The sequence below is a fragment of the Poeciliopsis prolifica genome, unplaced genomic scaffold (assembly GCF_027474105.1).
Source record: "Poeciliopsis prolifica strain line A6 unplaced genomic scaffold, Auburn_PproV2 SCAFFOLD059, whole genome shotgun sequence".
Taxonomy (NCBI): Eukaryota; Metazoa; Chordata; class Actinopteri; order Cyprinodontiformes; family Poeciliidae; genus Poeciliopsis; species Poeciliopsis prolifica.
Window position 1 is genome coordinate 1,891,205 of NW_026562434.1, and position 60,948 is coordinate 1,952,152.

Below are 60,948 nucleotides of genomic sequence, written 5' to 3' on the forward strand. Positions count from 1 at the left end.
TTTGTCTCCTGTAAACTTTGCTTTAATTCTCCTTCCTACTTCTGCAGGGTGAATCCCAGCAGATTTAGGAAACTCATTTCCCCCGTTAGACGGAGAGCTGGAAGCTCATCTCGTCCTCTCAGAAGAGGAAGCAGAGAGAGAGAGTAGAGAGAGAAGGATGGGAGGAGATGTGCAGCAACAACAGCAGGTTCTGAATGAAACTAAATATAATAACATGATCTCCCTGTTATTCTGCAAAGCACCATCAACTTCATCACCTAGTTTCAATATGGGAATATTTAAATGTAAATGATAAGTCAGAGTTGAAATTGAGAAATAATCAACTGACATTTAAACAGGAACAGAACAGGATGAGCAGCAAATGAATAAAATGTGTTTATTGTTCAATAAAACACATGAAATAGAACTGTAGTAAATATACAAAAAATAACATCTGAATCCAAGATGAATTTAAGAAAATATGTGTTGGTAGAAAGAAAAAAAAAGTCCAGTGATTGAGAACAACTGCCATAAATTTAAAGAAATCTGAATAATAAATGAAAGGAATAAATAAAAAGAGAGACAAAACATCCTGAGATTCATTGTGATTTTTTGACTGGAAACAGAAAAAACAACATGATGATCCAGTTATAATCCTGGAATAATCCTGAAATAATCCCAGGGTTGTGTAGAAAAGTTTAACCAAGACACAGTTTGGATCCATGAAAATATATTTCTGAATGAAACAGACATATAGAGATTGAACTATATTTTAATCAGTGATTTTCTAGCAGGATGAGAAACTTTAGACTCTTTAGACTCAAATCAGCTCAGAAACACTGAAGAGGAACCAGAACTGGGCCACCAGAACCCAAATCCAGGAATCAGAGATTCAGTGAATGTGGTGTTGAAGGTGTGGAGGAGGATCAGTGAGTCAGAGGAGACTCTGTAGAAGGACAGAATGCCAGAAGGACAGTCCACATACACTGCTACTCTGTTAGAGTCAGAGGAGGAGGAGAGACGAGTTTCTCTTTTATTGTGCCTGACAGAGTAACCATCATCAGAGCAATTCAGACTCCAGGAATGATCATTATGTCCAAACAAACAGTCTTCACTGTCTCCTTTCCTCTTGATTCTTCCGTAACTCACTGATATATGAACTTCTCCTCTCCACTCGACCTCCCAGTAACAGCGACCAGTCAGACCAGTTCTACACAGCAGCTGATACCAGTAACCAAATCTGTCTGGATGATCAGGATATGACTGAAGCTCCTCAACACGTGTCACCTTCCTGTTGTCTTCAGACAGTTTGAGTCTTCTTCACTGTTTGTGTCGATGGTGAGTTGACAGGAATCTGATGGAGAACAAACACAATCCAGCTGCAGTTATTGATCATTTATTGACACTTTGACTCCTGAATGAGTGATGTGACAGTTTGAAGATGGTTGAATGTGAGCTGCTTTGTTGTCATGAATCAGATGAAAAACACACTTACATCTCCATGGACCTGGAGTCAAGAATCGGCCTCCAGCAGGCTCCACCCTGAAAGGAGGAGGGGGGTCAGACCATCAGTCTCTTTCAGCACTTCCTCTACCAACCAGCACCACCAGGTGGCGCTGCACACATTTACAATGAGCCCAAGAAGAAGAAGCAGCATCCTGAACCCAGCAGCTGCAGTAATGGCTTGTGAAAGTAATCCTCCCTCCACTGCAGAAGTTCTGGATGAGCTGATCTTGACTTTTTATCTTTCCTAGTAAATTTATCAGAACTTTGGATCTGAACCAGTTTCTGCTCTCATTTTACTTTTTCTACTTTTATTCCCTGATTTCATTCATACTTTTGATCATTTTCCAGATGTCGCCCCCTGGTGGAGATAAACTGCCACATACATGGATCTACTAAACTTCTAAATCTCTTTGCCTTATGAATAGTTTTCTTCACTTTTTCATGTGTTTTATATTTAAAACACATAAATTAATTAAAGTTGAGAGGTTTGCTTTAAATCTGAATTTATTTATTTCACTCTGAGATCTTTAAACATCCATCTGATCACCATGGAGCTGCTTTTCTTCTCCTCTTTGCTTCTGGGGGCTGATTGGTCTGAAGCTCCATCCAACATGGTTTTAATGTTTCTATCCTCAGTAAATCATCATAGGAATCTAACAGCTGAACTCCTTAGACTCCTGAATGAGTGATGTGACAGTTTGAAGAAGTTGAATCAGAATAAATTCATTATTATTTCCAGTTCCTATTTAGCTCCAGGCTCTCCTCACGTTCTTAGTCAGAATTTCCACAATCAGCTGAAATCTTCCTAAACACGAGTGTTAAATCAAGAACTGATCCGTTTCCTTCATCAACATCTTTTGTCTCTTTTCCATCATTCAAACATCATCAGTTCGTATCTCTAAATGTTCTTCTGCTCTTTCAGTTACTTTCAGTTTTCTGTTTCCATCCCATTATATTCCATATGCATTAAAGTTACTACATGTTATTGATAATAATTATATCTTTCTTGATCAGTTCCTCTATTTATGTTTCTTGTTTCTTTCTTCCTGTCACTGAAACATTTAAACTGATTCTAAAATCTATATTTGCTCTCAGCCATGTCTTTTTATTACTAATTATTAGCGACTGTCAAACAAAATCTCTGATCAAAACTTAAATCCAAGCTGCAGTTAAGACGATTTTATTTTCCTCAATATCATCAAAGATCCAGAACATCAGTGGATAACAGATATTTGTTCCAAAAGCATTAAAACCAGATTAACAGGTTTAAACAAAGATCAGAGATAAAAACATAAAAGCTTAAAGTGATCAGTAAAAACTAAACCTCCTCCATCATCACTGACTAAAGTCACCAGGTGAGCAACAGCTGATCTATAATCACTAATAACACCATGTGATCCAGCACTACATCTATACACAACACCAATAATATCTGATTTATGATGTTATTCATCTTCGTATTTTAACTTCCTGTCCATCAGCCAATCAGCTTCTTGTATTTCCTCAGTAGATCCATCAGTGGAAGCCCCGCCCAGCCCATGATGCTCCTGGTTTGTGAAGACAGAGAGACAAACTGAACTCTGATAGGAAACAGTTTCAACTGATTTTCTCTCTCCAACCTCTTGGTTCCACATGGAGCTATATTTGGCCCCCTGCTGCTCTGAATACCATGTTATGTGGTTCAGTAGATGGGTTGGTTTCCCAGGTTCGTTCAGAACCATGTGGAAGATTCATACAGTTTTTAAGTGGATGTAGTTTGCAAACTTACAAAGCCAAAATTACCAGTAATATTTATAATTTCACTGTAGTAAATACAAGCCAGATACTGTATTAGCATAATAAATTTTAATCTTCAACCTAAATGTTTCCAGCAGACTGACTAAAGACATTTCTCCCTCTTCCTCCTCTATCAGACCTTCTCTGCTCCTGCAGCAGGTTCCTCCATACCTGAGAGCTTCCAGTCTCCAGTGTGGATCCTTCAGTCCAGCCGACAGCAGCTTCACTCCTGAGTCTCCTGGATGATTGCAGCTCAGGTCCAACTTTTTCAGATGGGAGGGGTTGGAGGTCAGAGCTGAGGCCAGAGAAGCACAGCCTTCCTCTGAGACCAAACAGCCTGATAAGCTGCAGACACACAATTCATCACATGATGAGAAAATGACAACATTGAGGTAGAATCCAAAGACTGATATTTTTATGGAAGGCAAGCATGCAAAAAATTATATTAATTATGATATAAACACTCAAGAAACTGGAAATTCACCTGTTAATAACATAAAATAGAAATAAAACTGTATTTCATTCTGTAGGTGATAAAATAAGAAACTATCACTTGTAAAATTAATGATAAAGTCTAACAACTGGTTGGAGGAAGAATCTGCATTAATGCTTCTTTGTACTCTGATGATGCAACAATCAGTCAAGTGTCCAGCGTTACACTAACAGTTAAAGCCTGATCTCCATCTTTCTACATTCCTCTCTTCTTGGTTCTTTCAGCCTGAAATAAATGAAAACCAGCTGAGTTTATGTGTCAAGACTTAGCATGATTAGCCTCGTCATAGTCAGACATCTACTGATGTTATAATCTGATACTGAAATAAAATTTACATAATATCTTATAGCAGGTAATGGACAGAAATCTGGTTTCACCAGGATTGAGAACATTTTACCTGAGAGTTTCCAGGTTGCAGTTTGGACTCTTCAGTCCAGCAGAGAGAAGCTTCACTCCTGAATCCTGCAGGTTGTTGTTACTCAGGTCCAGTTTTCTGAGACTGGAGGACTGGGAGCTGAGAACTGAGGACAGAGCTTCACAGCTTCTCTCTGAGAGGTTACAGCCACTCAGTCTGAGGAGACAGGGAGGAAAATCTGTTATTAATCCATCAAATGTTTGTGTTACTTTACAGTCAATAATATTCTTCTTGAACTGATTGAAGAATAGGTCATATTTTTCTAAACTTTATGATATCTTTATTTTGAACTGATTTATTCTATAGTTGGGACTCAAGACTTGAAGAACTGAACTACAGGCAACAAGGACACTGGAGAGAGAAATATTAAAATCTACAATAAACTGCATTAATTCAGTGACACTTTCAATAGAAAGTAGATAATTTCTGCTGCTTCAACATGTAACATCATGAATAGTTGCATATGAGAGTCAGTCTCTCTTTTACTCATCACCTGATAGCAGCAGACTAGGGTACCTACAGTTTTTAATTGGATTTTGATTGCAAACTTACATAGCCAAAAATACCAGCAATATTTATTATTTAAATGTAATAAATACAAGCCAAATACTGAATTAGCATAATAAATTTTAATCTTCAAACTAAATGTTTCCCAGCAGACTGACTAAAGACATTTCTCCCTCTTCCTCCTCTATCAGACCTTCTCTGCTCCTGCAGCAGGTTCCTCCATACCTGAGAGCTTCCAGTCTCCAGTGTGGATCCTTCAGTCCAGCCGACAGCAGCTTCACTCCTGAGTCTCCTGGATGATTGTAGCTCAGGTCCAACTCTTTCAGATGGGAGGGGTTGGAGGTCAGAGCTGAGGCCAGAGAAGCACAGCCTTCCTCTGAGACCAAACAGCCTGATAAGCTGCAGACACACAATTCATCACATGATGAGAAAATGACAACATTGAGGTAGAAACCAAGGTCTGAACTGGATATTTTCGCAGGATGAAAACACTCAAGAAATTGGAGTTGCACCTGTTAATAAAAAGTAATAAGAAATAAAACTGTATTTCCTTCTGTAGGTAATAAAAATCTAAATTTTTCATTTGTAAAATAAATGATAAAGTCTAACAACTGGTTGGAGGAAGAATCTGCAATAATGCTTCTTTGTACTCTGATGATGCAACAATCTGTCAAGTGTCCAGCGTTACACTAACAGTTAAAGCCTGATCTCCATCTTTCTACATTCCTCTCTTCTTGGTTCTTTCAGCCTGGAATAAATGAAAACCAGCTGAGTTTATGTGTCAAGACTTAGCATGATTAGCCTCATCACAGTCAGACATCTACTGATGTTATAATCTGATACTGAAATAAAATTTACATAATAACTTATAGCAGGTAACGGACAGAAATCTGGTTTCACCAGGATTGAGAACATTTTACCTGAGAGTTTCCAGGTTGCAGTTTGGACTCTTCAGTCCAGCAGAGAGAAGCTTCACTCCTGAATCCTGCAGGTTGTTGTTACTCAGGTCCAGTTCTCTGAGACTGGAGGACTGGGAGCTGAGAACTGAGGACAGAGCTTCACAGCTTCTCTCTGAGAGGTTACAGTCACTCAGTCTGAGGAGACAGGGAGGAAATTCTGTCATTAAACAATTCCTCATAATTTTAATTTTTTTCGGATCAAAAATATTTTTTGGAAAACTTTATTTCATCAGGGATGTTCAATAACAAATATTTTAGTAATCGAGTAATCTACCAATTATTCTTACAATTAATTTGGTAAAAAGCAATTATAAAATAAAATCTTGGTAAATCTGGCATAACACCAGTGTTAATATTGCATAAAAAGATCAGTTCAGTTTATTGATCATCTCTAACAGTTACTTTTCGTTAGTTTAGAAACTTAACTTGTAACAGTAATAGCTCACTTTCTAAGTTAACCTGAAGTAAGACAAAAATCTGAAATACAATTCAATTTAGACACTTTGAAGAGACAATCAACCAATAAATAATCTGAAACATAAATACATGTTTACCTCATCAATAGCAGATTTTTATCAAATAACTGCATTAACAAACTATGTCCTTACAGAGCTTTGTTGGAGGCTTTAACCACTGGCAGCAGCCGCAGAAGAACCTCCTCTGAAGCAGAGTATTTCTTCAGGTCAAACACATCCAGATCTTTTCCTGATGACACTAAGATGAATATCAGAGCTGACCACTGAGCAGGAGACAGTTTATCTGTGGAGAGACTTCCTGAACTCAGAGACTGTTGGATCTCCTCCACTAGAGAACGATCATTCAGTTCATTTAGACAGTGGAACAGATTGATGCTTTTCTCTGCAGACACATTTTCATTGATCTTCTTCTTAATGTATTGAACTGTTTCCTGATTGGTCTGTGAGCTACTTCCTGTTTTTGTCAGGAGACCTTGTAGGAGTCTCTGATTGGTCTGCAGTGAAAGTCCCAGGAGGAAGCGGAGGAACAAGTCCAGGTGTCCATTTGGACTCTGTAAGGCCTGGTCAACAGCTTTCTGATGGAGATTATTAATATTTGAAGTGTTAAAAAGCTTAGTAAAAAATGATGGTGGATTTTCTACCATCAGGTTGACATCAGAGTTGATGAAGGTCAGATGAACATGAAGAGCAGCCAGAAACTCCTGAACACTCAGATGGACGAAGCAGAACACCTTGTCCTGGTACAGACCTCTCTCCTCTTTAAAGATCTGTGTGAACACTCCTGAGTACACTGAGGCTGCTCTGATATTGATGCCACACTCTGTCACGTCTGATTCATAGAAGATCAGGTTTCCTTTCTGCAGCTGATCAAAAGCCAGTTTTCCCAGAGACTTGATCATCTTCCTGCTCTCTGGACTCCAGTGTGGATCTGTTTCAGCTCCTCCATCATACTTGACCTTCTTCACTTTGGTCTGAACCACCAGGAAGTGGATGTACATCTCAGTCAGGGTTCTGGGCAGCTCTCCTCCCTCTCTGGTCTCCAACACGTCCTCCAGAACTGTAGCAGTGATCCAGCAGAAGACTGGGATGTGGCACATGATGTGGAGGCTTCGTGATGTCTTCATGTGGGAGATGATCCTGCTGGCCTGGTTCTCATCTCTGAATCTCTTCCTGAAGTACTCCTCCTTCTGAGGGTCATTGAACCCTCTGACCTCTGTCACCATGCAAACACACTGAGGAGGGATCTGATTGGCTGCTGCAGGTCGTGTGGTTATCGACAGGCGAGCAGAGGGAAGCAGTTTCCACCTGATGAGGTTTGTGAGCAGAACATCCACTGAGGTGGACTCTGTAGCATCAGTCAGGATCTCCTTGTTGTGGAAGTCCAGTGGAAGTCGACTCTCATCCAAGCCATCAAAGATGAACACAACCTTGAAGTGTTCAAAGCTGCAGATTTCTGTGGTTTCAGTAAAGAAATGATGAACAAGTTCCACCAAGCTGAACTTTTTGTCTTTCAGCACATTCAGCTCTCTGAAGGTGAATGGAAATATTAACTGGATGTTCTGGTGGGCTTTGTCTTCAGCCCAGTCCAGAGTGAACTTCTTTGTTAAGACTGTTTTCCCAATGCCAGCCACTCCCTTTGTCATCACTGTTCTGATTGGTTGATCTCTTCCAGGTGGGACTTTAAAGATGTCTTCTTGTCTGATTGTAGTTTCTGGTCTGTGTGTTTTCCTGGATGCTGTTTCAATCTGTCTGACCTCATGTTCATCATTGACCCCTCCAGCCCCTCCCTCTGTGATGTAGAGCTCTGTGTAGATCTGGTTCAGAAGGGTTGGACTTCCTGCTTTAGCAATTCCCTCAAACACAGACTGGAACTTCTTCTTCAGACCAGATTTAAGTTGATGTTGACAAACTGCAACATTTTTTTCTAATAACACAAAAAGTAAAATCAGTAACTAAAAGATAATATTTTCTGAAGATGATTTTAATAAACATTATTCCATCTCTTCAAACATTAGTAAATGTGTGATTTATTCATCAGGTCAAATCTTCATAGAAATCTTCTTACTGATCTCCAGATGGTCAGCCAGCTCCTCCTGCTTCATCGTCCTCAGGAAGTTCAGTGTGATCTTCATCACTGCCTCTCTGCTGCTCCTCCTCTGCTCTTCATCATCACCTTCCAACACCTCATCATCTCTCTGACTCTCTGAATGTTCTGAGTAATCTGGACTCAGAAACTTCTGAATCTTCTTCAGCTCATTTTTCACAAAAGTAACAATGTTGTCCTCCAGCAGCTGGAACAGAATAATAGATGAAGGAAACATCAGAGTGAAATCATGGAGCCAAACACCAGATGGATGTTGGACAGACTGACAGTCCTCTGGTCTACAAAGTGCAGCATGAAGGTGACTTTGAACAGAACTCATGGAAAATAGTTGTTGTTCAAATACAGACCATAAATATGGAGTCCAGCTGTGTTTGATGCTGCTGGGCAGATGGACCCCTGGGGACCTCTGAGCTTTGCTGGTCCACTCTGTGGAGGAACCAGGAACAATTAGGAAGTCAGGAAATATTCATCCAGCAGTATTCACAGAGGAAATTATCAAATGTTTCACAATAAAAACTCTAAAAGCAGAAAAATAGGCCATCACATGAACACAATACAAAGACATTAGAAAGAGAAAAAAGACGAACTACAAATACGAAAAACATTAACACCAGATTGAACCAATACACATTTTAAAAAGTTGATTTTAAACTTAGACTTCACTTCCACAGTCCAAACTGTCAGCAGATCTGATGCTGGTGGAGACAGTTTCCCAGAGCTTGGAGACAGTGGAAGTGAAGGCTCTGTCCACACAGGTCTTCAGGACAGTGTGGGACGTCCATCAGGTTCTGATGACTAGATCTGAGGTGATGTGGACATGGAGGAGGTCTGAAAAATGTGGGTGTGTGTCCATGTGGGATCCTCTCCTGGATGTTATAGTGAGGATTTAAAATGGATCCAGTAGATCCCTGGAAGCCAGTGAGCTCACATTGTATCTGTCCACACAGAGACAATCAGAAGGTCCATGAAGTGATATCTGGATGTGAGCAGTGAACCAGGTGATCTAAGTAGTTGTAAAGATTTAATGTTCCTGCTGATCCCATTAAGAACTAGCAGAACCTCTGATGGTCCACATCAGCTCAGTTTGGTTGAGTTCCAGCAGATCTCACCAACCACATCATGAAGCTTTCCTTCCCTGCTGAACTGCTCTCACAATGCACACAGGAACCAAGTCCTGATGGACCAGAATGGCTTTACCAGGTATTTCCCAGTGGAAATGTGATCCACTGTTAGTCTGACATGGAGCCAGGAAGCAACAGAACATCATCATCAACATCCAGAGATAAAGATATGAAGGTGTTTTCATGAGAACAGAGCAGCTGATTTCTGTAGATAATGAATCAAAACTCTGGAAATATAACTGGAAACATCTGAGTTCTTACTGGTTCAGTTTCCAGAGTTACTGCAATAGATACAGCTCACATCTCTGATGATGGAGATCCAGGAGATTTAAAGCAAATGGGAAGATCCATTGATATGTCGCTCTTGAATGAGACACAGCTGGGTTCTGGTTCTGGTTCTGGTTTGAATCTCTGATGGATCCTGAAAGAAAAGCTTTCATTAGAACCTTTCTGTTTTTTGCTTTCAAGATATTTTTTATGTGACTATAAAATAAAAACAGAATCAGACAGATCATCAACTTGATGTTCTAAATGATTCCTATCAGAACCGGTCCAATCCCCCAACATGTTCCTGATCATTGATCCTCCTGAATAATGTCCAGCCTTCTTTAAAGAGCAGAAAGATTTGTTTCTGAGACCAACATGTTGGTTTGAAATGACTGAGAGAACAGTTTGGTGATCTTAGTGTTGAGCTCTGACATGGAGCAGAACCAGGAATCATTTCCACTCTGACCATCCAAGGAGGATCTGATGGAGCTTCAATCAGAACCAGATGGTCCGTTAGAGACAGTGAAGCCCACTGCTCAATCAGATCCACTAAATATTTAGTTTCACTGTAGAAATGGTTGATAATCTGCCATGTTAGAGGATGTGTGAACTTCAGAGGTGGACTGTGACGGGGTTCTTTTACGACTTGGGCCACCGTACACAAGGACAAAATGACGGGCCAAGGCCAGAGATTACTTGAGTGATATTTTATTTTCTATCAGTGCAGTGAAAATGGCAGGTGCAAAATATTTACAAAAGGAAGTCCAAGTCAGGTTAAAAGCAAAACAGCACAGCAATCAATATCTTCCAAGTCCAATAGTCTCACCTTCAGTGTGGCACCTCTAGAGTCCAGGTGCAGACTGACTCCCTGTGGAACAGAGCCCTGCTTTAAAGCCACAGGCTCCGCCCCCATAAAGTCCAATCAAAAACAAAACAAAACAACAAAAAACTAAGCAATTACTTCTAACTCAAATAAACTCCCAAAATATACAAAATAATAATAATAAAAAATGAATTTGTAAACAAAATACACTCAAAATAGAAAACAGCCAGCACATTGTGATGACAGCACAATTTTACGTAATTTGCTCCCGATGCGCCACAAACCGGAAACTACTCTACTCAAAAAGAAAGCCGGGAAAATGTTTTACTGAAAGTAACAAATTAGAATAAATGCCAACTGAAATGAAAACACCGCGTGTGCACCCACGATGGACCATCTCAGTTTAAGCTGCAAAGAAAAAGTACGTTAATAATTGTGCATGTTTATGTGTGCTGGCTTGATAACACAGACTCTTTAATTAGATCTCCGCTTGTGAATTATATAAATATAATTCATAGAAAATGTTTTATTTCAGAATGAATCTGTCTTTTGTCAGATTTTAGAGAAAGATGCAAATATCAACCTAGAAATAAAATCCACTTCTGTCTATTTGTTCTTGTGTTAATATTAATATCAGACTAAATAAATGAGTGTTTCATTTGGAAAAATTTGGCTTAAACTAAACAGAATAAAACACAGTTAAATGTTTCTGGTCCAAATGTCATGTCAACATAATAGTTTATATGAGTGAGTCCTGACTGAGGATTTATAAGATTCTTTCTGTATGGAGTCAATAACTGTCCAATGAATGATGGTTAAATTGATGTCAGGTAAACATCAGATCAGATTTAGAGATTCTGTTAACTAGTGAAGCTCTGGGTAGAGACTGTGGATCCAAACGGACCTGTTTGATTTTTGTACAAAGGATCCAGTTGAACTTTGTTGTGTTCATAGTAACATGTTCATTATTGGAAAATGTTTCCCTGGAGACATCATACGTATTACATCTTTGACATATGAAAAGAAAAATAACCTGAAAATCAGTCCAATGTTTTCATGACAACAGAACCCAACAGAACTTATCATCACATGGCCACAATAACAGATATAAATAGAAGTTACAGCAGTTAGAAACAGCTCACCTCTCTGATGGTGGAGATCCAGGAGATTTAAAGTTAATGTCGAAATCCTTTGACCTGTCGCTCTTAAAGGAAACACAGCTGGGTTCTGGTTCTGGTTCTGGTTTGCGTCTCTGATGGATCCTGACAGAAACATGATGATTAAAACTTAATCAGCAAAGAGGAGCAGGAGCAGCTTCATCACCACGTCTGTTCTGGCCTGATATAGTGAACGCTGTGTGAAAAGGGCTGTGGACAGTTAGAGATGGTGACCTCACCTCTGACCTTTGCTCTGGCTCTCATCTTCCCCACACAGAGTGGTTTTAGAGGGAGGTACTCCCTCCTCTCTGTCCTCACACTGATCCATGCTGCTGAATCCACATCAGCTCACACACACTTTCTAGCTTCACCTGCAGAGGAAACACATCATTCATCTGCACATCAACTCTGATCATCCTTTACATCATTAGTGCTGGAAAAAGATCAGCTGCTCCTCCTCTGATTGGCTCTTCTTCTCTGCTTCATATCAGTGTCAGGTGAATGCAGTCAGACAGCAGAGAGGCAGAGGAAGCTGATTGTTGGTAACAGAATGATAACAAAACATTCTAACTATGACGATTGTTCTTTGTACTTTTACATAATAAACTTGTCAGATCCTTAAAATCTAAAATGTTAAACAATTTACAATCTTTTATTTTATCTATGCTGAAACAAAACAAATTTAACAGCATTGACATTCTCAATAAACACATTAAATGTCTATATCTGTGGTCCATGTTAAAATGTTAGTAATTATGGGGATCCTGAAGGCCTGAGGGGCCAAAAGTAGCTGCTTAGTTCATTTATGCAATGGGCGGCTCAATGTGATCACTATGACATCATGTTTTCAGATCCACTGACTGCTGACTTAGATTGGATGTAAAGGTAATGCAGATAATTGATGTTTATTTTAATTGTATTTTTTAATTGTTATTTTTTAGACTCTATAGTTGTGGGTTCAAGTCTTGTCAGGAATGTCATATGAGTGTCAGGTTAATGCAGTCAGTCAGAGGAAGCTGCAATCAGCTGCTTTATGTCTTTCCGTCCACTAGATGGAGACATGGAGCAACATTTTCATACACTGACTGAATATTAGGAGCTATTTTAGTTCACAAATATTCATTTCTACAAGTAGATTATCTTCTCCATCAAAGATTAACTATGTAATGTGATTAAATGAAACATTTTTGAACAATATTTTATTTTGAAAGTAAGCAACAGAAAACTAGAGTTTAATTCCAGGAAACTAAATCAAAGATCAGTATTTTTGGAGAAGAAAACAGAAAACAAATAATAAGCTGTTCATCCTGTTGTTCCAGTTTCCAGTTCATCAGTAATTTAACAGTCCTGTAGATCAGCCTTCCAACAGAAGACATTAAACTTTGAGCTGAAATCAGAAGTGAACCTGTTGACCAACAACCAGCAGGAACGTTCATGTAGAAAAAGGTCAAGCAGGAAACAAAGAAAACTTACAGTTTGTTCAAATGATCCAAACAGTTGAAGAAAAATATCTGAACAACAAACTGAGGCTCAACAACTGGACCGGGGTCGCCCACTTTCAGTAACATGAGATGCTGCATAACTGATGACCTCACAGCTCACATGGTTTGTAGTTTCTTATTTCAGAGCAGCAGAAGCAGAAAGTGGAAAGTCTGCAGTGAAATCAGGCAGGTTGATAAAGTCTTCATGAGGAAGGAGAGAAGTTTTTAATGGAGTTCAATTAAATCTAGTTTTTAGTTTTCAGTAAAAAATCTTTCCAGATTGGTTTCCAATCCCTTTATGGCAAAAAATGCACAGAAAAAAACTCCACTCCGTGTTTTATTAATCTCCAGTTCAGTCCAGTAAATTGATGCTGTCAGTTTTCCAAACAATCCACAAATGGAGACCCACTTATTAGTTGCTGTGAACAGTACAACATATTGCTACTGTATGTGCAGAATAGATGTGCACACACACATCTACACACACACCCCACGCACACACACACACACACACACACCCCACACACACCCCCACCACGCATACACACACACACACGCACACACACACACACACACACACACACACACACACACACACACACACACACACACACACACACACACACACATCCCCTCCATGGCTGCCACCTTATCGTGGTGGGGGGTTTGCGTGTCCCAGTGATCCAGGAGTTCTGCTGCCCAGTGCAGACGGTTCTAGGTGAGGGACCAGACCAAGTGCAGCCCAAAGATCCCTTATGATGATACGACCGTTGGAAACAGGGGTTGTTCTCTCCGTACATGAGGTCCCACCCTGGAGCCACCCTGGCCTGGGCTGGGGCACGCTGGGGAGCCCCTGGTGGCCGGTGATGGTATGACAATAAAAACCTTTGAATCCCTGAACTATATCAACAATATGTGCACCAAGCAATACATACACTTAGCATTCCACAGATAAATGCTTTTAATCTGGTTAAGAATAATAGTTGTACTGTCAATAAATGACGTCTAATCGATGTTCTTAGTGACCAGAGGAACAATAAGGCCTTAATCAGCCCAGAGGTTCAAACTGATGAAACATGAGGATGGAGGCTCTCTATTAAAACATTCCTCACCATCTTCCATGTTCTTTCAGCAAACAGTTGAGACAGAGCTGGTTTTGGTTCCACCACTATTGACCTGCTGCTTTAGCCGCCATTGAAAGTTTTATTAAAAGTCTGTCAGTCTGCAGATCATGTGACCAAACCAGAAACACACTGAAAACATAGAGAACAGCAAGAAAAAGTGAAAGTATCAAAAATGTTCATACTCGAGGAAAGTATGATGTACTCAAAATATACTTAAGTAAAGTAGTGAAGTATTTTTACTTTGTTACTATACAACACTGAATCAAATAAATACACCACAAGATTCATTGTATTTCATTGAGATGTTAAGGAACAGACCACCACAAGGTCCAGAACCTTTGTGAAGTCAATGAAAGTGATTGATGGTTTTAAATACTTTACAAAAGAAAGTAAGATGCTTTTGTGCGAGTCAACGTGTCTCCTGCATCAGGTAAAGCTGCAAGTCTTTCAGGTTTTGTTTTTACCACCTTTGCACATCTGATAGGCAACATTGTTGCCATTCTTCTGACAAAATAAAAAAAAAAAAACTCATCCAGTGTGAATGGAGACTGTCTGTGAGGATCGATTTACAAGTCTTTAAGAGATGTTGAATTGAGGTTTGGATTTTGTCTGCCTCATTCTAAATCAGGACATGGTTTAAGTAAATGAGTAGTTTGACTGCGTGTCTAGGATGTTGTCTGAGGTTTGTTCTCTAACAAACATCTGAGTACATCAGTCGACTGCTTTCTGACATCTAAAAATCATTTTATTTTGAGGAATCAAACTACAGCATATTTAAATTGATCTTTTTCTTAAGAAAACTTGAAAAACCATAGAACTATCTTCTTCCACTTTGAAATTATACATTCTTGTGTTGTAGATAATGTAACATCCATTTCCTGCTGTAATGAGACAAATTATTAAAAACAGTTCAAGGATAAGTAATCTTTGTAAGGCACACTACTTCAGTATGGTTTAAAACATGGTGGCACAAGGCTGTCAGGTTCACCATCGCCCTCCACCTGGACAATTTAGCTGAACAAAACACCAAGGTCCAATAGGACAGGCAGTCAAAGTGAATGATTCCCCACATTGATCTGTTCTTTTTTTTCTGCTTTCTCGTGTCTGAAAACTCATAAGACTTGACATGTGTGATGTTCTCTTTGATAACTGCCTTTTCAGACGGCAGTTGTGAGCTGATAGAACCAATGAACAAATTTATTTACTTAGTGCTTGTGAAAGGAGTTTCTTGTTTCAAAGGCTCCTGAAGTTGTCCACAGATCTCAGTCCTTGCACCTTTTTCAAACGTAGCAGCAGGTGTTTTATTTCTGGTCGTGTCTTTTTGTCTTTCAAATATCCCTCTTTGACAAAATCCTTCAAAGCCACTGAAGCAGAAATAAAAGCCCTTTGTGGGATGGCTCACTCTGCCAAAGTTTTATAGAGTGGACTTTAGCTCTGGCATATTCTTGTTTATATCCACATGTATTCCACACTCAGCACAAGACTAAGAAATCATGCAAGAATAACATGCAAGAAAGAGCATGACATGTACCGACCATCAGGCATGGAGTCTTTGAAATATAAACTGATTGGGTCTGGTTTTAATTTACAAAGTCAAACTGAAAATAGCAGCACATGAAGTCACAAAGTTGATAAAAGTCTGTCTTTAAAACATTGCTAACCTGTTTTTTCACTTTTTGTCAAAAATACTCAAAGTTCTTGGCAGGTGGGAGACAATATGAATCTAACTGGTCAGTGATGTTGCCACGGCCGTTTAAAAGGTTTAATGGTCGACATAAAATGTTTGTTCAGATTAAGGAAGATTGTCTTCATTCATGTTTGAGCAGTCAATGACGACTAATCTGTGATTTGGTAAAGCAAAATAATCCAAATCAGAGCAGAAAGCAGATGGCACTAAATTCATGCAAATGCAAATATGCCCATCAATAATTTGCACTTGCTTATGCGACAGGTTGGGGTTGTTTTTAGTTCAGCCACAAACACAGAACATGCAGGAAAATGTTCAGAGAGAAAGATGTGGTTCTTTCACTTTTCATAACTTGACTGAGTAAAAACAGAACTGAGCTTCTGAATGCATATAATGCACAATTGTAGATTCCTAAAGGCCACAGAATAATGCGTTTCTGTAGCTTGTTGATTTTATATCACAGAATGACATTAATGCATCAAAAGCATTGAAAGCACTGATTAAAGTTTAGAAGGGATACGATTGGACAAACTGTGTGAACAAATTAAGGGGCAAAATCACAAAGATATTTCCAGTAGCTAATTGTGTGTGGACAATTTCAGCTAACTCTGAAACCAGCAACAGAAACATGTTTTCTAATTTCTTCACAAAGCCAATAGTCTTTCTCAGCAGTTTGTTCACTGATTTAGTTGATTATGTCCTTGTCTGTCTGTCTATTTACGTAAAAAGTAGTAAAATAGTAAAATAGTTGCAGAATTTGAAAAATTAGAATTTATTTGCACAAATTAGATTTCATGGCAAAAATACTGTGTGGTTAGAAATCCTGACAAATGGGAAAATAAAACGGTTGGCAACTCAGGTGTGTCAGAGACGTTGAATTAATCTTCTCCTTTATTGAGGTATCCCTTGTATTTTTACAAATAATTTCTCTATTTCTTCCAACAGATGCTTCACCTGATCCTGCAGAGATTACTAAACTCAATTCAACAAATTTAACTGAGCACAATTTGGGTGAGTTGAACTGAGGAATCTTCTGCTTATTATGCTGATGGCGAGAAAAGGGATATCCAAGAAAAATGTTGAAGAGTCAGCTTCCTCATCATTTACTTTATACTATGCTACTATTAACTTGTACTTGTATCAAACTTGGAGAAAAAATAAAACATGTGTCCAATTAATAACTTGTCTGTGGATGCTATTTTGGGACACAACAGTGGAGCAGTCCAGTCCCAACAGTTCCCCCAATAGTACCATAAACAATGGTACCACTTGTACCATTGTTTACCATGTTGTCCTTTTCAAACAATGTCCCTGTCCCTTTACCATCATTCCTCATTTCACAATGAGAACAGCAGTCAAACAGGACAGAGAATTAGGTTTTTTTAAATTAGCACTAGATCTGCCAGCCACATTCCTGCACATATGCCAAACATACACCCAGCCCCATTACACACATCTTCACAAGCTGCACCTCATCATGTTCCTGCACCTTTAGCAGAGACACAGATGCAACCAATTCAATAGCATCTTCAAAATAACAGCCACAGATTCACCTGCAGCAGAATGTATGAAGAAAATAATAAAACATATTGATAAGGGCTGATCATCATCATCAGTCGTGTTCCTACAATGTCACTGCTAGTGCATGTTTTTGTGCTCAAATAAAGCTGAGGACAATAATATCTGTTTAGGTAAATACATTTTAATATCTTACAGGATGCAGCATTTATTTTTGATCAATTATTCTCCAACAATCATTTTTACAAATACATGTAACCCATTTAGAAAGGAAAGAGAAGAAAAATGTTGATCTTGAAATGTTTCTATGCAGATGATGGAGAGAGAGGAGCAGAGCTGCAGAGAGGGTTGAGACGAGGCTTTATTCACAAGATCCATCTAATGGCCGTCAGAGTTTAGTCATTGTTTTACTAAAGTTCTCTGATTGTAAAACCAGTTGGGGACAAACAGAGTTTGGTTTTTGTCAAGAATATTCTGGTTATTCCAGATGAGAAATGTGTGAGGAGAGAAATAATGTTTATAAATTAGAGACCGAGCAAGAAGCATCTGATAATGGGCTGGTTTTAGTTAGACTAACTAGTACTATAGGTTAGTTAACTATATTATAGTCAGTGTTACGGCCCGGCTCAAAAAGCCGCAACAAAATTAGGGGGACACGGCAACCAGTCGATGTTAAGCCCATGAAAGGCGTTTATTTTTAAAAGAATAAACTTGTCTAGGAGACATCAGTAGACGGCCCAAGGGGGTGATCAGTCCGGGCCCCTTCAGCCTGATCTCAGACTGGATCTCCGGGTCGTCTGCGCGTGGTGGCTTCTGCAGCCACCCCATGAATGGACCAGCGCTCCTTATATACCATCCAGGTGTTTGTGATGGAAGCTCCTCCCACATTGAGGACCTTAATTGATAGTTAGTAAATCACATGACACACACAGGACTGTGACAACAGGGCCGTCACACCCCCTCCCATAAAAAGCAGGTTCCTATATGGAACCCTGCTCCAATATCTTAAGTATGTTGGTCTCTCATCCAGGTTATACTTAGCCAAGTTGTTTAATGTAGAGATTTCCTCCTCAGCTCACTTTCCAGACCAGCAACTGATGCACTCAGAAGCTCTTTAAGGAACATAGAAAGGGAACAGGGAGAAAAAAACAAAAAACAAACCTGCTCCAAAAGTGGAGCACGAGATAATGCATCGGCCATGATATTATCTTTTCCTTTAATATAAAGAATATCCAGGTTATAGGACTGTAGAAACAATGACCAGCGAATCAAACGCTGATTTGGGCATTTCAGTACTTAAATAAAAATCAAAATGTTTCAGGGCTAAAATCAACGCCAACGTCTCCTTCTCGATCACGGAGTAGTTCAACTGATGCTTATTGAATGTTTTGGAAAAATAACTCACCAGCCTGCCAATACCCAGATCATCAGTCTGTGTAAGGACAGCTCCAGCACCAACCTGACTAGCATCCACATAAAGTTGGAACGGATGTTGAAAACGTGGTGCAGCCAATACCGGAGCAGCACAGAGGAGTCTTTTCACCTGCTCAAAAGCCTGTTGACAAAGGGGAGACCACTCAAACTTGACATCTTTACGCAGCAAATCTGTCAGAGGCACCACCACAGATGAGAAGTTTCGACAAAAACCTCTGTAATATCCTACCAGCCCAAGAAAACGCATTAGCTCCTTCTTTGTAGCTGGAACAGAAAACTGCTCTACCGCCTGAACCTTTGCTGCAACAGGGCGGACCTCACCTTGGCCAACCACATGGCCTAAATAGGTAACGGTCGCCCTTCCAAACTCACATCTGGCCAGGTTGATCGTTAACCTCGCCCCCGCCAAACGAGTGAAAAGCTCCCGAATGCGCTCCACATGCTCTCCCCAGGTGTCAGAATACACCACCACGTCATCCAAATAGACCGCACAACCAGTCATGTCACCAACCACTCTGTTCATTAGTCTCTGAAACGTGGCTGGCACATTTCTCAGACCAAATGGCATGACTGTATAAGAATAAAAACCCTTAGGCGTAACAAACGCAGACACTTCACGTGCGCGTTCAGTCAGTGGTACCTGCCAGTAACCCTTTAAAAGGTCAAATTTACTAACAAAGTTAGCAGAACCCACTTGATCGATGCAATCATCCATTCTCGGCAGCGGGAAACAATCTGGTTTAGTAACAGCGTTAAGCTTACGAAAATCTGAGCAGAAACGCAGCGTATTGTCCGACTTAGGGACCAAAATACACGGAGATGCCCAACTGGACCTACTCGGTTCTGCAATCCCAGTACGAAGCATATAATCTACTTCTGCATCCAAGTGCTTACGCTTGTTGCTTGATTGGTTTAGCGTCTCCCACATCCACATCGTGTTCGATCAAATGTGCGCGACCTGGCGTGTCCGAAAATAGACATGGAAATTCACTTATCAACTCTGCCAACTGTTTAGCACAACCTGCAGGTAAGTGAGCCAACAACGTGTCCAGCTCACCCAAAGTTTCAGAGTTTTTAAGACGTCCATGAATCAGAGCGCTGTCCAACCCATCCGTACCGCTGTCATCTCCCACAGGTGACAGTGCGCTGTCAGTGGTGCTGAAAGTCTCGCTCCCCCAGCAAGGCTGTTTACGGCACATGCAGGCGTGGCATCAGTAAACTGTGGCTGAAATATATCACGAGCATAATATGGTTTTAATGTGTTAACATGACACAACTGGGTTTTCTTTCTCCGCTCCGGCATCGATATTAAATAGTTCTGATCGGAAACCCGCTTCAGAACTGTATATGGGCCGGTAAATTTCGCCTGAAAAGGAGAAGTCGTGACCGGACACAAAGCCAAGACTTGATCACCAGACAAAAATGAGCGCGCCTCAGCACGACGATCAAACCAACTTTTCATGTTTTTCCGCACCACAGTCAGTTTCTCTTTAACGAGTTCCCGTGCCAGATATAAACGTCTTCTAAAACCATTTACGTAATCCACCAAGTTTTTCGGTGGAACAGACTCTTTCAGCCCGTCCGCCACCACAGCCAACGGACCCTTCACGTCGTGTGCAAAAACCAATTCATTTGGGCTAAACCCAGTGCTTTCTTGGGTTCCCTCCCTGGCGGCCAGCATCAGCCAAGGCAAACCTTCCTCCCAGTCGCCCGCAAGTGAGACTTCAGAGACTGGTGGAAGCGCTCTAATGCCCCCTGACTCTCTGGATGATACGCTGTCGCTTTACTGTGTCGCACCCGCAGCTGTTTCAAAACCTGACTGAACAAATGTGATGAAAAATTTGTTCCTTGGTCAGACTGTATTACTTTAGGGATGCCAAACACCGAAAAGAACAGAGTAAGCGCACGTACAACTGACCTAGCAGTTATCGTCCGTAACGGATAAGCTGCTGGATAACGTGTAGTTTGACATTACAGTGAGTAGATATGAAGACCCAGCCTTTGAGCGAGGCAACGGACCCACCTATGATCAAATGTTCAAATGGCTCAGACGCAGCGATAATTGGGCTTAAAGGGAACGGTTTCGAAACCTGATTGGGCTTAGCAATGAGCTGACAGACATGACACATCTTAATATAAGACGAAACGTCCTTTTTAAAACGGGGCCAGAAAAAATGTCGCAAAACTCGATCATACGTCTTACGTACACCAGAATGGCTAGATTCATCATGAGCAACTTTCAACCCTGCGGAGCGTAGCTTGATGGGAACCACTATTTGTAATACTGGCTCACCCACAACGTCAGCATGTGGGAACCATTTCCTCACCAACAACGAATCCTGCAGGAAATATCCACAATCACAATCAGTTATTTCACTTAATGGGCGAACCTGGTCAAAAAGAGTCTTCAGTGAAACATCAGCTTGTTGTTCCGTCACGAACTCACTGCGAGACAGAGACGTGGGAAAACTAGACAAAGGCAAATTCATTTTCACACATTTCTCGTCTTTCACGTTCTGACCGCGCACCACGGCCGAGTAACTGCGCATGCGCTAAACACATCTGTGAATTTCCCGTTCCCCTCAGTCTGAGGAATGAGTCGCTCAACTGGCTCTGAAGTAACCAGCCCGTCTAACGGCGCAGCGTCCGCCCACAAACGAGTTCCTGATAAACCGTTACCCAAAATCACAGAGACTCCATCAATTGGCAAAGCAGGGCGCACAGCCAACTGCGTGTCACCAACAAACAGTTCGCAATCTAGAAACACATCATGTTTAATCCCATTCCCAGAACTGGAACACAGGCACCAGTTTCAGACTCAGCCGAGAACGGCAACACGTCAGCTCTAATAAAAGAGTCAAACGCCCCAGTGTCTCTCAGAATCTTAACTCGAGCCTTTACCCCGCCATTTGGCAGTGACACGAATGAAAGGTAATTATGAGACACCTACTTCAGAGGCCCGGGTGTTCTTCATGTCCTCTAAAGGACTCCGCACCGGCGCAGCCAAACCAACTCCTTTAGGAGCAGTTTGAAATATTTTTGTTTCACCCTTAAGCTGATGACAATCTGTGACAGTAGTGACAAACCCGATCATCATCCCGAACAACCGGATTTTTAAACTGACTGGTCTCCATTTGCTTAGTGACACCACCAACCCGATCAGTGCGGCTCACTTCTCGTCCAAAATAGCGTTTAAAACCCACAGGACCCGAATAATCCTGATGACTCAGCACTACTCGTCCGCCAACACCGCGGCCACAGAAATGTTTTTAGCTTTCTGTTCATTAATGTAGGTTGCAATGTCTTCCGGTAAGCAGTTTTTAAATTCCTCCAACATCAGATCGCGGAGCTGATCAAAGTTCTTAACATCCTGTGCAGCACACCACCGATCAAATAAAGCAGTTTTAACACAAACTAACTCAGTGTAACTCTGATGGTCGGCTTTTTTATAGCGGCGAAATGTCTGCCTATATGCCTCCGGCTCGAGCTCAGAAACTTTTTCCACTGCACTCTTCACTTTATCATAATCTAAACTGTCAGTAGGCGACAGCGAGGCATAGGCTTCCTGTGCTTTACCAGTGAACACACACTGCAGAAGCAGCGGCCAAACATCCTGAGGACACCTCAGTGTTTCTGCCACACGTTCAAACAGGATGAAATATTTATCCACATCCAATTCGGTAAACGGTGGAACCAAGCGAATACATTTGTTGATATCAAACTCTGCCCCTGCAGAACTGCCATCTTGATCAATTAAAACGCGCACTGAGTCGCTCCTCGCAGCTGCCTCCAATTCTAATATGCGCATCTCCATTTGATGCTGCAGCTCTTTCTCCCGGAGCTCCAAACGACGCATCTCTAACTCCAATTCCATTTTGTGCACCTCACTGGGAGACCCCCCAACGTCACCCTGGGTGGTTGATTCGGGAGGTGGCAAAACGTTTTGCTCAATCAATGCGACATACAGTCGCCTTCTAATAACCTCCTTTTTCTCTTGTTTAATCAGGCATCTCAAACTGAGCAGCAATTGTGGCAAGGTGACCTTGTTTTTCCTTTTGAGTTAGATTTTGATATTGTTTTGGATTGTATATTTTGAAGTTATTTTCTTAGTTTATTTTGGATTAAATGTTTTGTTTTTGCATGTTTTGATTGGTTGTTGGTCACGTGCCGCATGCGCCCCACGGCAGCAACACAGCTGATCCGCATCTTCATCAAGTTGTTTACAGATCAGGAGGAGTAAAAAGGCCATTGGGACTGTGACGGCGTGAAGGAGCGGCAGACGGCTCGGACTGGCTTCAGGCGTTGGCTACAGGAGGGACCGGCCCTGAGGACTGCTAATCTGGTCGCGGCAGAGGAGCGGGCGGCCGGCTAAGGAAGTGGAACTGCTGGGCTGAGAACCGGAGATCAAGCTGGACGTACAGAAGCAGTAAGGACCGTGTCCCCCTGAACGGAGCCGTTGGCTAGCGCTCACTGAGGTCCGTGTGGACTGGAGGATTGTTTGGACCCGGCGGACGTGTGAGCAGCAGCGGACCGCGCCCCTTCCTCTTCCCCTGTTGTGGGCCAGTTAAGACTTTTTTTAATGGACTTGTATAATGATCCTTCTTCAGTAAATGTTTCCTTTTTAACTAGTTGTTTTTAAAATAAATTATTGTATCCCTTTTATCAGTTTGTTGCGCCTCTGTCCACAATCCTGCAGGTTATTTTGTATACAGAAAATTTGAGCCTCTCGGCCTTCACAACTTGGCGCTGTGAGCAGGGCCTGCGGGATTGTGAACAGTGTTTTATTAGACATTTTTTTTAATAAAAGGGAAAAGATGATGATGCCCATTTATCCTGGTGCCCCATGGATTCCTAAATTTGTAGGGCAAAATGATGATGTTAAATATAACGAATGGAAGGAGCAAATACAAGGTCTTTTAGATGCAAATGATTTGCCTGAATCGCATAAGGTAAAAATTTTGATTGGTGCCTTGTCTGGGTTGCCCAGACGCCAAATTAATGTGCTCTGTGATGATGAACGTGATAGGGTGACAAAAATATTTTCAGTTTTGGATGACTTGTATACAAAGAAGGTTCCTGTGTCTGCTTTACGGTCACAATTTTTTGGTTGTGTGCAGAAACCAGGTGAGTCCGTTCAGGCATACGGACTCCGGTTGAGAGAGCTGTACCGTAAACTACAGAAACACAATGCAACTGAAGCACCCACTGATATTCACCTTAGGGACCAATTCCTGCTTGGCCTGGAGGATGGCGCCATGCTTCAGCTGCTAAAGCGAGTTGTGCGCCTAGACCCTGATGCGACCTTCAGCGCTGTTCAACAAGAGGCTCTTCTATTAGAAGAGGAACAAAGTCCAAGATGGCCTGAAGCGACATGTGCCGCGGTAAGGGACCCTAACACTGTTCGATCTCAACAGAGTGATGTGTGGAAACAGGAGCTGAAAAAGGAACTTATGGAGGAAGTAAAGGCCCAGATGAAGGACCTGGCCTGTGAACTGATCAAGGACCAGAGGACAAAGGGTCCCATGCCAACATCAGCGTACCCCAGGATTGTTCCCCCACGTCGCCGAGGGAAATGGCACCCGGACCGTGACACCAGTTACCAATGGGATGAGGATGGTAGGCCTATTTGTAGGGTGTGCAAAAAATCTGGACATATAGCCAGATTTTGCAGAGAATCCTCTGTAAATCAGCCAGCTTTAAACTAGCACACCCTACTGTAGCGGCCTATACAGTGGGGTCAGGTCAGCGAGACCAAAAGGCCACGACCGATTTAGTGGGGAACTGCCCCTATGTGGAGGTGTTTGTGGGAGGAGTCAGGTTGGAGGGACTTTTGGATACTGGCTCACAAGTGACACTTATGCAGCAGAGCCTGTTCCTCGAACATTTCCCTGACTGTGATGTTAGTAATGCACCTACCTACATCCAGCTTAAGGCGGCAAATGGCCTTAAGATCCCCTGTATAGGGTACGCCCTAATGGACTTTAAGATTGAGGGTGTTGATATTAACCAGAAGGGTGTTTTTGTAGTGACTGATGAATGTTCTACTAACCCCTTTGTCATTGGCATGAATGTAATTAGACCCTGTTGGGATGTAGTCTTCTGCAACCCGGGGAAGCCTTTGTCTTTTTGCTGCCAGAGCCCGAGGTTCCAACGGGCATGGCGGGAGGCTTTTTCTCTTTGCCGGAGGATAACTGTTGCCACAGAGGACGACTTCAAAGGATATGTCTGGCCAGCTCAGCGACGAGGGGTTAAGATCCCGGCAAGAAGCGAGGTGGTGATCTGGGGACGAGCTCGAGCAGGACCAGCTGGGAGAGACTATTGTGGCCTGGTGGAAGCCTTGGAGGAGCCCGACACTGTTTCAGTGGCCCGCACCCTCGCTGTCGTCAGAAATGGTAGGCTCCCTGTTCGGCTGAAAAATTTGAATAACTTTCCAGTTACTTTAGGGCGCTACCGGAAAATTGGCCGCCTCTATCAGGTTGATGACGTGGATGTCCATGGAGGTTGTGATGTCGGCCTCACTGTTGATGACGGCGGTGTGGTGCAGGTTGGACTGGTGGAAGCTGTGGATTCCTTAGAGGAGAGCCGAAGCTTCAGCCTACAGAGACTGGTGGAACAACCAGTTTTAACGCCTGCTGAGGCCAGTAAGTTGGCCACCTTATTACAAAAATGGGAGAAAGTGTTTTCTAAACATGATGAGGACTTCGGTCGGACGGATGCCGTCAAGCACACCATTCCGACGGGAGATGCATGCCCCACAAGGGAGAGATTCAGACCACTGCCACCACTCATGTATAAAGAAATGAGGTCATTATTAGCGGACATGTTGGACAAAGGTGTGATAACTGAAAGTTCCAGCCCCTGGGCCGCACCTATTGTCATGGTCAAGAAAAAAGATGGGAGCTGGAGGTTCTGTGTCGATTACAGAAAACTGAACTCTGTTACTCATAAAGATGCCTTCCCTCTCCCTAGGATTGAAGAGACTCTGACCTCCCTCTCCAAGGCAGAGTGGTTTTCCACCTTAGATTTGGCCAGTGGATATTGGCAAGTCGAGGTTGATCCTAAGGATAGAGAAAAGACTGCCTTTACTACACCTTTGGGCCTTTTTGAATTTCAGCGCATGCCATTCGGCCTCTGCAATGCACCTGCAACATTTCAGAGATTGATGCAACAATGCTTAAGTGGTCAGATCGCTGAGTCTCTGCTTGTATACTTGGACGATATAATTGTATATTCACCTGATTTTGATACCCACCTACAGCACTTGGAAGAAGTCTTCATGTGTTTGTGGAAGCATGGCCTGAAGTTGAGACCTGACAAGTGTAACCTGCTTCAGAAAGAGGTGAGATTCCTGGGTCATGTGGTCAATCAGAGGGGAGTTATGCCTGATCCAGAGAAGGTGACTGCAGTTACAGAGTGGAATGCCCAAAGACTGTTAAGGAAGTACGGGCGTTTTTGGGCCTGGCAGGCTACTATAGACGTTTCATCCAGGGGTTCTCTAAGATCGCATACCCACTTAATTCTCTGTTAACAGGCATCCCTACTGACAAGAAGCATGGTGCAAAATTAATTGATTGGACATTAGAATGTCAAATTGCATTTGACAAACTGAAGGAGGCGTTAACTCAAGCACCAATATTGGCCTATGCAGACTACACCCAGCCCTTTAGGTTGTACACTGATGCCAGCAATTATGGATTGGGTGCAGTACTGGCACAAAATCAAGAAGGAGAAGAGCGAGTAATCGCTTATGCTAGTCGTAGTTTACACCTTACCGAGAGAAATGATGCAAACTATAGCTCATTTAAATTGGAGCTTTTGGCACTGAAATGGGCAATTACTGAAAAATTTAAGGACTATTTGACTGGTGCCAAGTTCACAGTATTTACGGACAATAACCCAGTTGCCCACCTTCAAACTGCCAAACTAGGGGCAGTGGAACAAAGATGGGTTGCTCAGCTGGCCTCATTTGATTTTGAGGTAAAGTACCAAGCGGGAAAAGAGAATGTTAACGCAGATGCATTGTCTAGATTCCCCAAAACTTCCATCAACAGTGGCTGTGCTGTGGCGACTTTAACAGAGGCGGATACAGAAGACGTGGCTTTACTGGAGTGGGGTGAAGATTGGCAGGCTCTACAATCGGCAGACCCAGACATACATCAGGTACGAGTGTATGTGGAAGAAGGGAGAACCCCAAATACGACTGAGCAGGCAACTCTAAGTGAACCAGCAAAAAAGTTGTTAAAACACTGGAAAAGACTCTGTATACACAAAAGGATTCTCTGTAGACGTGTGTTTGACTCATATGTATGTGAGCCCCGTTTTCAGATTGTGTGCCCAGATCTTAAGCGTCAGGAGGTCTGGGAGAAATGTCATGAAGCTACAGCCCACGCAGGAGTGGAGAAGACCCTCGCTCACCTAAGGCGCCATTTCTTTTGGCCAAGCATGGAAAAGGGGGTACAGTGTTTCCAGAATGGGTGTGTTGTCTGTAGTTTACAAAAAGACCGTGTAGAACCTCGAGCACCTCTTAAGCCCATAGAAGTGTCCTACCCGTTAGAGGTAGTAGCTCTTGATTTCCTTTCCTTGCGTCGGCCGAGCGACACTTATCAAAGTATTCTAGTAATGACTGATATGTTCACTCGTTATTCATGGGCTGTTCCTACACGGGATCAAACTGCGCAAACTACTGTTCGTGCAATTTGGTCTCATGTTATCCAACAATTTGGTTGCCCAGTGCGTTTCCATTCGGATCAGGGACCAAATTTTGAATCGGAACTTATGAAAGAGCTATGCAGTTTGTATGGCATTTCTAAAAGTCGCACTACCCCCTATCATCCAGCAGGTAATGGGAGAGTAGAAAGGATGAACCAGACGTTATTAAATATGCTTCGCACACTTGAGGTTGAAAAACAGAGTAGGTGGCCAGAGCATTTGCCAGAGTTATTACATGCTTATAACAATGTTATCCATAGCGCTACAGGGTTTACGCCATCTTACCTTATGTTTGGGCGTCATCTGAGGCTCCCGGTCGACTTGAGTTTGGGGGTGTTAGACACACAACCCCGTAGAGATTTGCAAGGATGGGTCTTAGAACACCACCAGAAGTTATCTTATGCTTATGAGGTAGCTCGGAATAGGATGAGTAGTGCTGCAAATAACGAAAAACGGCGTTATGACAAAAAAGCCAAGGCCAGTGCGCTTCTCCCGGGGGAACGCGTGTGGGTCCGTGATAGGAACCGACAAGGACAAGGGAAACTACATAGTTGGTGGGATCCAGAGCCATATGTGGTTGTGGGGGTTGTTGGAGATACAGGGCTGGTTTATCGGGTTAGGCCAGAGAAGGTGGGAAGGAGCGAACTTTGCATAGAAATGCTTTGAAGATTTGTATTGCTCCTTCCATTGATGTGTTGAGAGAACAACCTTCTGTTGAGACACCTGAACTGCCGTTAATGCTCTATTACCCTGTGGTTAATGAAGAACCGGAACAAGGATTGCGCCGTTCAACACGCGCTACGAGAGGACAATGTCCTTCTCGTTATAGAGACTAAACATCGGCCGGGACGGGCCTCATTAAAGTGTGGGGGGGTGTGGCAAGGTGACCTTGTTTTTCCTTTTGAGTTAGATTTTGATATTGTTTTGGATTGTATATTTTGAAGTTATTTTCTTAGTTTATTTTGGATTAAATGTTTTGTTTTTGCATGTTTTGATTGGTTGTTGGTCACGTGCCGCATGCGCCCCACGGCAGCAACACAGCTGATCCGCATCTTCATCAAGTTGTTTACAGATCAGGAGGAGTAAAAGGCCATTGGGACTGTGACGGCGTGAAGGAGCGGCAGACGGCTCGGACTGGCTTCAGGCGTTGGCTACAGGAGGGACCGGCCCTGAGGACTGCTAATCTGGTCGCGGCAGAGGAGCGGGCGGCCGGCTAAGGAAGTGGAACTGCTGGGCTGAGAACCGGAGATCAAGCTGGACGTACAGAAGCAGTAAGGACCGTGTCCCCCTGAACGGAGCCGTTGGCTAGCGCTCACTGAGGTCCGTGTGGACTGGAGGATTGTTTGGACCCGGCTGGACGTGTGAGCAGCAGCGGACCGCGCCCCTTCCTCTTCCCCCTGTTGTGGGCCAGTTAAGACTTTTTTTTAATGGACTTGTATAATGATCCTTCTTTAGCAAATGTTTCCTTTTTAACTAGTTGTTTTTAAAATAAATTATTGTATCCCTTTATCAGTTTTGTTGCGCCTCTGTCCACAATCCTGCAGGTTATTTTGTATACAGAAAATTTGAGCCTCTCGGCCTTCACACAATGGCTACGAGATCACTTTTACGAGCAGCATGAAACTTCTCCAAAGAAGATTTAGCTACAAAGTCGTCCAGATCAAACTCCATATTTTAAGAAAAACCGCAATCATACACTACAGGAGAAAAACAAACTAAACGGCAAATACAGCGTAAAGTGAAAGAGTGCGTAATGGTTCCAAAACAATCATGCCCCCACTAAACTTTACCTGCCTGTCAGAACTCACCTGTTTTAACTGATTCCTGGCTCTTCACGTGGATCGGCGGCGGGTTTATTAAACACCAAACCAGTGAGAAATTAATCCCACGGATTGCCCCCGAGATCACTGCTTGCACAGTGAACGCCAACCGCAAACCCCCACGACTCTACTAAAACAACAAACAGGTGAAGTCTAAAGCGACAGCACCTCTTAGCCTATCAGGAGACACAATCACAGAAAGAGACCACACTGACGCACAAACCCCAAAACATTTCACTCACCTGTCTTTTAGACCAACCGACAAAACGCGCCACAGCTGCCTACAACAAACAAACTGGTTAACAAAGCCGTGTCCCATCCCAACCGTGATGTCACTGCTCACTCCTACAAACAGGAAAAGGTGATGAAAACGTCACACACTCAAACCAACAATTTCCCAAATTGCAAAAGTCTTGTGTTTGACGAGCCCCATTTGTTACGGCCCGGCTCAGGAAGCCGCAACAAAAATTAGGGGGACACGGCAGCCAGTGATGTTAAGCCCATGAAAGGCGCTTATTTTTAAAAGAATTGATTTGTCTAGGAGACATCAGTCCAGGCCCCTTCAGCCTGGTCTCAGCCTGGATCTCCGGGTCGTCTGCGCGTGGTGGATTCTGCAGTCACACCCATGAATGGACCAGCGCTCCTTATATACCATCCAGGTGATGGAAGCGCCTCCCACATTGAGGACCTTAATTGATAGTTAGTAAATCACATGACACACACAGGACTGTGATAAACAGGGCCGTCACATGGACAATTTGGGATTTTGATTTAATTTTAGAAAGGCTAATTTTCAGTAAAAGTGAGAACAGTATTTTGGAGAAGAACCGACTAGAAACATCTTTTGGGGGATAAAAGGAAATGTTCTACCTTGTGAAATTTGACAAAACGTTATAATAGGTAGCAATTCTTTGAAGACACTCGGTTAATTGATCAAATATAAAAACAGAAACAATAGTAGCGAAACTAAAGGTGTTGGATGTAGAAAAATAAACTATCATGCATAAAGATACCTGGAACAGTGAAATGGAGAAAGAAAACTTAGCATTGAATACTAAGGATTTGTTTTAAGGTACAATGATGAATCTGTTCCATCAGAATTTTTATTTGCAGTAGTGGACTTTGATTGATGTATTTCCATATAGAAAATACTTCAAAAAGGGGGAAATTGTTGAGATTATATTGAAACTTATGAAACATAGAAAACATTTTTAAGAAAGAAAAAATAAATAAAAATTTATTTTAAAATGTTTCAATATGGGAATGTTTAAATATAAATTACAAGTCAGAGTTGAAATTGAAAAAAAATCTACTGACATTTAAACAGGAACAGAACAGGATGAGCAGCAAATGAATAAAATATGTTTATTGTTTAATAAAACACATGAAGTACAACTGCAGTAAATATACAAAAAATAACATTTGAATCCAAGATGAATTTAAAAATATAGGAGAAAACAGAAACAAAAAATATTCAGTGATTGAGAAAAACTGCAGTACATTCAAAGAATCTGATGATAAATGAAAGGTAAAAAATCAAGAGAGAGAAAAAAAACATCCTGAGATTCATTGTGAATTTTTGACTGGAAAATGATCAAACATGTTGATCCAGTTATAATCCTGGAATAATCCTGGAATATTCCTGGAATATTCCTGGAATAATCCCAAGGTTGTGTAGAAAAGTTTAACCAAGACACAGTTTGGATCCATGAAAATATATTTCTGAATGAAACAGACATATAGAGACTGGACTATCTTTTAAACAGTGAGATTTTCTAGCAGGATGAAAAACTTTAGATTCCTTAGACTCAAATCAGCTCAGAGACTGAAGAACCAGAACTGAACCAGAACCCAAATCCAGGATCAGAGGTTCAGTGAATGTGGTGTTGAAGGTGTGGAGGAGGATCAGTGAGTCAGAGGAGACTCTGTAGAAGGACAGAATGCCAGCAGGACAGTCCACATACACTGCTACTCTGTTAGAGACAGAGGAGGAGGAGAGACGAGTTTCTATGTTATTGTGCCTGACAGAGTAACCATTAACATCAGAGTAACCATGACGATCAGAGCAGATCAGACTCCAGGAATAATCATTACATCCAAACCAACAGTCTTTACTGTTTCCTTTCCTCCTGATTCTTCTGTAACTCACTGATATATTAACTTCTCCTCTCCACTCGACCTCCCAGTAACAGCGACCAGTCAGACCAGTTCTACACAGCAGCTGAGACCAGTAATCAAATCTGTCTGGATGATCAGGATATGACTGAAGCTTCTCCTCATATGTCACCTTCCTGTTGTCTTCAGACAGTTTGAGTTTTCTGCTCACTGTTTGTGTCGATGGTGAGTTGACAGGAATCTGATGGAGAGAACAAACACAATCCAGCTGCAGTTATTGATCATTTATTGACACTTTGACTCCTGAATGAGTGATGTGACAGTTTGAAGATGGTTGAATGTGAGCTGCTTTGTTGTCATGAATCAGATGAAAAACACACTTACATCTCCATGGACCTGGAGTCAAGAATCGGCCTCCAGCAGGCTCCACCCTGAAAGGAGGAGGGGGGTCAGACCATCAGTCTCTTCAGCACTTCCTCTACCAACCAGCACCACCAGGTGGCGCTGCACACATTAACAATGAGCCCAAGAAGAAGAAGCCGCATCCTGAACCCAGCAGCTGCAGTAATGGCTTGTGAAAGTAATCCTCCCTCCACTGCAGAAGTTCTGGATGAGCTGATCTTGTCTTTTATCTTTCCTAGTAAATTTATCAGAACTTTGGATCTGAAGCAGTTTCTGCTCTCATTTTTACATTTCCTACTTTTTCCATCATTCACTTCAATTCTTCCTTCCTTCTAGAAAACAAGGGATTTAATTTATTCCCTGATTTCATTCATACTTTTGATCATTTTCCAGATGTCGCCCCCTGGTGGAGATAAACTGCCACATAGATGGATCTACTAAACTTCTAAATCTCTTTGCCTTATGAATAGTTTTCTTCACTTTTTCATGTGTTTTATATTTTAAAACAAATAAATTCATTAAAGTTTAGAGGTTTGTTTTAAATCTGAATTTATTTATTTCACTCTGAGATCTTTAAACATCCATTTGATCACCATGGAGCTGCTTTTCTTCTCCTCTTTGCTTCTGGGGGCTGATTGGTCTGAAGCCCATCCAACATGGTTTTAATGTTTCTATCCTCAGTAAATCATCATAGGAATCTAACAGCTGAACTCCTTAGACTCCTGAATGAGTGATGTGACAGTTTGAAGAAGTTGAATCAGAATAATTTCATTATTATTTCTTATTCCTATTTAGCTCCAGGCTCTCCTCACGTTTTAGTCAGAAGAATTTTCCACAATCAGCTGAAATCTTCCTAAACACGAGTGTTAAATCAAGAACTGATCCGTTTCCTTCATCAACATTTTGTCTCTTTTCCATCATTCAAACATCATCAGTTCGTATCTCTAAATGTTCTTCTGCTCTTTCAGTTACTTTCAGTTTTCTGTTTCCATCCATTATATTCCATATGCATTAAAGTTACTAAATGTTATTGATAATAATTATATCTTTCTTGATCAGTTCCTCTATTTATGTTTCTTGTTTCTTTCTTCCTGTCACTGAAACATTTAAACTAATTCTAAAATCTATATTTGCTCTCAACCATGTCTCTTTATTACTAATTATTAGCGACTGTCAAACAAAATCTCTGATCAAAACTTAAATCCAATCTGCAGTTCAGATGATTTTATTTTCCTCAATATCATCAAAGATCCAGAACATCAGTGGATAACAGAGCATTAAAACCAGATTAACAGGTTTAAACAAAGATCAGAGATAAAAACATAAAAAACTTAAAGTGATCAGTAAAAAACTAAACCTCCTCCATCATCACTGACTAAAGTCACCAGGTGAGCAACAGCTGATCTATAATCACTAATAACACCATGTGATCCAGCACTACATCTATACACAACACCAATAATATCTGATCTATGATGTTATTAATCTTCATATTTTAACTTCCTGTCCATCAGCCAATCAGCTTCTTGTATTTCCTCAGTAGATCCATCAGTGGAAGCCCCGCCCAGCCCATGATGCTCCTGGTTTGTGAAGACAGAGAGACAAACTGAACTCTGATAGGAAACAGTTTCAACTGATTTTCTCTCTCCAACCTCTTGGTTCCACATGGAGCTATATTTGGCCCCCTGCTGCTCTGAATACCATGTTATTGTGGTTCAGTAGATGGGTTGGTTTCCCAGGTTCATTCAGAACCATGTGGAAGATTCTTATAGTTTCTAATTGGATGTAGTTTGCAAACTTACAAAGCCAAAATTACCAGCAATATTTATAATTTAACTGTAATAAATACAAGCCAAATACTGAATTAGCATAATAAATTTTAATCTTCAACCTAAATGTTTTCCCAGCAGACTGACTAAAGACATTTCTCCCTCTTCCTCCTCTATCAGACCTTCTCTGCTCCTGCAGCAGGTTCCTCCATACCTGAGAGCTTCCAGTCTCCAGTGTGGATCCTTCAGTCCAGCCGACAGCAGCTTCACTCCTGAGTCTCCTGGATGATTGTAGCTCAGGTCCAACTCTTTCAGATGGGAGGGGTTGGAGGTCAGAGCTGAGGCCAGAGAAGCACAGCCTTCCTCTGAGACCAAACAGCCTGATAAGCTGCAGACACACAATTCATCACATGATGAGAAAATGAAACATTGAGGTAGAACCCAAGGTCTGAACTGGATATTTTCATGAGAGGAAAACTCTCAAGAAACTGGAGATTCAACTAATAACATCAAATAGAAATAAAACTGTATTTCCTTCTGTAGGTAATAAAAATCTAAATTTGTTATTTGTAAAATGGATGAGAAAGTCTAACAATTGGTTGGAGGAAGAATCTGCAATAATGCTTCTTTGTACACTGAGGATGCAACAATCTATCAAGTGTCCAGCGTTACACTAACAGTTAAAGCCTGATCTCCATCTTTCTACATTCTTCTCTTCTTGGTTCTGTCAGCCTGGAATAAATGAAAACCAGCTGAGTTTATGTATAAAGACTTAGCATGATTAGCCTCATCACAGTCAGACATCTACTGATGTTATAATCTGATACTGAAATAAAATTTACATAATATCTTATAGCAGGTAATGGACAGAAATCTGGTTTCACCAGGACTGAGAACATTTTACCTGAGAGTTTCCAGGTTGCAGTTTGGACTCTTCAGTCCAGCAGAGAGAAGCTTCACTCCTGAATCCTGCAGGTTGTTGTTACTCAGGTCCAGTTCTCTGAGACTGGAGGACTGGGAGCTGAGAACTGAGGACAGAGCTTCACAGCTTCTCTCTGAGAGGTTACAGCCACTCAGTCTGAGGAGACAGGGAGGAAGATATGTTATTAATCCATCAAATGTTTGTGTTACTTTACAGTCAACAATATTCTTCTTGGACTGATTGAAGAATAGGTCATATTTTTCTAAACTTTATGATATCTTTATTTTGAACTTCTTTATTCTTTAGTTGGGACTCAAGACTTGAAGATCTGAACTACAGGCAACAAGGAGGCAAGAGAAATATTAAAATCTACAATAATCTGCATTAATTCAGTGGCAGATTCAATAGAAAGAAGATAATTTCTGCTGCTTCAACATTTAACATCATGAATAGTTGCATATGAGAGTCTCTCTCTTTTTCTCATCACCTGCTAGCAGCAGACTAGGAAACAATGTACCGATAAATAATCAGTAAATACCAGTAGATGGTTTGGTTTCCTAGGTACATTAAGCACCAGGTGAAAGAATCCTAATGTTTTAATCCCAAAGTAGTTTCTGCAACACAAGAGCATGCATTTCCATCCTTAGACCTTCCTAACACATGATATTTATGAATTAATTAGAGGTGAGCTGAATGATCGGCCACTGATTATAATCGGCAGATTTCCGTGAAAAAGTGTCTCATCACTGATCACTGTCTCCTGTTGCTGATCACCTGTATCTCACTTCTCAGCCTACATGTGCAGCTCATCTCATCTTTCCTTCTCACTGCACAGCAACAAATCCTGTCATGAGGAACTATAACACTCTGATAGTGAATGGGGAAGTTTGTGTATTGCAGCGGGAAATTACCTCGGAGGTGAAGCATGTTAAAATGCATTACTACAATGAATCTAATATGGTATTTAAAAACATGCAGTTGACAGAGTTTGGCTACATTGAGGCTCAATGCAGGAACAAAATGACATCCTGAGCGACCAGACAGCAGGTAAAGCAGCTCAACTACCAACAGTCACCTGGATCACATCACGGTCAGAAATAACAAGAAAAAGTCTTCAAGCTGGCAGTGAAAGACGCTGGTTCTGCTCTCGCTGTTGAATCTTCACTATTCATTACTGGTAGTTACAGTGGGGCAAAAAAGTATTTAGTCAGCCACCAATTGTGCAAGTTCTCCCACTTAAAAAGATGAGAGAGGCCTGTAATTGTCATCATAGATAGATCAGACATCTACTGATGTTATAATCTGATACTGAAATAAAATGTACATAATATCTTATAGCAGGTAATGAACAGAAAACTGGTTTCACCAGGATTGAGAACATTTTACCTGAGAGTTTCCAGGTTGCAGTTTGGACTCTTCAGTCCAGCAGAGAGAAGCTTCACTCCTGAATCCTGCAGGTTGTTGTTACTCAGGTCCAGTTCTCTGAGACTGGAGGACTGGGAGCTGAGAACTGAGGACAGAGCTTCACAGCTTCTCTCTGAGAGGTTACAGTCACTCAGGCTGAGGAGACAGGGAGGAAAATATGTTATTAAACAATTCCTCATATTTTTTTTTTCCTATCAAAAATATTTTTTGGAAAACTTTATTTTACTAGGAATGCTTAAAACAAATATTTTAGTAATCGAGTAATCTATCTATTATTCTTACAATTCATTTTGTAAAAAAAAAAAAATTATAAAATAAAATCTTGGTAAATCTGGAATAACACCGGTGTTAATATTGCATTAAAATATCAGTCCAGTTTATTGATCATCTCTAACAGTTACTTTCCGTTAGTTTAGAAAATTAACTTGTAACAGTAATAGTTCACTTTCTAAGTTAACCTGAAGTAAGACAAAAATCTAAAATACTATTCAATTTAGACATTTTGAAGAGCCAATCCACCTATAAATAATCTGAAACATAAATACATGTTTACCTCATCAATAGCAGATTTTTATGCACATAACTGCATTAACAATCTTTGTCCTTACAGAGCTTTGTTGGAGGCTTTAACCACTGGCAGCAGCCTCAGAAGAACCTCCTCTGAAGCAGAGTATTTCTTCAGGTCAAACACATCCAGATCTTTTCCTGATGACACTAAGATGAAACCCAGAGCTGACCACTGAGCAGGAGACAGTTTATCTGTGGAGAGACTTCCTGAACTCAGAGACTGTTGGATCTCCTCCACTAGAGAACGATCATTCAGTTCATTCAGACAGTGGAACAGATTGATGCTTTTCTCTGCAGACACATTTTTACTGATCTTCTTCTTGATGTACTGAACTGTTTCATGATTGTTCTGTGATCTACTTCCTGTCTTGGTTAGCAGATCTTCTAAGAGTCTCTGATTGGTCTGCAGTGAAAGTCCCAGGAGGAAGCGGAGGAACAAGTCCAGGTGTCCATTTGGACTCTGTAAGGCCTGGTCAACAGCTCTCTGATGGAGAGACTTTAGTTTAGGTAAATGAAATAATGAAGATTTCTTAGATGTTTCTTTTTCTTTCATCAGGTTGACACCAGAGTTGATGAAGGTCAGATGAACATGAAGAGCAGCCAGAAACTCCTGAACACTCAGATGGACGAAGCAGAACACCTTGTCCTGGTACAGACCTCTCCTCTTTAAAGATCTGTGTGAACACTCCTGAGTACACTGAGGCTGCTCTGATATCAATGCCACACTCTGTCAGGTCTGATTCATAGAAGATCAGGTTTCCTTTCTGCAGCTGATCAAAAGCCAATTTTCCCAGAGACTCAATCATCTTCCTGCTCTCTGGACTCCAGTGTGGATCTGTTTCAGCTCCTTCATCATACTTGACCTGCTTCACTTTGGTCTGAACCACCAGGAAGTGGATGTACATCTCAGTCAGGGTTCTGGGCAGCTCTCCTCCCTCTCTGGTCTCCAACACATCCTCCAGAACTGTAGCAGTGATCCAGCAGAAGACTGGGATGTGGCACATGATGTGGAGGCTTCGTGATGTCTTCATGTGGGAGATGATCCTGCTGGCCTGTTTCTTATCTCTGAATCTCTTCCTGAAGTACTCCTCCTTCTGAGGGTCATTGAACCCTCTGACCTCTGTCACCATGCCAACACACTGAGGAGGAATCTGATTGGCTGCTGCAGGTCGTGTGGTTATCCAGAGGAGAGCAGAGGGAAGCAGTTTCCCCCTGATGAGGTTTGTCAGCAGAACATCCACTGAGGTGGACTCTGTAGCATCAGTCAGGATCTCCTTGTTGTGGAAGTCCAGTGGAAGTCGACTCTCATCCAAGCCATCAAAGATGAACAGAACCTGGAAGTGTTCAAAGCTGCAGATTTCTTTGGTTTCACTAAAGAAGTGATGAACAAGTTCCACCAAGCTGAACTTTTTCTCTTTCAGCACATTCAGCTCTCTGAAGGTGAATGGAAATATGAACTGGATGTTCTGGTGGGCTTTGTCTTCAGCCCAGTCCAGAGTGAACTTCTGTGTTAGGACTGTTTTCCCAATGCCAGCCACTCCCTTTGTCATCACTGTTCTGATTGGTTGATCTCTTCCAGGTGGGACTTTAAAGATGTCTTCTTGTCTGATTGTTGTTTCTGGTCTGTGTGGTTTTCTGGATGCTGTTTCAATCTGTCTGACCTCATGTTCATCATTGACCTCTCCAGTCCCTCCCTCTGTGATATAGAGCTCTGTGTAGATCTGGTTCAGAAGGGTTGGACTTCCTGCTTTAGCAATCCCCTCAAACACAGACTGGAACTTCTTCTTCAGACCAGATTTCAGTTGATGTTGAGAAACTGCAGCCAAATGTCCTAAATTAACACAAAAAGTAAAATTAGTAACTAAACACAATTATTTTCTGAAGATGATGTCAATAAATGTGATTTTATCTCTTCATTCAACAGTAAATGTGTAATTTATCTATCATTTCAAATCTCTTTAGAAATCCTCTTACTGATCTGCAGACGGTCAGCCAGCTTTTCCTGCTTCATGCTCTTCAGGAAGTTCAGTGTGATCTTCATCACTGCCTCTCTGCTGCTCCTCCTCTGCTGTTCATCATCACCTTCCAACACCTCATCATCTCTCTGACTCTCTGAATGTTCTGGGTAATCTGGACTCAGAACTTTATGGATCTTCTTCAGTTCTTTCTTCACAAAACTAACAATGTTGTCCTCCAGCAGCTGGAACAGAATAATAGATGAAGGAAACATAAGAGTGAAATCATGGAGCCAAACACCAGATGGATGTTGGATAGACTGACAGTCCTCTGGTCTACAAAGTGCAGCATGAAGGTGACTTTGAACAGAACTCATGGAAAAGTATTTGTTGTTCATATACAGACCAAAAATATGGAGTCCAGCTGTGTTTGATGCTGCTGGACAGATGGACCCCTGGGAACCTCTGAGCTCTGCTGGTCCAATCTGTGGAGGAACCAGGAACAATTAGGAAGTCAGGAAATATTCATCCAACAATTAACAGATTAAATAATCAAAAGTTTCACAATACAATCCCTTAAAGCAGAAAAATTGATTATCACAGAAACATAATACAAAGACATTAGAAAGAGGAAGATGAAAATACATAGATGAAGTAATAAAACAACAACAACAGAATCATCCCATAGACATTCTAAAAAATTGGTGCTGAACTTGGTCTTCAAACAGTCCACACTATCTGCAGATCTGATGCTGGTGGAGACAGTTTCCCAGAGCTTGGGGACAGTGGAAGTGAAGGATCTGTCCACACAGGTCTTCAGGATAGTGTGGGACATCCATCAGGTTCTGATGACTAGATCTGAGGTGATGTGGACATGGAGGAGGTCTGAAATATGTGGATGTGTCCATGTGGGATCCTCTCCTGGATGTCATATAGGGGATTTTAAAATGAATCCTGTAGATCCTTGGAAGCCAGTGAGCTCACATTGTATCTGTCCACACAGAGACAATCAGAAGGTAAAGGTCCATGAAGTGATATCTGGATGTGATCAGTGAACCAGGTGGTCTAAGTAGTTGTAAATATTTAATGCTCCTGCTGATCCCATTAAGAACCAGCAGAACCTCTGATGGTCCACATCAGCTCAGTTTGGTTGAGTTCCAGCAGATCTCACCAACCACATCATGAAGCTTTCCTTCCCTGCTGAACTGCTCTCACAATGCACACAGGAACCAAGTCCTGATGGACCAGAATGGCTTTACCAGGTATTTCCCAGTGGAAATGTGATCCACTGTTAGTCTGACATGGAGCCAGGAAGCAACAGAACATCATCATCAACATCCAGAGATAAAGATATGAAGGTGTTTTCATGAGAACAGAGCAGCTGATTTCTGTAGATAATGGATCAAATCTCTCTGTAAGAAAATACTTTTTGCAGTTCTAGTAGCTCGTTTTTTAGAGAGTAGGTAGACAGGAAAGAGGGCAGATGACAAACGTGGGCGTGCTAAACCCTTGCGCCACCACAATACGCCTCAGATCTTTCATTGATTTACCAACAATTCAGTTGGACTTCATTGCAGCCATTGGTAGCCAGTATGAAACTGGCTGTAGTAAGTAATAGTTAAGCGTTGATCCATTGTGGCTTTGTTAAGACGTGCTGAGCGGCTAATTTTATACCTGTTGATTGCATGTAAAGAGATTTTTTTTGTTGTCCAAATTTGTTCCAGTCAGATGGATCTTTTTTGAACAAATCCATTTATTCCATGATACACAGCAACAGCGCTCTGCGCTCAAAAACTTGTATACCTTTCAAGGTTCAACACCTGTCAGCTCTTGGTTTTTATACTGGAGGCCATTGTCCCAGCTAGTTACCAACAACCCAAAATACACATATTTGGTTCTTATAGAGCCAAATATAAATAAAATCCATGATACAAAGTTCTTAAGTTGATTATTGAACAATATAAGCATAGAGACATCAATGTATTGATGTGACAGATTAAAAGAAAATAACCTGGTATTCAATTTAATGTTCCCATGACAACAGAACCCAACAGAACTTATCATCACATGGCCACAATAACAGATATAAACAGAAGTTACAGCAGTTAGAAACAGCTCACCTCTCTGATGGTGGAGATCCAGCAGATTTAAAGTCCATGATATGACCCTTTGACCTGTGACTCTTAAAGGACACACAGCTGGGTTCTGGTTCTGGTTTTATTCGCTGATGGATCCTGATAGAAAAACATCTACTATAAACTTTTTGTGAAGGTTTAGTTTGAACATAATTTTTATTTTGACTCCTTGTAAAATAAAGAGATTTGAGACACAACAGAACTTTATCAACTTCATGTTCTAAATGATTCCTATCAGAACCGGTCCAATCCTCCAACATGTTCCTGATCATTGACCTCCTAAATAATGTCCGTCTTGTTTAAAGAGCAGAAATATTTGTTTCTGAGATTTTGGGTGATGCTTGAAATAGGAATCACAAAATCCATGTAAACTTTTTTCTTTCAACATTAATCATTCATCAGATTTAGACAACAATATTAATATCAACCTAGACATTAAATTCTCTTCTGGCTTTTTGTTTATGTGATAATAATAATATTTGTGTAAATTAATGTGACTGTTTCATTTGGAAAAATTAAGTTGATGCAAAACAGAATAAAATGCCGTTAAATGTGTGGTTCAAAGGTCATGTCAACATTATAGTTTATGTCCTGATTGAGGATTTTCTTGTTCTTTATTTTATATATTTTAGAGGTTAAAGCAGAAAAGTGAGTTTATTCTGGTTGGATATTTTGTTTCCTGTTATTCATCAGCAGTAATGTTTTAGTTCTGTTGGCCTCTAGAGAGGATTATCACTACATGAATGATTGTTTATTTAATATCAGGGAAACATCTGGAAATCAGATGGGATTTCTAGACCTATGTTAACTAGATGGACCTGGAAAAGCTATGGATAGAGACTGTGGATCTAAATGGACCTGATTAATACTCCAAACATCTTTTATTAATTTACCAACAATAGTTGGACTTCATTGCAGCCATTGGAGACTCTAGTAGCCAGTTTAATATTGTGTTAAGCTTTTATCTGTTGCGGCTTTTTTAAGACGAACTGAGCTGCTAACGTTGTACTTATTCATTGCATGTAAAGTCAATCCCAGAGGTTGCCTTAGTTGTTCAAATTCAAATTTATTCCAGTCAGATGAAACCATTTGTGAACAAAATCCAATTAATCCAGTAAACATCCATCCATCCATTTTCCATCACCCTTCTCCCTAACGGGGTCGGGAGGTGCTGGTGCCTATCTACAGCTGGACAGGTTGCCAGTCTGTCACAGGGCAACACAGAGAGACAAACAGGACAAACAACCATGCACACACAAAACTCACACCTAAGGAGAATCAACCTGACAGTCATGTTTTTGGACTGTGGGAGGAAGCCGGAGAACCCGCAAAGAACACACGCACGAACAGAACAAGCAAACTCCTTGCAGAAAGAGCCCGAGCCAGGAATTGGACCCAGGACCTTCTTGCTGCAAGGCAACAGTGCTACCAACTGTGCCACTGTGCAGCCCCCAGTAAACATGACAACAGCATTAACAATGACTCCACCACAGCAGTCAGTAACTTGTATGGCCTTCTGGGTTCAACACCTATCAGCTCTTGGTTCTTATACTGGAGGCCATTGTCACATCTAGTTACCAAAAACCCAAAATACACATATTTGGCTCTTATAGAGACCAATAAAGTCCATGATACAAAGTTCCTAAGTTGATTATTGAACCATGTTAACATGGAGACATCAATGTATTGATGTGACAAGTTAAAAGAAAATAACCTGATATTCAGTCCAATGTTTTTATGACAACAGAACCCAACAGAACTTATCATCACATGGCCACAATAACAGATATAAACAGAAGTTACAGCAGATAGAAACAGCTCACCTCTCTGATGGTGGAGATCCAGGAGATTTAAAGTAAATTATGTCACCCTTTGACCTGTCACTCTTAAAGGACACACAGCTGGGTTCTGGTTCTGGTTTGCGTTTCTGATGGATCCTAACAGAAACATAATGATTAAACTTAATCAGCAAAGAGGAGCAGCAGCAGCTTCATCACCACGTCTGTTCTGGCCTGATATAGTGAACGCTGTGTGAAAGGGCTGTGGACAGTTAGAGATGGTGACCTCACCTCTGACCTTTGCTCTGGCTCTCATCTTCCCCACACAGAGTGGTTTTAGAGGGAGGGACTCCCTCCTCTCTGTCCTCACACTGATCCATGCTGCTGAATCCACATCAGCTCACACACACTTTCTAGCTTCACCTGCAGAGGAAACACACATCATTCATCTGCACATCAACTCTGATCATCCTTTACATCATTAGTGCTGGAAAAAGATCACTGCTCCTCCTCTGATTGGCTCTTCTTCTCTGCTTCATATCAGTGTCAGGTGAATGCAGTCAGACAGCAGAGAGGCAGAGGAAGCTGCCATCAGCTGCTGCACTTCTACTATCAGTCCACTAGATGGAGACATGGAGCAACATTTACATTCACTGATTCAACCTGAACAGGAAGTATTTTAGTTAATTAGTTATTGAACTCTACAAGTGGATTATATGCAATTAAGATTAAGTATTAAGTAATGCGAATTAAACACATCTTACTATAGCAGCATTTGTCCTACTTCCTTTTGAATGAAAGTAGGAAAAACTTGTTGTTTTTGTCTTTAATGGTGGAGACCAGAGTTTGATGGAATGGGAAAAATCATGAATCAATTTGATCAGACAAGAACAAAAACATCAAATGTTCATCTTCTTTGATTCTAGTTCATCAATAATCCTGTAGATTAACCTTCAAACAACAGAGATTAAAGTTTGATCTGAAATTAAAGTCCAGTTGTTTGTAGAATTGTTCTAAAGAAGTATGTTAATGTTAATGTTCAGTTAGCTGTTTCTAACTGAACATTTTCTCCAAACATCAGAGAGAAAAATAACAAACTGGCTGTAAAGTTTCTGAAGACAAAGTTCATGTAGAAAACAAAGCAAACTCACAGTTTGTTCAGACGATCCAAAGAGTTGAACAAGAAAATGTGATCAACAAACTGAGACCCAACAGTGGAAATGAGGTGAAACTGGTTTGACTGGTTTACTGAGAACTGTCAGATGAAAGTTTATCTGTTGACGTCTGAAGACATAAAATCTACTCATAACTCTCAGTTTGAACACAAATGTTCTGCTGCTGTTATTCTGATTCAGGTTCTGTTCAGCTCTAATGGAACCAGAACCTGTTTTGACTTGGAACCAACTGGACTCTTCATTGGTGGGGAAACTACAACCTGAATGACGTCTGATTATTGATTATTGATGAAGGGTTTTTAAATTATCCAAATATGACTGATAAAAAGTTATCAGAACCAGAACCTGTTGAGTTGGCAGCTTGTTGGATGTTTGGGAGGAGAACCTGAACATTCAACCTCCAGGATTTACAGGAGGTTGGATTCTGACTCAGGAACCTGAACAATGAAAGATGAAACCAGTGACTCCTTGAAAATGGGATGTTTGGATCTGAATAAGCAGTGAACATGTTCTCTAAACATCAGAGAGCAAAAACTAGCAGGAAAGTTCCTAAACTCAAAGTTCAAGAAGGATAAAAAATAAAACTTACTGTTTGTTCAAATGATCCAAATGGTTGACGAAGAAAATCTGAGCAACAATCAGACTGGAAACACCTTAAACATGAATTCAAACTGAAAGTAACAGATGTTGCAGAACTTCTTACCTGATTTGTAGTTTCTTCTATCAGAGCCAAGCCCCGCCCCTTTCTGCTTGCTGCAGCGAGGCGAGAGGTCTCACTCTGAACAATATCTCTTGTATCTAATCAGATGCTCTGTGCTGGAATTCTAGTATTTTAATATATTTATTGATTTGTCTTAAAACGTTACATTTTCATAACATTTTATATTTTGTTTGTGCAAAATGAAAACCTGCTAATTGTTTTTTTTTGTTGTTTTTTTTTTCAATTGATTGTTCAATTATTTCTGTTTTACTTTTTACTTTTTGTTGCCGTCGCTGACCCAAAACATTTTCACAATGCAAAACAAAGTAAGTGACAGTAATAAAATTCTATTTAAAACAATTACATCTACATACTTCAAGTGTTTTTTCTGCTGTACTAAAAAAACAATCACAGTTCACCTTGGCAGGTAATTGTCAGTTACATCAAGTACAAATAAAAACTAATCTTTGGAGTTTAAAAACAGTATTTTAAATCATTAGTACAACAGATGTATTGCAACGTTTTAAAGAAACTAATTTCTGTCGATCTAGTGAAAGTAAAGCCTTTTATCTCATAATTATGCTCGGCTAAATCACTATTATGACTCATAATAGCAAAGTTTTAGTGGAGATGTGAAACTGGGATACAAGTTTTGTTTTTTTCAATCAAATGAGATTCATAACTTTTAAACAGTTGCAGAAAAAAACAAGACACTGTAAAGAAGCATCAAACGTCTGTTGTATAGTGAATAAAAACCATATTCATGTGGAGGAAGTGAAGGTTGTCTATTTCTGGTGAACTCTGAAGAACCTTAGATAATATCAGTTAAAACATTTAATTTCCCTTAGGGATTAAAACGTTATTTTTATTGAATTTGTGTCAATTAATCTCAGTATAAACTATAAAATGTCCTTCCTGCAGGCATGTTGGATCAGACACGTCTCCATTTAATCACAATTTCCAGAAATAATCTCAAACTGAAACAAGTAAACAAGCAAAGTTTTTCATTCTTCCTGTATTTTTTTCTGCTTACATTTTTTCTACTAGCAGCAATAAAACAAAGAGACAGAAATAGAAAGAAAAACTTTATTAGAGCATAAATTTGACTTATTTTTTGCTTCCTCAGAGGTCGAGGTTTTCAGGTCTTCAGGTTTTCTGGTTTTCAGGTCTTCAGGTTTTCAGGTCTTCAGGTTTTCAGGTCTTCAGGTCTTCAGGTTTTCTGGTTTTCAGGTCTTCAGGTCTTCAGGTTTTCAGGTTTTCAGGTCTTCAGGTTTTCAGGTCTTCAGGTTTTCAGGTCTTCAGGTTTTCAGGTTTTCAGGTCTTCAGGTTTTCCGGTTTTCAGGTTATCAGGTCTTCAGGTCTTCAGGTCTTCAGGTTTTCAGGTCTTCAGGTTTTCAGGTTATCAGGTCTTGAGGTCTTCAGGTCTTCAGGTTTTCAGGTTTTCAGGTCTTCAGGTTTTCAGGTCTTCAGGTTTTCAGTACGGTCCGCACAAAGCCAGCAGGACTTTCTGATAATGTCCTTTGGTGTCGTTCTGTTCAAACAAAAATAAAAAAGCATTATTGATGTGGTTTGAAACGTAAAACATAGAAACAGTTGGGAAACGTATTTTACCACGATGTCCTCATGGAGGGTTCTGTCAAACATTGCCCGGTACTCCTCTACGACCTTCTGCAGGTCGACCTTGGAGCGGCTCACCAGGATCCGGATCAGAGTGTGATCCCTCGTACCGTGGCCCTGGTAAGGCACAAAATGGGCCACAAGAAGTTTGAGTTGGACATTTTGATTCCTTTTCATGGATCTTAGTTTTTAGTTAAATTATTATGTTATGTTAATGTAACAAAAACTGTATGTTGCATAAAAAACTGTCAACAATCTTAGAAATATAGTTTGCCAAAAGGTCCTTTCTACACTGCAAAAACTCAAAATCTTACCAAGTGGTATTGGTTTAATTTCTAGTGCAAATGTCTTGAAACACTTTAAATAAGACAAAACAACATCTTGCTCAAAAATCAAAGATATAGGAGCTTGATTTAAGTCAATAATTTCTTAATATTGATATTTTTAAAAAGTTTGTGGTTTCACTGTCAGATTATTTTACATACAACATATATCATGTTGTAAATGAATTTCTTGTAAAAATTAAAATTTTCAACTTTCTATTGCCCTATTTTTTTCTAGAAAATGTCTGAGATATTTATAAATAATGTCAGTTTTTTCCAACAAAGTTTATAATGATCAAATTCAGAAATCTCTGTTTTTTCTGCAACATTCTGAGATTAAATTAAACATTTCTGAAGTTTTTCTAGCAAATTTTCAACTTTTCAGCCTCAGAGAATTTTATCATTTTAGATGAATCTTAAAATTTAAATTTTCTTGCATATTTTGAACTTTATAAACTCAGAAATGTCAAAAGATTTTCTAGCAATTTACTGAGATTAAAGTCAAAATTTGAGATTTTCCAGCAAATATTTCACTTTTCAATCACAATTTTTAACTATTTTTTCAGAGCATTCCTGAGATTTTAAAACTTTGAGCTTTTTAGCATTAGTGTTCTCTTCCTTTTTCTATCTCCACTGCTATTAATACGGCATCATACAAAACTATTTTTCACACATCTGGAATTTAATTACAAACAGAAAAAAACCAATTTTATGTTAAGACGGCTTTCCATATCACTCCAAACTAAGGAGTTTATTAAAACATGGTAAAATATGAAGACTGTAGTCGTAATAATCCAGAGTAATCCCTATTTTAACCATGTTATTAGTGGGATTAGGAGCAGCAGACGCGTTCACTCACCTTCATGGCCCGATTGAGTTTCTCAGCAAAGAAAGCCGGTGTGTTCCAGGCGCATTTCACTGGACATGAAAGAGGAAACAGAAAATAAAAACTCTGTCACAGACAAAAATAACAGAGTCCAGATGTTTCTGTGTCTCCCAGCTGTGGAGCTTCAGGGTTCAGTTCAACCAGAAACTTTTCAAGATGAACAAAAAGGTGAGAAACATTTAAACCAGCAGGATTCTGATGGAGTCAAAACAAAAAATAAACAATTTTCTGTTCAGTTTGGGATCCAAGTCTAAGAGTAAAACAACATATTAGGGCCATTGCAGATAAGGAAAAAATAGCAAATTCATGCTAAAAAAAACAATTTTTAGAAACATCTTTGAGCTCCAAAAGTCAAAATTTTTATAGAAGAAACTCAAAATTTTGAGATTAATTCCAAAACTTTTCTACCAAAAAATGCTGAAATTTTAGTTTTTAAACTTTTTAAATAAATTTCAGAACATTTTGAGAAATTCTCAGTTTACACTCTAGTCTGAAAACTTGAAAAAATAAAAAAGTTAAACACTCAAAATGTAAAACACTTTCTGAGATTGAAAAGTCAAACATTTGATTAGGATGTAAATGTGGAAATTATTGGATTTATAAATGCTGCCATATCTAGAACCACCACTAGAGGGAGCAATTCATCATATTTCGTTTTATTTCTAATATTCTGAATATTTAAAATGTTAAATTTTCTTTAGAAATGAATATATTTTGCATATTTCAGAGCATTAATAACTAATCATGTTATTAGTTGGGAGATTGATGAGTTTTGGTAACAGGCCTTCCCACCGATGTCGATGAGGCAATCCTCGATGTCTCCCTTCAGCTCCAACTGCAGGGCTTTAGGCAGCGTCAGGTCGCTGATGGCAGCATAATGCTGGAACGCTGGCAGGAAACAGAAACACAACTTTCATTTCAACTAATGAACTGAATATATGTTACTGCTTTTAAATACATTCCTGCTGTAAAGCAGAAGATATTGTATCCATAAGAAAAAACAAGAGAATACATGGTGGAAGTTGGAACTTATATTTGTGTTTTTTTTCATTGAAAACCTGAGAGTAAATGTTGAATTGGATTACACTTATCATATGGAAGAAGATTATGGCCACTAAAATATCCTGTTCAATCTAATCTAATCTCAAAATGTTGGCTTTTCCTCTGAAATCTGACTTTTTTTTCTAAATATTAAAGTCCTACCACTAATCTCAAAATGCTAATTAATCTAAAATATTTTTTGCTTTTCCCCAGAATTTTAAAAAATGTTTCTGAAAATGTCAAAAATTCCACCTTTAGACTCACAATCCTAATTTCAATCTCAAAATTTCTGTTTTTCCTCATATGTTAATTATTTCTTTGAGTTCAGAATTATTTTGGAAAAAAAAACAATTCAATTCATTTTTTTAAATTTATCAAAATTTCAATTTTAATCTCAGAATTCAAAATTTTTCCAGAATTCAGCCTGTCAAAAAAAAACTAGATGTCAGACTTTTTGAAAATATTAATTCACACTTTTTACATGAAAATATCAGAATCCTGAATTTAATCTCAGAAAACTCCCCCCCCTAGTGGCCTGGATGCTTTCCTGTCTGATTAAAACTCAACATTGTCTCAAATTCTTGTGACATAACTTGTTCAGGTCATTGAATATTTCTCAGCCAGTCTTCTGTGGCCATAGCACTAAGACCCTTTCCGGGATTGGTCCTTTCTCACAGGCTGGGATCCGGGGGGTTGGTGGACATCCAGGGGAAGACTGACACATATCAGTGAGTAGGAATTTCTTTTAAAAAGAAGTGGTGAATGATGGATATTGCAATAAAATAGAGAGTAAGAAGTGAAGAAATAAAACCCTGACAATTCTAGACACTATCAGGTAACTTAAAACAAGCAGTTAAATTCTGTGAGGACGGCGGAGTCCTTTACTCATAGAAGTAATTAAAGTCCGTGGGATGACGGAGTCCCCTGCTTGAAGAAATAAAAGAGTGAAGAAATAAAAGAGTGATAAAAATAAAAAATAAAAAGAAAAAAATAATAAATCATAAAAAAACTAGAAAATAATGCTTTGTAAACCTTACCTAGCTGGAGGTCTTGTAAAGCCCTACTGGGACGAAGACTGGCAAACTTCACCTGCTTCCGTATTTTGCAACCTCACCTGGTTTGAGATCTTACAAACCCCACCTGTTGTGAGAACGGGGCCCGACTAATACCCGTGTTTAAATGGACGGCGGAGTCCAGCGAAACAGGCGCTTCAATTCTGTGACAAAAAACAGAGTGTGTATGTGAGAGTGAAAGGAAATTTAAGTATCACTGGATACTTGATTTCATACCAAAACAGCAAGGAAGTAAATGGTGACCCTCTGTGGCTGCATGTAGGCAAGAAAGTTCCACTCAAAAGAGTTGAAGTGAACTTTACCACAGACAGGAAGTTTTATCACCATCTTGCTGAAAATATTCCAGTGTTAGAACACACCAGGTGTTACCCCACACTGGACCAAAACATAGTTAAAAATGGAAAAAAGAAATAAAACTAGAAGATTGAATTTGTAAAGATTGGAAGGTAGTTGAGAAACAAGAACCATGAGCAGTTGAACAACTGGCATACTGGGTACACAAATATGGCTTTAATGGTAATTTACACTGCAAACATTGCAGAATTGAGAAGGAAAATAAGAGAAAATGTAAGGACAAAGAAAAACTGATGAATAAAGAAGGTTATGAACAACAGTAGTGTGGCTGAAAATGGCAAATAAGAGAGAAGAAGGGGAAAAAAGAGCAAAAGAGCAGAAAAAGAAAGAACAAGAGGCAGAGAAAGAAAGAGGTGAAGAGAAAGAAAAGAAAGTGTTGTTTTATAGAAGGGAAGATGATGAATTTATGCCAGGACCCTATCAGGGATTAATTGAGCAAGCAGGAGATATGCAAGAGCCAGAGGAAGCAGCAGCAGCAGCAACATCCTCTGTGCCTTTGCAACCTATCAAAAGAGCACCTCCAAAATATACAGCTACTCCTCACCAGACTAGGTCCAAAGGATCAGTCTGAAACTGGTCTAAATTTTATTTAAAAATTTTAAGAAATGGGGAAAGAGATAAGTAAAACTAATCCAATAGACAGTCTAAAATCAAACGACTAGAAGTTCATTAAAGATCAGGATCCGTGTAAAATAAAACACTTAGATAAATGGATAACAAAGTATAATTTTGATGGCAGTCTGAACATACAGAAATTAATTCTACTGCAAGATAAAATAAAACAAAAAACAAATTCAAATAAAAAAAAATATATATACAAAGAAGGGTGTGATGTAAAATTTTGGTTAGAAGTAGCACAAAGATGAGAGATTGGAGAGAAAAAATCTAAAAAGAATGTTGAACAGAGTGCTAGATTATACCCTGAGTTGCCCTCACCTCCAGAATATGAGGAGAAACATCATGATGGACTTTGTATGAGGTCAAAAGGAGGAATAAAATAAAAAACAAAAATTACAATAGGGACATTTTATGAATTGATTATAAAAAGAAGAGCAGAACTTCAGAGAGAGAAGCCCTTAATAAATAACATTCTTTTAACAATGAACAAAACTCTATTAAAATGGATCAATATTATTAGATCTACAGGACTTATTGATCATTAAAGTACAGGATAAACTAGAGGTAACTCTCTGGATAAATAGAAATTGATTAAATACAGGAAAGTTTGCTAAAATTTACAGGATTTGATGTCAGAAGGGTATTAAAGTTTGAAATAACTTATTGATTAATGGGAAAAACAGTATTTGAAGAAATTGAAGATATCAAAATGTAGTGACATGATTACAAGTGATTATAAATTAGGTATATAATAAACAAAAATGAAACTAAATAGAAAAGTCAGGAGAAAAACAGATGTCCTCAAAAGAGCAGGACAACTGTTCTGTGATTATTGATTAGATTGCCCAAATAAACCCCCACTCAGCTCTGATTCAGCATTGATTGCAGACTGGAGAAATGCTGCATTTAGAGTTTAGGATAACTCTGTGTTTCAAAACAATTTCAGGATGAGAGAAAAAGAATTATGAACTAGAACTTAATAAATTGACCCCAATAAAAGGAAACTTTAGCCTTGTTTGAAATATTTAGCTAAAGAAGACTACAAAGTTAGCAACAACAAAACTCCAAATGTGCAGATGAAAGATGAAATATTTGGGACACAAATGATTGACAGAAAGTTAATGCTATGATCTCAGTGTTATGGATAAACATAAAAATACAAAATCAACAGGAGATAATGTTGAAAATAAAGTAAGCGGGACAAAGCAACAGGTCTGTTCAGGGAGAACAACAGGCAATAGGCACAATAGGAACTACAATAGGCAGAAGTTGTAGCTGTGCCTTATTCCCCTGATCTTGCAGCTGGTTCAACAGAAAGAAAATAGTTTGAATAGCAGATCTAAACATCAGTTCAACATCTTAAGCTGTCATATAAAGGTGAGAACAAGTCCTGATGACAAAACATCAGTGCATAATAAAAGGTTAAAGAATGTAAACAGAAGTACTCTAAACAATTTAAGTTAAAAGATGAATTTGAGATATAAATGCTAAAATCTGAATGAAACAGCAGATTTTCCTGCTGCCATGAAATACTTCCTTTCACAAGGTGAGGGAAAGTTTGTGAAGGAGGTGCAAAATTGTTTTATGGCCAATCTAAGTTCAAAGAACCATTTTCTTTTAGAGTGGATTGTTTAAGCAAGCAAATAAATTGAGATTAATGAAATAATATGGAAATGTTAAATGTAAATTTTTAACATCAAAACGCTGGGTCTAAAAAATCGGTAAACATACCTTGTCAAACATTAGTTAAAATTCTTTAGGACAGTTTGTAAAAATAAATATACTTTTATATTAATGTACAACTGTAAAGAAAATACTAATTTGGTACTGTGATCTTTTGAGAGGACATTATCTAATTTAATGTCTCAATTTATGCTTTGATGAGAAAAACGCTGTTTTGTTAGTTTTAGTGATAAGATCAGAATAACTTAGGAATGTGCTGGTTATGAATCTCCTGTGGGGAGGTTGTAAGTTGGTGAGAAAAGACAAATGCAGCAATAAAGCTGATAGCTAAAAGTAAATTAAGAACTATACAAAAACAAAGAAAAGTATATAAAATATATTAAGGGTAATATATTTTATACATGTTGTGATCACAGCCAAGACTGTTTGCTTGCTAATCTGTTCATATAAGAATTATCAAATAAACAAAGAACGCATTAATAGATGTTTTTAATGATCTACAATGGATACATTCTGAAAAGTTGTTCTAGTGATCCCTGAATATTGAGAACAAAAGATCAAGAAAGTTGAGAAGTGAATCTATAACCATTTATGTTTTGCAAGGGAGTTAAAACATCATAAAATTCTGCGAATCAAAAAATTATTAATGAGTAAGATGATGTGAACTTTAAAACTATAATGTGAAGTGTTTTGGAAAAAAATAGAGTCATCTTGAAGGTTTAAATCTTCCTAAAAAATAAATGTTTGTTGTGAAAGTTTTCTTTTAAGAAAAGGGCAGTGATCTTTAACAAAATAGTAAAGAAATTAATAAAGATAAACATTAACAACAACAAATTTATTAGAACAATCCTGAAAATAAAATAAAGAAATAAAGAGGTCTTAAACTATTAGGTTATGGAAGTAAGTTGAAATTTAAGGAATTTCCTTAATGAAGGAATTTGTTGAGAACTTAAATTGTTGAAAATTATAGAGACAGTGGTATTTAAGTATTTTGATGCATCTAAAATGGAATAGATCATTCTAAAATAAAGGAAATTAATCTATATTTTATTGAAACTGACATGTTTCAACAGCAGGAAATTACTAATTGTTATAAGGCCCTAATAAAGTTAGTGATCTTTTTAGAATGTGCACATGGTAATTACAATATTGAAGACTAAATTAAAAAACAGGAAAATATAAAAATGCTAAAACATTTGGAAAATACTTGAAGCTTCAATAAATTTTTGAACAAATTTGAGCGAAAGAAAAATGTAGATAATAGACTGACTGTGTGACTGACCAAGACGAGACTAAATGTTTTATGTTTTTGTTTGTTGTGTTATTGTTTGTTTGTGATTACATAGTATGACTTTGTGTGATTAGAATAAAATCAGAAAATAAAATGAAAAGAGCAAACAAATTGTACACAGAAGTTGAGAAAGTGATCATATTAATCATTTGATATTAGAAAATAAAGTAACTAATTACTTTGATTTGAAAAGAAAAGAACGTGTGGATAAAGTAACCTGGTTTCTGACTGAGGCTTAGAAATTTTAAATCCAGGATTAATTGATTAATGGATGTTAAATTGACACATTTTTGGAAATTGGACAATTTGGGATTTGATTTAATTTTGGAAAGGCTAATTTTCAATAAAGTGAGAACAGTATTTTGGAGAAGAACCGACTAGAAAAACATCTTTTGGGGGATAAAAGGAAATGTTCTACCTTGTGAAATTTGACAAAACGTTATGATAGGTAGCAATTCTTTGAAGACACTCGGATAATTGATCAAATATAAAAACAGTAACAATAGTAGCGAAACTAAAGGTGTTGGATGTAGAAAAATAATCTATCATGCATAAAAGATACCTGGAACAGTGAAATGGAGAAAGAAAACTTAGCATTGAATACTAAGGATTTGTTTTAAGGTACAATGATGAATCTGTTCCATCAGAATTTTTATTTGCAGTAGTGAACTTTGATTGATGTATTTCCATATAGAAAATACTTCAAAAAGGGGGAAATTGTTGAGATTATATTGAAACTTATGAAACATAGAAAACATTTTTAAGAAAGAAAGAAAAAATAAATAAGTATTTTAAAATGTTTCAAAATGGGAATGTTTAAATATAAATTACAAGTCAGAGTTGAAATTGAAAAATAATCTACTGACATTTAAACAGGAAGAGAACAGGATGAGCAGCAAATGAATAAAATGTGTTTATTGTTCAATAAAACACATGAAATAGAACTGTAGTAAATATACAAAAAATAACATCTGAATCCAAGATGAATTTAAAAATATAGGAGATAACAGAAACAAAAAATATTCAGTGATTGAGAAAAACTGCAGTAAATTCAAAGAATCTGATGATAAATGAAAGGTAAAAAATCAAGAGAGAAAAAAAACATCCTGAGATTCATTGTGAATTTTTGACTGGAAAATGATAAAACATGTTGATCCAGTTATAATCCTGGAATAATCCTGGAATATTCCTGGAATAATCCCCGGGTTGTGTAGAAAAGTTTAACCAAGACACAGATTGGATCCATGAAAATATGTTTCTGAATGAAACAGACATATAGAGACTGAACTATCTTTTAATCAGTGAGATTTTCTAGCAGGATGAAAATCTTTAGACTCTTTAGACTCAAATCAGCTCAGAAACACTGAAGAACCAGAACTGGACCAGACTCCAAATCCAGGAATCAGAGGTTCAGTGAATGTGGTGTTGAAGGGTGGAGGAGGATCAGTGAGTCAGAGACTCTGTAGAAGGACAGAATGCCAGCAGGACAGTTCACATACACTGCTACTCTGTGAGAGACAGAGGAGGAGGAGAGACGAGTTTCTCTGTTATTGTGCCAGACAGAGAAACCAACATCATCAGAGCATCTCAGACTCCAGGAATGATCGTTTCCTCCAAACCTACAGTCTCTGCTGTCTCCTTTCCTCTTGATTCTTCTGTAACTCACTGATATATTAACATATCCTCTCCACTCGACCTCAAAGTAACAGCGACCAGTCAGACCAGTTCTACACAGCAGCTGATACCAGAAATCAAATCTGTCTGGATGATCAGGATATGACTGAAGCTCCTCCCATGTCACCTTCCTGTTGTCTTCAGACAGTTTGAGGTTTCTGTTCACTGTGTTTGTGTCGATGGTGAGTTGATGGGAATCTGTTGGAGAGAACAAACACAATCCAGCTGCAGTTATTGATCATTTATTGACACTTTGACTCCTGAATGAGTGATGTGACAGTTTGAAGATGGTTGAATGTGAGCTGCTTTGTTGTCATGAATCAGATGAAAAACACACTTACATTTCCTCAGACCTGGAGTCAAGAATCGGCCTCCAGCAGGCTCCACCCTGAAAGGAGGAGGGGGGTCAGACCATCAGTCTCTTTCAGCACTTCCTCTACCAACCAGCATCACCAGGTGGCGCTGCACACATTTACAATGAGCCCAAGAAGAAGAAGCAGCATCCTGAACCCAGCAGCTGCAGTAATGGCTTGTGAAAGTAATCCTCCCTCCACTGCAGAAGTTCTGGATGAGCTGATCTTGTCTTTTTATCTTTCCTAGTGAATTTATCAGAACTTTTGATCTGAACCAGTTTCTGCTCTCATTTTTACATTTTTTACTTTTTCCATCATTCACTTCAATTCTTCCTTCCTTCTGGAAAACAAGGGATTCTTTTATTCCCTGATTTCATTCATACTTTTGATCATTTTCCAGATGTCGCCCCCTGGTGGAGATAAACTGCCACATAGATGGATCTACTAAACTTCTAAATCTATTTGCCTTATGAATAGTTTTCTTCACTTTTTCATGTGTTTTATATTTTAAAAACATAAATTCATTAAAGTTGAGAGGTTTGCTTTAAATCTGAATTTATTTATTTCACTCTGAGATCTTTAAACATCCATCTGATCACCATGGAGCTGCTTTTCTTTCCTCTTTGCTTTGGAGGCTGATTGGTCTGAAGCTCCATCCAACATGGTTTTAATGTTTCTATCCTCAGTAAATCATCATAGGAATCTAACAGCTGAACTCCTTAGACTCCTGAATGAGTGATGTGACAGTTTGAAGAAGTTGAATCAGAATAAATTCATTATTATTTCCAGTTCCTATTTAGCTCCAGGCTCCTCACGTTCTTAGTCAGAAGAATTTTCCACAATCAGCTGAAATCTTCCTAAACACGAGTGTTAAATCAAGAACTGATCCGTTTCCTTCATCAACATCTTTTGTCTCTTTTCCATCATTCAAACATAATCAGTTCGTATCTCTAAATGTTCTTCTGCTCTTTCAGTTACTTTCAGTTTTCTGTTTCCATCCCATTATATTTCATATGCATTAAAGTTACTACATGTATTGATAATAATTATATCTTTCTTGATCAGTTCCTCCATTTATGTTTCTTGTTTCTTTCTTCCTGTCACTGAAACATTTAAACTGATTCTAAAATCTACAGTCGTATGAAAAAGTTTGGGCTCCCCCATTAATCTTTATTAGTTTTATTTCTAAATATTTGGGTGTTTGCAACAGCTATCTCAGTTTAATATGTTAATAACTGATGTACACAGTTATATTTCAGTACTAAAATGAGGTTTATTGTACTAATAGAAAATGGACAATATGTGTGATGGATTGAAATTTTGTCACCTCAGAGGCTGACTAGGCTGATTTGGTTAAAGCAGTGGCCAGATGACACCAGCAGGGGGAGCCTAGCGCTTGCGCTAGTTATAGTGAAGAGCACCGGAACTTCCTCCTCTGATAATAATAATCGCTGGAGCAGAAGCACCGTGTCCGGCTCTTTATTAAAATATCCCCCTTTTACAGGGCATTTACATATGCATAAAAACAAAATTTGGCAGGTGCAAAAATGTGGGTACCCTTATCATTTAATTGATTTGAATACTCCTAACTACTTTTCACTGACTTACTGAAACACAAAATTAGTTTGGCAACCTCATTAAGCTTGAACTTCAGGTGTATCCAATCATGAGAAAAGGTATTTAAGGTGGCCGATTGCAAGTTGTTCTCCAGTCTGGATCTCCTATGAAGAGTGGCATCATGGGCACATCAAAACAACTCTCAAATGATCTGAAAACAAAGATTGTTCAACACAGTTGTTTAGGGGAAGGATACAAAAAGTAATCTCAGAGATTTAAACTGTCAGTTTCCACTGTGAGGAACATAGTAAGGAAATGGAAGAGCACAGGGACAGTACATGTTAAACCCAGAAGTGGCAGGCCAAGAAAAATATCAGAGAGGCAGAGAAGAAGAATGGTGAGAACTGTGAAGGACAACCCACAGACCACCTCCAAAGACCTGCAGCATCATCTTGCTGCAGATGGTGTCACTGTGCATCGTTCAACAATTCAGCGCACTTTGCACAAAGAGAAGCTGTATGGGAGAGTGATGCGACGAAAGCCTTTTCTGCAAGCACGCCACAAACAGAGTCGCTGAGGTCTGCAAAAGCACATTTGGACAAGCCAGCTTCATTTTGGAATAAGGTCCTGTGGACTGATGAAACAAAGATTGAGTTGTTTGGTCATAAAAAAGGCGTTATGCATGGCGGCAAAAAAACACAGCGTTCCAAGAAAAACACTTGCTACCCACTGTGAAGTTTGGTGGAGGTTCCATCATGCTTTGGGGTGTGTGGCCAATGCTGGTACTGGGAATATTGTTAAAGTTGAGGGTCGCATGGATTCCACTCAATATCAACAAATTCTTGAGACTAATGTTCAAGAATCAGTTATGAAGTTGAAGCTATGCCGGGGATGGATATTTCAGCAAGACAATGATCCAAAACACCGCTCCAAATCTACTCAGGCATTCATGCAGAGGAACAATTACAATGTTCTGGAACGGCCATCCGATCCCCACACCTGAATATTATTGAACATCTGAGGGATGATTTGAAGTGGGCTGTCCATGCTCGGCGAACATCAAACTTAACTGAACTGGAATTGTTTTAGTGCACATTTTCTTTTAGTCCAATAAACCTCATTTCAATATTGAAATGTTACTGTGTCCATAAGTTATTGGTTATATCAAACTAAAATAGTTCTTGCAAACATCCAAATATTTAGAGACGAAAATAATTTAGATTAATAGGGATGCCCAAACTTCTTCATATGACTGTATATTGCTCTCAGCCATGTCTCTTTATTACTAATTATTAGCGACTGTCAAACAAAATCTCTGATCAAAACTTAAATCCAAGCTGCAGTTAATATGATTTTATTTTCCTCAATATCATCAAAGATCCAGAACATCAGTGGATAACAGATATTTGTGTCCAAAAGCATTAAAACCAGATTAACAGGTTTAAACAAAGATGAGAGATAAAAACATTGAAGCTTAAAGTGATCAGTAAAAACTAACCTCCTCCATCATCACTGACTAAAGTCACCAGGTGAGCAACAGCTGATCTATAATCACTAATAACACCATGTGATCCAGCACTACATCTACAGTTAGGGCCAGAAATATTTGGACAGTGACACAGGTTTTGTTATTTTAACTGTTGACAAAAATATGTTCAGAAATACAATTTATATATAATATGGGCTGAAAGTGCACACTCCCAGCTGCAATATGAGAGTTTCCACATCCAAATCGGAGAAAGGGTTTAGGAATCATAGCTCTGTAATGCAGAGCCTCCTCTTTTTCAAGGGACCAAAAGTAATTGGACAATGGACTCCAAAGGCTGCAAGTAACTCAGAAGGCCTTTCCCTCATTAACCTGTAATCAAGTAAGTAGTTAAAATGTCTGGGGTTGTTTCCAGGTGTGTGGTTTTGCATTTGGAAACTGTTGCTGTGACCAGACAACATGCGGTCAAAGGAGCTCTCAATTGAGGTGAAGCAGAACATCCTGAGGCTGAAAAAAAGGAAAAAATCCATCAGAGAGATAGCAGACATGCTTGGAGTAGCAAAATCAACAGTCTGGTACATTCTGAGGAAAAAGGAATTGACTGGTGAGCTTGGGAACTCAAAAGGCCTGGGTGTCCACGGAAGACAACGGTGGTGGATGATCGCCGCATACTTTCTTTGGTGAAGAAGAACCCGTTCACAACATCAACTGAGGTCCAGAACACTCTCAGGGAAGTAGGTGTATCTGTCTCTAAGTCAACAGTAAAGAGAAGACTCCATGAAAGCAAATACAAAGGGTTCACATGTAGATGCAAACCATCAATTCCAAAAATAGACAGGCCAGAGTTAAATTTGCCCAAAAACACCTCAAGAAGCCAGCCCAGTTCTGGAAAAGTATTCTATGGACAGATGAGACAAAGATCAACCTGTACCAGAATGATGGGAAGAAAAAAGTTTGGAGAAGAAAGGGAACGGCACATGATCCAAGGCACACCACATCCTCTGTAAAACATGGTGGAGGCAACGTGATGGCATGGGCATGCATGGCTTTCAATGGCACTGGGTGACTTGTGTTTATTGATGACATAACAGCAGACAAGAGTAGCCGGATGAATTCTGAAGTGTACCGGGATATACTGTCAGCCCAGATTCAGCCAAATGCTGCAAAGTTGATCGGACGGCGCTTCACAGTACAGATGGATAATGACCCCAAGCATACAGCCAAAGCTACCCAGGAGTTCATGAGAGCAAAAAGGTGGAATATTCTGCAATGGCCAAGTCAATCACCAGATCTTAACCCAATTGAGCATGCATTTCACTTGCTCAAATCCAGACTTCAGACGGAAAGACCCACTAACAAGCAAGACCTGAAGGCTGCGGCTGTAAAGGCCTGGCAAAGCATTAAGAAGGAGGGAAACCCAGCGTTTGGTGATGTCCATGGGTTCCAGACTTAAGGCAGTGATTGCTTCCAAAGGATTCGCAACAAAATATTGAGAAAAAACTTTTTTGTTTGGGTTATGTTTATATGTCCAATTACTTTTGAGCTCCTAAAATGTGGAGTGTTTGTAAACAAATGTGTACAATTCCTACATTTTCTATCACATATTTTTGTTCAACCCTTTAAATTAAACGTTACAATCTGCACTTGAATTCTGTTGTAGAGGTTTCATTTCAAATCCAATGCGGTGGCATGCAGAGCCCAACTCACAAATATTGTGTTACTGTCCAAATATTTCTGGCCCTAACTGTATACACAACACCAATAATATCTGATTTATGATGTTATTAATCTTCATATTTTAACTTCCTGTCCATCAGCCAATCAGCTTCTTGTATTTCCTCAGTAGATCCATCAGTGGAAGCCCCGCCCAGCCCATGATGCTCCTGGTTTGTGAAGACAGAGAGACAAACTGAACTCTGATAGGAAACAGTTTTCAACTGATTTTCTCTCTCCAACCTCTTGGTTCCACATGGAGCTATATTTGGCCCCCTGCTGCTCTGAATACCATGTTATTGTGGTTCCAGTAGATGGGTTGGTTTCCCAGGTTCATTCAGAACCATGTGGAAGATTCTTATAGTTTTTAATTGGATGTAGTTTGCAAACTTACACAGCCAAAATTACCAGCAGTATTTATAATTTAACTGTAATAAATACAAGCCAGATACTGAATAGCATAATAAATTTTAATCTTCAACCTAAATGTTTCCCAGCAGACTGACTAAAGACATTTCTCCCTCTTCCTCCTCTATCAGACCTTCTCTGCTCCTGCAGCAGGTTCCATACCTGAGAGCTTCCAGTCTCCAGTGTGGATCCTTCAGTCCAGCCGACAGCAGCTTCACTCCTGAGTCTCCTGGATGATTGTAGCTCAGGTCCAACTCTTTCAGATGGGAGGGGTTGGAGGTCAGAGCTGAGGCCAGAGAAGCACAGCCTTCCTCTGAGACCAAACAGCCTGATAAGCTGCAGACACACAATTCATCACATGATGAGAAAATGAGAACATTGAGGTAGAGACCAAGATCTGAACTGGATATTTTAATGTGAGGAAAACACTTAAGAAACTGGAGATTCACCTGTTCATAAAATAAAATAGAAATAAAACTATTTCATTTTGTAGATAATAAAAAAATTAAAATGCGTCATTTGTAAAATTTATGAGAAAGTCTAACAACTGGTTGTAGAAAGAATCTGCAATT

At 39.6% G+C, this 60,948-nt stretch overlaps 1 protein-coding gene, 2 long non-coding RNA genes and 1 pseudogene across 3 annotated transcripts; all 4 read right to left on the reverse strand.

Moving 5' to 3' along the window:
- Positions 1-11,574: 11,574 nt before the first annotated feature.
- Positions 11,575-13,139, reverse strand: LOC129379635 (uncharacterized). The gene is made up of 3 exons (XR_008608207.1): positions 13,057-13,139; positions 11,823-11,954; positions 11,575-11,688 (listed from the first exon to the last, which is right to left on the reverse strand). It is a non-coding gene; the product is annotated as an uncharacterized LOC129379635 (long non-coding RNA).
- An 18,049-nt stretch (positions 13,140-31,188) lies between these two features.
- LOC129379633 (NLR family CARD domain-containing protein 3-like) lies at positions 31,189-38,992 on the reverse strand (annotated as a pseudogene).
- A 3,490-nt stretch (positions 38,993-42,482) lies between these two features.
- Positions 42,483-44,262, reverse strand: LOC129379642 (uncharacterized). The gene is made up of 3 exons (XR_008608214.1): positions 44,189-44,262; positions 42,716-42,847; positions 42,483-42,583 (listed from the first exon to the last, which is right to left on the reverse strand). It is a non-coding gene; the product is annotated as an uncharacterized LOC129379642 (long non-coding RNA).
- Positions 44,263-45,437: 1,175 nt separating this feature from the next.
- On the reverse strand, positions 45,438-57,247 carry LOC129379603 (annexin A1-like). The gene is made up of 5 exons (XM_055060419.1): positions 57,196-57,247; positions 47,918-48,013; positions 47,099-47,157; positions 45,911-46,033; positions 45,438-45,830 (listed from the first exon to the last, which is right to left on the reverse strand). The coding sequence occupies exons 1-5, from the start codon at positions 57,245-57,247 to the stop codon at positions 45,774-45,776; spliced, it is 387 nt and encodes a 128-aa protein (XP_054916394.1). The 3' UTR covers positions 45,438-45,773.
- Between the last annotated feature and the right edge of the window lie 3,701 nt (positions 57,248-60,948).

Bases quoted from the DNA above. Each gene is read 5' to 3' on its own strand.
- LOC129379603 (XM_055060419.1), bottom strand. From the start codon at position 57,247: ATGCACAGTGACACCATCTGCAGCAAGATGATGCTGCAGGTCTTTGGA. The intron at 47,158-47,917 runs GTGGGAAGGCCT...TTTCATGTCCAG, and splicing joins GGATTGCCTCATCGACATCG to TGAAATGCGCCTGGAACACA. The intron at 46,034-47,098 runs GTGAGTGAACGC...GTGCCTTACCAG, and splicing joins AACTCAATCGGGCCATGAAG to GGCCACGGTACGAGGGATCA.